The 59481-nt window shown below is 38.2% G+C and overlaps 1 protein-coding gene across 4 annotated transcripts; it reads left to right on the top strand.

The window, feature by feature from the left end:
• The first annotated feature begins 271 nt into the window (after positions 1-271).
• Positions 272-59228, top strand: ADGRG2 (adhesion G protein-coupled receptor G2). 4 transcript variants are annotated; one of them, XM_031599346.2, is made up of 29 exons: positions 272-3100; positions 13454-13572; positions 20339-20959; positions 29940-29966; positions 31569-31595; positions 33205-33249; positions 33364-33396; positions 34304-34345; positions 35873-35920; positions 36522-36589; positions 38017-38090; positions 38970-39009; positions 39127-39161; positions 40804-40886; positions 41489-41549; positions 42056-42795; positions 43361-43559; positions 43871-44027; positions 44914-45063; positions 45291-45413; positions 48835-48880; positions 48989-49092; positions 49600-49724; positions 50371-50639; positions 51663-51762; positions 52103-52377; positions 55613-55714; positions 56401-56553; positions 58248-59228. In XM_031599346.2, exons 2-29 carry the CDS (start codon positions 13455-13457, stop codon positions 58430-58432), a joined length of 4050 nt encoding a protein of 1349 aa, XP_031455206.2. In that variant the 5' UTR covers positions 272-3100; position 13454; the 3' UTR covers positions 58433-59228. The 4 variants fall into 4 exon arrangements, with proteins under 4 accessions (XP_031455206.2, XP_031455210.2, XP_031455208.2 ...); XM_031599348.2 differs by lacking the exon at positions 272-3100 and adding an exon at positions 3127-3522; XM_031599349.2 differs by lacking the exon at positions 272-3100 and adding an exon at positions 3127-3498.
• The last annotated feature ends 253 nt before the right edge of the window (positions 59229-59481 follow it).

A 59481-nucleotide genomic window follows, 5' to 3' on the forward strand; every position in this document is an offset into this window, starting at 1 on the left:
AGTGATGGCTGATGTTACTAGGAAACGTATATACGCACACATAAATAGAGACAGAGAGGTTTAGAAAGCAAAACAAAGCATCCCAAATCAACTAGAAAGCATGATATGAGACTCTGGTCAGGCTGAATATAATGGGAATTTAGCCACTTTGTTGGAGTTACTGTTGAGGTTTCTACATTCTACTCTTTTCTACTCTTAACTAGAAGAAATAAAATAAAATAAAAAAATAAATAAAATGCTTGAGCTGTCAGAAGCTTGAAATCCAGCATTTCACTACATGTCCAAACAAGGATACGTAGACAAACTCATATCAATACCAGTTTATTGTAACCTTATCTCCATTTTCAAGTTATCTTTTGATCAGAAAACTTCCGGAGAGTCTCTCAGCTCCAGGAGCTTTATTCAGCCCTGTTCAAGACATAATTAACGTGATCATTTTGCTTGGAGACAAAATATTTGCTTTCTTCCTTTCAAGGGACTATCATTCTCTCAAACCTGTACATGTCACTTGCTGTTCCTACTAAGCCAACGTACACTGTTGCACAAGCCTATAATAAAGGAGGCATTAAGTAATCTGAATGAAGAGAGGGTTGTTGTTTGGTTTGGCGGTTGGTTTTTTTGGTTTGTTTTTTTGTTTTTGGCACAGTCATGACAAACTAACGGGAACAAAAAGTTCTTCATCACTCAGTTATCTGTGCCTGTGTCTCAGACCTGCCACTTTCTTAGGAAGCACACAGCAGTTTGCCTTTGGCTTGTCCCAAAGCACAGTCCCAAAACTGTAGAGATGGAAAACTGGTACCTATGTGAATGTATGTAGATTTCAGAGACTTGTTCCAGTTAAATGCAGTTATAAAAATGCACTTTGGGAATGAACTTCATTACTTGTTCTTGATTCCTATGTCATTACCAACTAATTCTGTTTGGTTTCTCTGCAAGTATGTTACCGGACACCACCCACTTTAATGTAAAATGTAGTTTAAATAAGAAATTTCAGATATAAATTAAGTAGGGCTTTTGCCTTTTTTAAGTCACACAGTATTTTCTCCTGCTAAATGAACATGATCTGAGAGAAAAATAAATCTTGAGGAAATTCCTCTGTCTGCAGTTACATTTCAGTGCTTAAAAATTCATCGACTGGTTGATTTTTATTCAAAAGAACGTGTCATTTGTCAAGGGAGTACGACAGAGGCAGGCTTCCATTTATCTGTACACAGGTAATTATTCACAGAACAGGCAGTGAGCTTACTAAACCTGCCCTGCCAACGCGTAATGTGCCTTGAGGCTGAGTTGGGCTTCAGTTTCTGTGCTCATTCAACCATTCAGCCTTTCTGTTGAAACATCGCTAACCTGTGTAGAGCAGACTGTTTGTGGATGTGTCGAAGGAGCACTGATGTAGAACCACTAGGTTGTGCTTTTTGCAGACAAACGGTATTTTCACACATCACACCCCTAGCAGTAACTTCAGGACAATCTTTTCCTCTTTTTTATTGACTTTGGAAGTCCACTTCAGAAATGAGGGAGACATAATCCTCCGTCACTTCATAAAGTGGTATGAGCTAGGAGGAGAATCATACAATCACAGAATCACTAAGGATGGAAAAGACCTCTAAGATTAGCAAGTCAAATTGTCAGCCTATCACCATGTCCACACAGAAGTGTAAGGGGAGCACAATCCATGGTACTTCAATGTTCAAGGAAGATATCCCACTATCCAAGGCAGAGAAAGATACGTGCCTTTTGTTTTATCCTTTGTCAAGAACTGTCAAAGCCCTCCCATTGTGTTCCATTAGGTACTGGCTCCAAAGCATCCAAAGAACATCCTAGATCCAAGCAAAACGAAACAAGCCTTTTCAACTAACCTCAGCAGTTCTTCGTAAGTATTTCTCTATGAAATCCTGCTCCTCACATGGACTCATCACACACTGTGTCCTTAGGAGGATCTGCTATCTGTAGAGTTTGTAGATTCTGTCCTTTTCGTATCCTAAGTGACACCAAAGAAGACTTCTTGTTGCCTAAAACTCCAGCCTTTCCTTAAGAATATGTAGTGAAAGACAGGCTTCTCTCAGTGTTGACAGGGCTAGAGGCAATGGGCACAAATTGAAAAACAAGAAATTTCATCTTAACATAAGAAAACAATATCTAACAGGGGGCTATAAGAAAGAAGGGGACAGATTCTCTAGGAGAGTCTGTTGTGATAAGATAAGGGGACACTGTTTCAAACTAAGAGAGCAGATTTTGATTGCATACAAGGAAGAAGTTTTTTACAGTAAGGATGATGAGGCACTGGCACAGGTTGCCCAGAGAGGTGGTGGATGACCCTTCCTTGGAGGCACTCAAAGTCAGGCTGGACAGGGCTCTGAGCACCCTGATGTGGCTGTAGGTGTCCCTGTTCATTGCAGGGAAGCTGGATTAAACGGCCTTTAAGGATCCCTTCCAACTCAAACCATTCTGATTCTTTGAAAATGGAGTTTTACAGTGAGTGGTTGGACACTGGGACAGGGTGCCCAAAGGTGGTGTAGAGTCGGCATCCTTAGACACAGAACTGTGTGAGGGCACAGTCTGGGGCAACGTGCTGGAGTTGCCCTGTTCCAACAGGGAGGCAGAGCGGTCAGTCTCGAGAGGATCCTTCCAACCTCAGAAGCAGTTCCTAAAACTTCGGTGTGTTAAGCAACTGGAGAAAAAAAAAAAAAGAAGAAATCATCGGAAATGCTGCCTTTTCTCAACGTGCTTCATCCCAGACAAGTTAACAAGAGGAAAGCCACACCTTTCTCCCTTCCCCCGTCCCGCCTTGAATTCGCTGCGTGGAGCTGCGGAGCGCCCCGGGATTTCCCTCGAGCTGCGCTGTTCCGCTCGCCGCCCGCTGCCCCCTCACACCGCGAGCCGCGCGCCCCACAGCCGCACGCGGGACTCGGTCGGAGCCAACGCCCGCACCCGCGGGGCCACCGCCGCCGGGCCCGCCTTGCCGAGGGGCTCCCGGCTCCCTCCCTCCCTCTCGCAGCACCTCCCTCCAGCAGCCGGGGGCGGTGGCCGCGCCTCCTGCACCGAGCGCCGAGCGGGTGGCCGCATCGCGCGGGACGGGAGGTCGGTCCCCCGGGGCCAGGTGAGCGGCGCTCGGCTCCGGACGGAGGGCTGCGCGGGGCGGGGAGGGAGCGGCAGAGCGGCGGCTTCCCGGGGGGCGGCTGTCCCGCCGAGCTTTTTCCTTGCGCTCCTTCCCCTGCGGGCTGAAGGGTGCCGCGGAGCGCTGCCCGTCCGGCTGGAAGGGTGAGCGGCGGGGTGCGAGTCGCGGCCGCCGCCCTCTCCGCCCTCCTCTGCAGCCCAGCCCGGCCGAAGACAGAGCCCGTCCGGTAGCGGGGGGCCGTTGGGGCGCGGGGCGCTGCGCCCACCCGTTGCCCCGAGGGTGCCGGCCCGGCCCGGAGCGGACCTTTCCTGCCGGCAGGTGCCCGTCCCGCGGTACGGGAGGGGTGCGGCTGCGGTCCGGGTTGGTCAGTGGGGATAGAGGTCAGTAACGCGTTTCGGTCGGAGGTAAGTGAGTAATTCTGATTGACGCGTCAGCAGGGTTTGAATGCTGTATGTGGTAGAACCGAGGGTGGTCGGCTGGGACAGTGCTGCTGGGCTACTTGAGGGATTCAGAAGTGTCTGTGGGGCGATGTTGTGAGCTGGTTGGGGATTTTTGGTCGTTTGTGCTGAGTGAGGAGCGATCTGGGTGCTGTCTGGGTTGATTTTTGCTTTGGTTTTGTTAGTCGCTGTTGGTATTTGTGACAGTGCCCACTTTTGTTGCTTTTACTGTCTGATTGTCTTGCATTGATTTATGTCAAAGCGCTGAAAACGTGTTTGTAAACTCAGTCACGGCTGCCATCAAGCAAGTTAAGTGCGGCTGTGCAAGCCTGGCCTGACTTTGACTTCAGGATGAAGTGGGAGTGGGATGAGTGGGAGTCGCCCTGGAGGCATGGTGGAAGCAGCTTCAATAAAGGCCAAACAGTTGTTAAATTTTGACAGTTTTTAGTTTACAACCCTTGGCATGCAGATGTAAGCGTTAGTCCCACAGCAAGCTGCTTGGTTCCTGAGCTCTGTTGCTTGTACTGCTTGCCTTTGCTCAGAACACATCTCATCCTTTTGCTTGCATAGGCTAACGGTGTGCATCGTCATTAGGAGACACTTGATCAACCTTTCCTGTTCTTAGCTTTCACCTTACGCCTTCGTCCATTCCTTCCTAAAGATGGAAAGCATCCTTCTGTAAATGTTCTTCGCATGGGTGAAACGAGCAGGGTTTTGTCCACTCTTGGCTGTCTGCAAGTGTGTTTGTTGGATTAAATTAAAGAACAGCAAACCTGTCTCTGCCTGGGAAGGTCTCAGTGCTTACTGGCTTAGTCTTACTGGGGAAGCACACACAGCTTGCTGATAAAAACAAAGTGAAATGCTTTGAAGGAAGACGGAGGACAGAAGCTAACTGTAAGCAGAGTTTGTTCAGGTACAAACTGGGGCTAATACAATTTTTAATGTATGCTTGTAAGCTAGTAATATTATTTCTGTTGCGGCAGTTAGAAATCAAGTGAGCTAACATATTAATAATATTAATCTTGTGTCTTAAGGTAATTATGTAGATCAGATGGCATCTGTGAGCGTGTTGTTTTTTTCTTCCTCTTCAAGTTGTTTAAAATTTCAGATTAGACTTGTGCTTCTAAACACATCAGCAGAAATTGGCTGCAATTGTAGCCAGCTGGAGAGAAATCAAGGACTGAATTCCCATTCTCAAGTTAATCACTCAAATTATAGTGAGTGCAGTGAATGCTTTTAGGCAGGTAATCCACTAATAATGCTATATATTGGCAGATTCAGGAAAGATTTGGACATGATAACGGAATAACAGTTGTTAAATTTTGACAGTTTTTAATACTTACTATATAACACAGTCAGTGGCCTTGACAAGTAGCGTGGTGTTAGAGCTGCTCAGTGCATGAATTTGGAATTTTGTATTCCAGTGCAATACTAGATTAGGCCACAATCAAGACAGCTCACATAGTTAGTCTCATTGACTTCAAGTGAAGAACTGACATGGATAAGGTGTGCTGTGTTTGTCTTGAGATGTGAGCTCTCTGATAAATGGTAAGTTTAGTAGTTTTATTGTATGTAGGTGCTGTTAAAAGCTTTGCTGGTCTCTCAGATAAGTGGAATTTTTAGACTATTATTATTTTTCAGAACAATTCAGCTGGAAGGAACCTTCAGAGACTACCACGTCCAACTCCTGACCATCTCAGGGCTAACCAGAAGTTAGAGCATGTTACTGAGGGCTTTGTACAAATACCCCATAAACACTACCAGGCACAGGGCATCAACTGCCTCTCTAGGGAGCCTCTTCCAGTGTTTAACCACTCTCATGGTAAAGAAAACTTTCCTAATGTCCAGTCTGACCCTTCCCTGGCAGCTCTGTGCCATTCCCCTGTTGCTGTCAACTCCTGGGAGCAGAACCCGGCACCTCCCTCTGCTTCCCTTTGTCAGAGCACTGCAGGGAGCAGTGAGGTACCTCTCAGCCTCCTCTTCCCAATGCTCTCAGCCTCTCCTTGCAGAACATGCCCTCAGCCCTGTTACCAGCGTTGGTGCCTCCTTTGAAAGTCTCCATGAACCTTAACGTCCTTTTTGTGCTGTGGAGCCCAGAACTGCACACGACACTCGATGTGAGGCCACACCAACACCAAATAATAGCAGGAACATCACCTCCTTTGACCCGGCTGGCTGAGCTGTGTGTGCCCCCTGGGTGCCACGATGCAGTGCTGGCTCTAGTTGATTTAGAAAAGAACAGTTTGTTGCAGAGCACTGGTAGGTGCTTCTCATCTTGTGAGCACGAAAACAGCCAAGTGAATCATTTCATGTCTATCAGATAGCTGCTTGTGTTTATGAGGATATTTTTCTTTCCAGTGTCACCTTCCTGGTAGAACCGTAGTTTGGAAAGGATCTATACTTGCTATGTGAAAAGATAGGGTTATGTAAATTAAACAGTAATTAGTAGGACTCAATTGACTGGGAGCCTTTGATTTTTTTTTTTTTTTCCAAAATATCTTTGAAATTTATTGTTGTTCTGGGTGGATAAAGGATCCTTTGTAGTTTCCATTAAGTCAATGACAAAAAAAAAAAAAGGCATCTTAGCCTCCTCCCTGCATGAGTCACATGGATTTGTCTCCAGCTGTGAGTTGAGCACCTTGTATACCACAGGTGCACATGCTGTGTTGCTTTCATCACCTTTAGGGCAGTTTCATTGCAGGTGATATGTAGTAGAACTAACACAAGATTTTAGAAATGTATTTGGCAACTGAAGGCCTCAGCCTTTTCTGTTTTATGCATGTGCAATGTAGCCCTGAAATCACATTATTGTTTGATATACCAGCTGTTTTTCAGCTAATACCCTATTAAATCAGTGCATTTTTTCTTCCATTCTAGATTCTGTTCTGCTGGCTACTGAAATACTGCGTTCTCACTTACACTGCAGAGAAAAACTGTAGTTTGTAACACAATTTACTTACTTTCATTTGTTTTAAAGGAAAACTATAGGAACTCAGTTATACTAGATGAGGCAATGTGCAGAAAAGAATTAGTTTAAGGAGTGCTCCAGGCTACTTAAAGTACTTTTAAACTCCATTAAATTTAGAGAAACTTGCATGAGTACCTCACCTGATGCCTTAGATGCCAAAAGAGAACAGGCATTCACAACTTAAGCATTACGTTTGTTCTCATTTGTGATATTCTTTGAAGGAGTCATTGAAAACTTAAGGCCTAAAAGATGCATCAGCGGGTTTGCCAGAAGCTATCACATTTGACAAGTTGTGAGACATTTAGCAATAGTGAAGCTGGCTGGAAAATGAGCAAGGAGGCTGTGCTGCTGATAGAAACATTACTGTGCACATGTTACCAAAACCAAGCTCATTTTACTGACATGTTAATGTTTTAAACATTCTCTTGGAGATCTCTTTGATATTCTGTAGAGAATAAATTACTATATCTCTTTTCCTGGATTTATTAGACTTCTGGGAATGCTTCTGATAGTGATGGTTGCCAAATTTCACATTTATTTTCTGACTTCGCAACCAGACTTTGAGTATCTTTGTTTCTTTTGCACCAAATTAATTGTGGTTGTAAGTTGACTGAATGGGTTTTTTCTGCTAATACACCATAATACATCAGGTTTTGAAGTCTAGGGGACTTTATTGCTTTGTTACTTATGCACAGCACAGTCTAAGTACTCATATAACTTGAATTTAAGAGTGCATTTTTTTTTCTTATCTGTCTCAGCAAGTTAGCGTTGTGGTTAGGGTTTATTTGTAAGGAAGGCTAATCACTTTGTTGTAGAAATGGCAATAGCAAAATAGGTTATGTGGAGTGTATTTGTGCAAAGCAAATTTTCTGATCTGATACATGAGGGCTGAAAACAGAAATAGTGCTAGAATAAGTTCAGGGAGCTTGTCCTTGGAACGGTGTCTTCTCCTTTCTACCATGCTCCATACACTCCATAGGCATCGTACTCTCTGAAGGTGCAAGAGGCCAAAAACATTGCCCTGTCATAACCTCATTTACTAGAATGGCCTAACGGAGGAGCCCAAAATACTTACCCCATTTAAAGACAGAGGTGCCAAAGTGACTGTAGTTCCTTGTGCTGCACAAGAGTACTGATGCCATATTCATTATCAGAGCTGTAGTAGGACTCTGGAAGATGGTTTGCTTCAGTGTATCTGTCTGTCAGAAGTGATGAGCTTTATTTCTTTGATACAAACTGCATGTTTGGCCATTGAGCTGTTGATTAAAACAGTCTGTGCTTGTTTAAAAGGAAAAAAATCCCAACTGACCAAACAAACAAAACAACAACAAAAAATACCTACAAAAACCAACCTGCCTTTACCAAATATTGTATTCCATAGCTTCCAAGGGAGTTTTAACAGCTCCAGTGGAAACATCCAAGAGACCTGCTAGGTAAAGCTTAGGATGAAATCAACGTTTTCTCCCTCATAGTGGAAGGAGCAAATGGCTGTTTGATGCTGAGCTGCCTCATGGGTTAAACCATAACAGTCCTTTTGATGCTCAAAGGACAAACTGAGTGCGCCTAGTTTGTTCAGGATGGAGAAGAGAAGGCTCTGAGGAGACATGATACAGCCTTTCAGTATCTAAAGGGGTAGCTTTAGGAAAAAAGGGGACAGACTCTCTAGCGGGGTCTGTTGTGACTGGACAAGGGGAAGTGGATTCAAACTAGAAGAGGGAGATTTCAATTGGATATAAGAAAAAAAGTTTTTTCCAGTAATTGTAGTGAGGCACTGGAACAGGCTGCCCAGAGAGGTGGTGGATGTCCCATCCCTTGAGACACTCAGGGTCAGGCTGGATGGGCTCTGAGGACCCTCGCAGAACTGTAGGTATTCCTTGTTCGTTGCAGGGGAGTTGGACTAGATGGCCTTTAAAGGTCCTTTCCAACTCAAACAATTCTATGATTCATTCCATTACTTCAGTAGCTGCTGATCACAATGTTGATTTTTTTTTTTCTGTGCTCAGAGCTCTTGTGCTTGTTCTCAGAGTTGTTATAGAACCCCTTACATGCTCTGTATGATCTTCTTGTGCTGTTTGCCATCTCTGGAGGCTGGATTAAGGTTATCGTTTTGCTGTACTGTGAAACACTGGTTTATGATATGATAAAATTGACAGTCATTAGACTAATCTCTATTTGTACTCAGCATTGCTGTCACCTTCGTACTTTAGGTACCATGTCTTGGAAACTATAGTTACAATCTTTACCTTTTCTTCTCAGGGTGCCCATCTGTTAGAGGAGAAGGAGGACCGTTTTCTTCACTTTTTCACCCTCTTCTCCTGCAGGCTAGTAAAAATACCCCTTGAGAATTTTGAATATTCTTGGGATGTTCAAACCATCATGTTCCTGTTGCTGCACCTCTCAAACATGTTTCAGGTTTTGTTTAAAGTTAAACAGCTATTTAAGAATACCACCCAGAGATCTGCCTGGAGGCTGGATAGTTGTGAGTGGCAGGGAGTGTGGAGGATATTGGCATGCACCTAGAGCAGTGGGTACATCTAGTGCTTGGGCACTTTGCTCCTGAACGAGTTCAGGACCCCAAACAACTGGTAAAATGTTTGAAAAAGGTATGCCGTCATCCTGGTAATTCCTGAGAGGCCCAAATCACTGCAAAGCATAGAGGCTTGACCTGTTGAGCCACACTCTATGCTGCTCCGGTCCCAGGAACAGGCCCTGCATCTGAACCTGAGAACCAACCCATGCCAGTATGTCACTGCTATACGCAAAAGGAAATGGTACGAATGTCCACTTGTTTAGTAAGGGAGGAAACTCCTACTAAGAAGGAGGAGGAGGAAGAAGGGATCAAGTCAAGCAGATTATGAACCTGTATGGGGAGACCCCATTGGATTTCAAACCCTTAACCACTCAGCCATCGTGTTAGTCAATCAGCTTACACTTCTACACAAATCTAAGGGTGATCTGTAAATATAATCGAGGGCAGTCCTTGACTTAAGCAGTCTTGTACATATATTTATTGTAAAATGAAATTGAAAAATCTCTTGAATGCTAGTGTTGTGTAAACTAAAATTAGTCCTAGGCAAAGACTAAATAAGAGAATGAGTTCCTCCAAGAATTTTTCTTCCCGTTTATTTCTGTTGAGAACTGAAGTGATGAGTTACAAGTTTTCCAGAGGACTGGTGTCTAACCAAGTGGCTTGCTGCGTTCTGTAAGCCAATATGAAAAAGATCAAATACCTTTGAAAGTGGTAAAGATTTATGTCAGGAGGACTTATTTGATGGATCCTTTAGTTGATGTTGCCATCACATTTTTTAAAAATAGGGATGTTCTACTTAAAGTGATTGGATTTCTTAGAACTCTGCGTGCCTGATTCTACAGCCTTTGATAAATAGGGAAAAAGAATTAATGAAAACCAAGCTATTATCAGACAATAATAATCCTATTACTGTCTTCTGGAAAAATACATTAAAAAAACACATAGAGGAGCATTTTAAATTCAGTGGTGTGCTTCTACTCTTAACTTGGTAGATGCTGTATGTGCCAAAATTCACAGTGACATAAGACTTTCCAACGTAGCGTCCTCCCTATTACATCTAACTTGCTTCAGCCAAAATTTAAAAATAACATAGAAACTTTACTACAGTTTCGTTCCAGTCTGGGAAGGGGTTGATGGAAGAAGTCCATAGTTTTCTGTTTCTGAAAGTAATCCAAGGCACTAAGAAACTTACATACCTGAGCAATATGATGTTTCTTTGGCTCTTTACTGTCGTTTTTCACTTGGTAAAGATTTGAATAATGAAGACTGTCAGAAACAACAGCCAGAATCTTACCATTCATCACTACTGTCCTTCTCAACAGCATGTTCCATAAATCTGGAAATATATATTTTAAAATCCAAGATCTGACTCTGAAAGCCTCAAGGTCTACAGATGGAATAAGTGTAATTTGAACAAAACAGTGTGAAGCACAGCAGTAGACAGCATGGTCAGAAGTAAATGACTGATTGCTGACAGTTACGATTTCCAGCAAACTTTCTGTTACCAACAGCTCATGCACTGGCTGTGAGAATCAGCTCTGGCTAAAATTAAGGATGAGGGAAATGACTGCCAGTAAACAGTCGTATTCAATGAGCACTAGGAAACTTGAATGTAATTTTCAGAAGAGGATGTCACAAAGTATAGTGCAGCGAAGGCTGCTCTATTTAAAATTTGACTTTTTTTTTTTTTTTTGGCTTTCAGCCTATTGAAAATTTATCTTCTGTAATACAAGGCAAGAAGTGGCTTAAGATAGGCAAGTTATCTTGATGTGGGTGTACACTTGGAACTCAGTCCAGATTTCTCCCACTGCATGTTGAGTGGGGCTGCAGCAAGCAGACACCCTTGGGGCTGGTTGCAGAGGCACGGATCCTGTCTCTTCTGCATTCCAAGTGCAACACAAGCCCAGTTTCCTGTAGCTCTTCTAAGTCCACTGAAGTGCTTGGAAAACATCAACTACAAGTAATGCTATTTATCTTTCAGAGGTGAAAAGCTGGGTACAGTGGCGTAAACAAGATGAAAGCCTTATGGACCTTGGTTTTAACTATTTTCTTTGCCTGCTCTTCCAAGTAACTCTTAGCTGGTTAAGACTTAAGACTCATTTGCCTGTCCTTCTGCAGTGGATTCCCTGTCACAGCAGTATCATCTCCTGTGAAAACTCTGTGCTACTTAGGCAAGTGAAAGTCCCACTGTGTGGAAGGACAATTCCATCAGAGTAAATGCTTGTAAAATAGCACGAAATAATCTAGTTAATATTAATGATAAGAATGTGGACTTGTCATTATCTAAGAAATAATGATAGTATAGACAGTAGGATCTTTTTCCTTAATAGAGTGTAAACAGAATTGTTGTGAAATGAAAGAAGCAGTTATATTGTATACCTAATGTTTTTTTTTAATTGTAATTTTCACTAGATGCTGGAACAAATGCTGAGCTAGCCTACGTCTTGAAAGTCTTGCAAAAAGTCAACTGAGTTCTGATCATGTTGGGGTTTCCCTCTGTATATTTATTCACTTTCCTGCTCTGTTTTTAGTGCATCCCCTGAGAACATTAATCTGCATTCATAACTGAATAGCTTTGGAGTTTTCGATATGACTGGATTCTGTCAACAAGAAACCTTGCCTCTATCCTGAAACTGAATGCAGAGAATTTGTAGGCGTTCCAAATCAGGTTTTTATGTGACGCAGAGCAAGCAGTTTGCTTCAACAGTTAACAGCACCAATGGATAAGCTTTTGGGCTCTGTCCCATTCATATTTCAGCTCTTCATTTCTAGGTAGTAGAGGCAAGGAATGCTGGGATTTGAGTTTAGTTTGTTGTCTAGCTGCATTACTGTGAATATATGGTTTCCCATACCAAAAGGAGATTTCCCCACAAATTGAACGAATAGATGTGCAGCTTGGCTTTGCTTAGAAGTGACCTAATTTGAGATGAGAATGGAAAGTGTGAGTAAGCAGAGAAAGCAAACACAGCTTTTGTATGTACATTTCTTTTAATGCCATGAAGTTATATTGTAGGTGGACCATCCTTGAAATTGTCAGTCAGAAACACTTCAAACCCACCAGTGTTATGCACTGCAATTTTTGTTATAATTAATAAATGTTAAGTAATTACTGACTGAAAAGCTTTATTATTACATGCAGCTGTCATTCATGATCTTGCCACAGTTTGACTGTACCTTCCTCAGAGTATTCTGGTTTCAAGCATGCATCTAGCATCTGATAAGTGGAAACTGTGTGTGTCATCATCTAGATCAGTCTTCTTCAATCCAATCAGTACGATCATATTTCTGCTAGAAATACCATATACTGTGTAACTGTTGGAAATGATGGCTGGCAGTAACATGGTGCTGTTCTAATTTTTAGAAAGCCTTTCCTTTGTTTTCTGTATTACGCTGTTATGTGTATAATTTATTTGCATGCATGTTTAATCAGTTTCCAAAGTGTTGATTACTTAGCAACTTCACTGATTTATGTGTATGCCAGTATATTCCCTTAGCGCTTACTTGGAGGGTTCACCCCATAGTAACCATTTTATTCTAATAAATATTTATATTAATGTGAGCACTGGCAAAAATTTATGTTAGCCCTCACTTTAGCAAGACTTTATAACCCTCAGGGGTGTACATTTTACAGTTCCTGTAAAGAAGAAAACCTACTGCAGCTTGATGCAGCATGTACAGAAATATGGGAAAGTTAAATCTTACAGTAGGCAGCATGTTTGTTTTTCATCACCATGTTCTACTCTTCACCTGAGGCAACCATCACTAGGAAGAGACATGGAGAAGTCAGTTTTCTACTATATTCTCTAGGAACTTTCTGTGCACAGTGGCTTGTTGCATTTTATTTTTTGTCGAAATTTGCAGTAACTTTTTTGTCTTGAGAATGAGATGAGGATTGGGAATCAAAGTCTTGTTTATTCTTCAGAGGTTCTCAATGTTGCTATTAGATGTCAGCTAATAGAACCTGTGAATAGGGGACCAAACAAGTACTTCCCATTTACTTCCTGAGTTTAACAAAGCTTTTTGAAAAGCTCACCAGGGTGTCACTCTTGTGTGTTTTGTTTTGTTTGCGAGGCCTTTCATGTTTGTTTGCCTTATAAACTTCTAAAGCTTTACTTGTGCAAGGACTCATGGTGATGATCCGATGTACTTGTGAGTCTTTGGAGAATTAGAACGTGAATGTTTGCTTGTTTGCTTTTTCCTTCCACAAACAGCTATTTATTTATTGGTGACTTGGCAATACTCCACAGTGCATTTGTGTACAGCACATGACCAGCAGTATAACAGGGCTGAAAAAATCATGCATCTGGGTTGGAAGCATCATTTGTCACAGTTGTCTGCACACTTGTTTTTCTTCTAGTTACAATGACTTACTTATTTATGTATTTATTTATTTGTCCTAGAATGGTTTCCTGGGGAAGACAGCACTGCTGTGTTGGCAGAATACACCACATTTTATTGAGGTTCAGGATTGCTTTCCCAGTCCTTCTACTTCATTTGTTCTTGGCTACAGCAGACAAAGGTAAGACATGTTTTTCCCAGTTTGTCTAGTATCAGTATTCCAGTGATCAGCATTAGTCCTTATAAATAAGACTCTTGATTGTATTCACAACAAGCAACTTTCTGCCATCTTGAAATCAAAGGGAATAATTTTCATTACCAAGAACTAAAACATTTGATAATCATTTTGGATATGCAGGCTTTAAGTTCACAGTATTTATTTGCACAAAAAGTCATCAGTAGTAATTTCTTTCGGGCTGTGGATGAGGAGAAAATGTAAGTACATAATAACAAAACATTACTATCCTGCTATTTTTTTTTAACTGGAGATGTAACTATTGTCAGAACCTCCCTTTAAATGTTTTATACTGCTCTTACATGAACACTTCAAGATCCTTTTAATTTTACATAGTACACCTATAAACACAAAACAGCTGATTTTTGGCTGTGGGTCTGAGTACGGCTAGGGAAAAGTTAATAAGATCCAAAATGCGTTAACAGAAATTATGTGTTTGAATTTGACAGTGTATGCTCTTTCTGTAGCAGTAAATGAAAAAGAATCAAGCAACTTCAAGTTCTTGTCATTTCTAGTAGAAACGGAGTAATTAACATGGTGATGTCTGTATATGAGGTAAAGTAGGATCAGCAAGTTCGTGTTCATTACTTTTCTTGAAGCTCACAGGTGCAAGTCTCGTTATGCTGGACCTCAACAGATACAAATAACAGTGCTTGTCATTTGTAAAGCTTCTTATATTGATAATAAATCATGCTAGTGTTGTGCATGGAATAGTAAAAAAAAAAAAAAAAAAAAGATTTTTTTTTTTTTTGCCATTTACAAAATGATTATTGTTAGAAGCTCCTGCATGTGTTTTAGCATGTTGTTGTACTCTAGAAGGTGAGAGTTTCTTGCAGACCAAACACACTTAATAAAGATGCCTTTTTAATGACATTGTACTAGCAAGGTGGTTTTATTTGTTGACAGAATAGACTAATTCTAATTTTCCAATTGTGGTAATTTTTGTTAAATGAACCTTTTATTGAGGCAGAATTTGAGGTTCAAGTTACAAAGCTGTTGCTAAAATGATCAAGTTTTAACCTTAGGTACTTCGAAAAGGACAGGCCCAAAATATGGGCAGATGCCCTACAAACATTTTGCCAGAGACAATTCAGCTACATGTAGAGTTTTGAGAATGCAAGCAAAGAAGGATTTTTCTTTCACCTATATATGACTTGCAAGTGTCAGTAATCCTTCAAGAAGACATAAACTGATGCAGGAGTCAATTTCTGATTCCACAGTATTTTGTTGCTGGTAGTTTTTTTTGTTTTGTTGTAGGCTGTTGGCATTGTTAGCATCATCTCTGCTCAGTTCTTTCCTCAACTAAGATGCTTTCCAGGAAATGGCTAAGAATTATCTGTGTTCTTTTCAACATGTAGGATGCTGCATAATGTGGCAGTTTATCCTCATCTATCTAAATATAGCTGTGACTATAGGAAACAGTTCTTAGCTTCAGAATTCCAGGACATTCAGAAGAATCAAGCAGTCTACACGTAGAAAGTTTATTTTAAACTTTTTATAAAGAACAGCTATTAGCTCTAGATGGAATATGCGAAGATTTTAAATTATTTTGATGTTATTCTTATGGACTGTAGCAAGCCAAATGTGTTACAGATTGTAAACACTTGTATAGAAATTAATGACTATTGCTGTTATTGGTTAAAAGACAGATTATGTGTATGAATAAACACATGATTACTCTTACTGAAGAGAGTGCTCAACTGTAGTAATGTTCTATTATACTCATATAGTAGATGTTAGCAATGTAGGGAAAATTGCAGTTGCAATAAACTGGAAGGATCTTACAGGTATAATTCTTACTACCCATGGCTAGCTATTTCTTGTAGAGCTATCAGTTTAATACCTGAAATTGTTTGAAGAAAGATTACATTTTTGTTTTACTCCTCCATTACCTTATTGTTTTCAAGAAGCGTGTTTTAAATGTTGGAAAGTATATACATACATTTCAGGATTTCTTCCACTGCTTAAGAACACACTTAAGTGAATGTTTTTCATTTTAGCACTACATCTAGTTTCAGCACTTTCGTCTAGTGATATGAATATATTAAAAAGGAATGACTTGTATTTCTACAAGAGATGAAGTACTTGAATATAGCAAAAGCCACTCAGAAGTTAGTCCCCAGTTTCTACTGGATGGAGTTTTCTTGACCCCAACTTGTGATTTTTGCTTAATTTTTTTACACTTCAGATATTTGGAGCATTCTTTCTCCTATGCCATGTTTTCTGTGCTGTGGTAATAAAAAAAATATATTCAATGGACAGGTTTCCAAATGTAGTTTGTATTATCTGTATTCAAAGGAACTAGCTGTAAGCTCAGAACGACCCAGTCAGAGAACAGCCAGTTCCAGCTCCTCGGTTCTGTGAACAAGAGTGGGCTGCAGCACAGAAGTACCATTTATAGAGAAAGTAAACGATGATGAACTGAATTTTCAGGGCTTTGAAGTAATGTTAGCTTCTGCTTATATTGTATCCACCTACATATATAACAGGCCAAGCCAAGATAATGTTGATGATTAATTTCTAACTCAGTGGCTTCATAGTGTCAAGCATCTATAAAGAACGTACTATAATTTTGCAGCCCTATAATTAATTCACTGTTGTGAATTAATGACAATAACAACCCCTGATTTAATGCCTAACATGAAATCAAGCCTTTGTCAGAATTTGTTTGTTTCCAAAATTAAGTCTGCTGCAAGCTTTAATTAACATTTCTGCTCAGAAATGGACTTCTGATTTTTCAAATATAAAGGGATCCTGGCTAGTCAACAATGACTTCGTATTTTGAGTCTTTCAGGAGACTTTCTTTACCAGCCACTGTGGCCATCTCTGTAGGCTCAAGATTCCTTACAGGAATTTTGGACGGCATGTAAGTCATGCCAATATATTGCTGGCATACAGTCTATGAAGAATAGCATCTTCATCAGATCTTTCAAAACCTGCAGCATAATTCCTATTTAATAGTGAAAGATTGAGCAATTATTTTTTTATTTAGAGGAGCCTATGTTACAAGTGTTGACATATGACAGTATCTACCTGGCCATTTTGTTTAGTAAGTCAGTTCTTAGGTGAGTATGCTAGATTTTGCCTATGCACTGTGACAAATGGCCAAACTGAATGAGTGAATTCATGCTTTAGGGTGGAGCAGAGGGCAGTAGTTCTGCTGATGCTGTTAGGACTGTTCTACATCTACAGTGTTAAACTGTGCAAATCCACTGGCTGCTAATTAGGAATTTCATCCAATTTGGCCTGAACCCTGAGTCTGTTCAGGTTTCTTTGCTTGGTAGCCTTGTATAGTACCTTTGTGATAGATGCTGAACTTCAGGGATGATTCAAGGTTGGGAAAGATGCCTACAAGATTCTGCTAATTAGTATTAGAAGGGAAGTTTCATAGAAACATAGAATCATAGAATCACAAGATTGGAAACGACTGGTAAGATTATCTAGTCCAACCATCTTCACATTACCACTGCTAGCACAAGCAACTAAACCATATCTCACAGCTCCTCATCCAGATGCCTCTTGAACACTGCCAGGGACAGCAACTCCACCACCTCCCTTGGCAGGCCATTCCAGTGCCTGACCACTCTCTGAGAGAAAAAGTTCTTCCTCATGTCTAAAGCTATATTTATAGCTATTGTGTATGTATAAATGTATATTATATGTTAAATGTATATATAATGTATTTATATATACATTTCAAAGCTATAGTAAGCAACAAGAACAATTATCAGTGAATTTACATGAAAACTGATTAATAAATGTTGTGTTTTAAACATCTTCTGGTAGCCTGTACCAAATTTTCCCCCTCTATTCTGTTCTTCTGAGGCCCCATCTGGTGTACTGCAGGTCTGGAGCCCCCAGTACCAGAAAGACAGAGAGCTGTTGGAGAGGGTCCAGAGGAGAGCCACGAAGATGATCAGGGTGCTGGAGCACCTCCCCTATGAGGACAGGCTGAGGGAGCTGGGCTTGTTCAGCCTGGAGGAAAGAAGGCTGCAGGGTGACCTCATTGCAGCCTTTCAGTACCTAAAGGGAGCCTACAAACAGGAGGGGAATCAATTCTTTGAAAGGGCAGATAATGGCAGAAAAGGGGAAATGGTTTTAAGTTGAGGGAGGGAAGATTTAGGTTGGATGTCAGGGGCAAGTTCTTTACAGAGAGAATGGTGAGGTGCTGGAACAGGCTGCCCAGAGAGGTTGTGGATGCCCCGTCCCTGGAGGTGTTCAAGGCCAGATTGGATGGGGCCCTGGGCAGCCTGGTCTAGTATTAAATGGGGAGGTTGGTGGCCCTGCGTGTGGCAGGGGGGTTGGAGATTCATGATCCTTGAGGTCCCTTCTAACCCTGGCCAGTCTGTGATTCTGTGTGCCACAGTTGCCATAGTAGGAACTTCTTCCTGTGCTTTATTTGATCCTATTGAAAAAGCAGTCTGACATCTCTGTGGCCAAGAGACACAATATTTGAGCAAATCCCTGTGTCATCCCTGCTGATCAAAGAGCTGCCTGTGATCCTGACAGCTAGGACAATGACTGTGATGTACCTTGAAAAGAAAAGTTGGAATCAAGTTACCTCAAAATTTCTCTTTTGATAGGGGAATTAATGAAAAAACAGAATTTGTATATTGACCAATCTTTTCTGCTATCCTGATCAATCATGATTAATCACTTACTTTTTCTGTAGGGTACATAAAAGCTCTGTGTATATTGACAAAGTAATGCTTTCCAAAATCCATCATTCTGGCTTCTCTTACACTTTTTGAGCATTTACTAGGCTGTTTCCTTTTTCCACAGCTCCATTACTTGTCCCATGAGAGTTATTTTTGTTTGGGTTTATTTTTGTTGCTGATGAGTGGGTACATCATAGACCAGGCAGTCTTGATAATGATTGTACAATTGGAATGTGCTTTTTTTTTCACAAAGTACGATGCAGTCTCTGCTTCAGTGTACCTGCATCTACAGCCACAAAAGCCAGTACCTGTGGGACAGAGTAAGAATTGAGACATCTGCAAGAACTTAATAATTATGGTCAAGTTCTATTGTTTGAGGCATTCTATGACTCTGCTTATTTTACTCGTATTGACATAGTCTAAAATCTTGCTTTTACCAGTAAATTTAAACCAAAATTTAGGTTTGCAGCTAAAATTATGTTTACATCACAGTTAAACTCCAGGTTGCCATTTCTGTGCCTAAGTAAATATAAGATTCATAGATCAGATATCTCTGCAGCTAAATGCCCTGGTAGAGAACAGGGGCTGGATGGGTTTTAATTTAGTCACTGACTCCAAACCATGTTTCCTGGAAGTTACTCACACTCATTCTCTTCTGGAGTATGGCTGTTTTCTACCTTTCCCGAAAAAGCTGAACCAATATGCGGTGAAAGATTTAAGAATATTGGAGTGTTTTGTTTGTTTAAAAAAAATAAAATGAAGAAGCCTAACATTGTTCAGAGATGCAGAATGTAAGTGTGGCAGTAAGGATTATAGTCTCTTCTAACTCTGTCTGTATTTTATCCAGTATCATAAGTGCAAAATACCTGTGCAGTCTTGGGAATAGAAACCAGAACCTGACTCTCTTTTTTACTTCCACTTGTAGGTTGAGTGTTATGTTGGAGAGCTGTGTGTTCATACTTTATGTTGTGCATGAGTTTTGTGTCAAAGCCTCCTTGAATAGCTAGGATTGATTACCTGCCTCCAAATACACTGGTCCTCCCTCCTTCCAACCCAAACAAACAAAATAGGAAAAATCAAAGTTTTTTGGTAATGTGTTGGTTTGAAAACTCCTGGGTAAATTCATAGGAGTAAATTCATATAGTAATATATGAAAGCACTCTCTGGATCTTTTGCTACATTATCTCTGCATCCCAGGACTTGTAAGGTACAGAAGTACAGCTGTGGAGACGTTCCGTCCGCAGAAGTAATTCTCTAATTGATCCAGTCAGGCAGGCTGAACTGCAGAAACAGTTATTGGGCGCTGTTTAAAGGGCTGTCATGGAATCACAGACTCATAGATAGTCTCAGATGCTTTGCCAGTGTTGACTGATGACATGAGCTGCACCTGGGCCAGCCTTGTGTTTCTGTTGAACTAGGCAGACAGTCTGACTGCAGTGCATTCTCCCCTCACAATTAATATTAATTCCAGAGAGAAAAGAAATGGCAAGTATGTGAGTGTGTGCCTCTGCAGAGCAGGTGGAGAATGTTCAGAGAGACCTGGATAGACTGGATTGATGAGCCAAAGTTAACTGTATGAGTTTCCATAGGGTCAAATGTCAAGTCCTGCATTTTGCCCACAACAACCCCAGGCAACCCTGCAGGCTTGAAAGGTGCTTACAGTGAGAGCGGGGTTGGTCTTTGGTCTCTTCTCACTGGTGACAAGACAAGGGGAAGTGGTCCTAAGTTGCACCAGGTTAAGTTTAGGTTGGATATCAGGAAAAACTTCTTTACAGAAAGGGTGGTTAAACACTGGAATGAGCTCCACAGGAAGGTGGTTGAGTCACCATCCCTGGATGTGTTTAAAAACCGCTTGGATGTGGTGCTCAGGGATGTGATTTAGCAGACGGTTGTTAGAATTAGGGTAGGATGGTCAGGTTGCAGTTGGACTTGATGATCTTAAAGGTCTTTTCCAACCCGAGCAATTCTATGACTATGACACTATGAAAGTATAACATTGATGTAGATGATTGCTTTAAAGAAGTAATTTTGCAAATCACCTTTTTTTTATTTAGATCAGGAGGATTTCCTAGGACTATATAAAGCGGTCTTTAAGACTGAATGTGAAGATCCTTGGATTATGTCACCAAGAATTTCTCTGCTTTCTTTGAAAGAATTCACTGTCTGTGTGCACCTCAAGCTAAATTCCTCCAATAGTCCCTGGACAGCGTATGTATACAATCAAGAGACAACTAACAGCAATAGCTCTGCAAATAAGCATGAGCTTGGACTTAGCGGAGATCGTGGTAACTTGAGGATCTGGTTGTTTGGAAATCAGATAAATACGACAGAGATGATGCTTCAAGAAAACATCTGGCACCAAATATGTACCCAGTGGAAAAGCGAAGATAAGGAAGTGAAGTTATTCATAAATGGAACAAAAAGACTAAATGAAAAACTAAATAGAGAAATGTTTCTCCCTGGAAAAGGGCAGTTCTTACTTGGCTGCTCAAAACTGCCAGGTACAGCTACATCGCCTAATCAGGGTATGACTGGGGAGCTATACATGTTCAGAATGTGGGATAAAGCAAATATAAATCTTGCTAAGCACTGCAGAGATGGTAGTATTGTACGCTGGAGAAAGGAGGATTGGATGTTTAATAAGACAGTGGAAGAGGATGACTCTTTGCCGTGTGGTAAGTATCATTGCTTCCCTGTTTTTAGAGTAGCATTATTGCAAAAAGTTGATGTAACATGTCTAACATTTTCTCTTCTGTATTTTAGAAAGTCTTTCTCTATTGGTCATTTTTATCTGTTTATGGCGATGGTGAGAATCTGCATCTCTCGCTAGCTTTCATACAGATTTAGAAGCTTACTGCTGGGCTTTTTATAGACTTCCAGCTTGCTCCAACTTTTGTGTCTGTCTGCTGCTCATGTAATGGCAGTTAGAGTGGGATGCATCCAACCAACGCTTTGGAATATTAGGGCTTTTTTGTTAATGTCATCTTAATTAATTCACATACCTTAAATTATGTGAATAAATGCAGAGGAAAGCATTGGTGGTCCTCATTTTGCACGTTTGTTGGGCTTGGGCTTGAATGCGTGTGAATTTTCACATCATTGCTGGCACACTATACCATTTTTAGCTTGTGTGGTCTAGATTTGTAAAGATTTCTGGAGTCTCTAATTTACTCTTGTTTCTGTAGCTGTAATATCTTCCTTTATTAATATGGCCAAATGGTTTCTAACACCTTTCTCAAAGTTCTTCTCTGACCTGAAAAAGAACCATAAAAAGCTTTAAAATAGAACAAAATAAAATTGTACTGTCAGAGAAATTGAATTTTAGTATAGTTGAGATGGAGTTAAATCGAGAAAATCTTCTTTCTAGCTTTTGCTGTCCTTTCTGCTCAGGTAAAAGAGAAATGAAATTTGGGTAGGATCCATTTTGTCAACTGTAGTAAATGGCATTACGCCCATGGCCCAGAGTTTTTAAGGTGGTTAGTTCACTCGATTTCTTAAACTGTGCTTGTGTTAGATTGTGGTGACAGTCTTGGTCTTCATCATCTCTGTCCTTTCAAACTCTACCCACCCATGTTGTGAAGACTGAAAAATATAATTTAGCTATGTAGTTTTAAAATCACTCACTGTCTGTGTGTGTTTCAAATGTTGTAGTAAGGATGTTAAAAAACAGAGTGAGCAGATTTTTTTTTTTCTGAGAAAGAAATAACCAGCCTGTGGAAGGTGAATATTTAGCATGTACCATTGTGACAGTTAAACAAAAAAAAGCACTGACAGCATCAGGCAGCTTTAATTGCTGGTGGTAGTCTCACAAGTGGATTTTTTTTCTAGAAGTTCCTCTGCCCTCCTATGTAAAAATTACCCAGTTAGTGGGGTTCTCTGCTGTGTTAGAATAGCTGTGCTTATAGCAGTAAGTCTTTGGAAAGATCTGATTTTGTATCTGCATAGAATGTAACTGGCAAAGGGCCACACTGCCTGTGTACACACAAAGGGTGAAAAGGAAGTGTTTCATTGAAGTTATAATTGTGCCGGAGGACAAGTTTATAACAAGAAGTTTGTTATAACCTGGTTGGCATTTTGTGCCCCCGTGAAGCAGCTGTTTGTAAAATGCCCTGTCAAAGATTACCAAGATTTCTGTGATTTCTCAAGATCTTTGTGCAGTGTAGCCATTGTCTAATTGGTGTCTCACAGGCAATGACTCACTCCATTAGTACGTTTAGATTGCCCTAGTGTCACATCATTAGCTTCTGTTTCTTTACCTCCTCCTTCAGGCTTTCCTTTTCTTTACTATATTCATTTTCTTTTGATTTTAGTTTTACACTAATTTCTGAGATTACCAAAATTTTGTTTAGTTGCATCTTAACCATGTTAGATCTAATAAGGACTAGAGTCCTGATTGTGTTAAGATTTACGTATGTGATTAACACTTAAAGACATGCTGAACTTGAAGGAAATTACTTTGCAGAAGTGAATGGGTATTACTTTTGCTGTAGCTAAGCATCATGTGCATCTGCAGATTTGCAAGAAAGGACCTATTCTGGCTGCTTCCCGGTTTGTGATGTGATGCCAGTGACATTTTTTGGAGTCAGGGAGCATTGCAATATATAACTTTCAGGTCTGAGTTAAAGATGCAGCTCTTGCTTCTTTCAGTAACAAGACTTTTTGGGTCCCGTCTGCTTGGTGTATCGTTTGCAAGCTGAACAGATGTAAATATTTCACATAGGCCAGACAGGTGAGACGGGGGTGTTCACTCTTCCATGTGCCAAATTCAAAGAGTAATTTGTCTTATTACTTGATTAATTATTCCTATTTAACTACAGATTTTATTGTGGACAGTTATTGTGGATGTTATAGCTTTTTCCATAATCCAAGAAAATGCAATTAGTGTTCTCTGACTTCAGAGAATACAAAGACAAAAGCTCATCTGATGTCATTTTTTGCATGGGACATTTGCAAGTCACCTGTAGTGGTAACTTGACAACTGAAGAAATTTACTGTTTAAACATTAATCATTTTAGTTACATATTAAACAGTAGCATTCTTAATTAAAATATAAATATCTAAACTGTTACACTGTGCATTTATGCAAGGAGCACAAAGATGACAGAGATGACCTTTTACAGGTTTCAAGGAATAAGTAGAATACATGATTTACAGAATAATTAGAAGTAGTGTCACTGGAACTAAAGCTCTGTCACCTCATTTGTGACATCGATGCCCTAACTTTTAGCAGAAATCCAGAGCCTATTACCTTAAGTTGCATTTTTTTGCATGAATACAATCCAGTGTTAGATAGTGACATTTTAATTTTTCTAGACTGTCTTGTCCAGTCTTCAAGATTAAGGTGTTGTCCCTTCTTTCCCTTGAATCCTTACACTCCCTATATGGGTGAACCTGCTACTAATGTTGCTGTAGGAGGTTTTCAGACTTGAGGGAACAAAGTGATTTAATATTGATGGGAAGTCATCAGTGCCCTGTGTGCACACTCAAGGTTGAGGAAAACTTCAGTGTGGGCTGTTCTGATTTGGAGATAGGAATAACCGGAGGTGTGCTTTAGACTCATGCAATCCCTTTTAAAGATTTCTTGAGTTGCGTACTCTTCTGATGGCAGAATCAGCTTTCCTAGAAAGAAAGTTGGAGTTCAAAGGCTTTACCTCTTCAGGCAGAAGATTGAAATGTAGCTGCCACTCATCCAGTCTGCATCTTAATCTGTTGACTACCAAACTTTGGTCTGTATTATTATGTTCACAAAGCAAGTTATGAAGGCTAAAGATGTAAAAAGATGTTACTTTCACCAGGGTATATATTTTTAAAGAATTATAAGGGCACAATGCTATAGAAACCTTTAGAAGCTCTTAAATAAATCTGAAGGGGGTGGGGCAAGATGTGGAATACATAACTATGGAGTGCCTGTTTGATGAGTCACATACTGCTCTACTTTGTACATATTAACAGAACGCGTGTTTGACCTCCCCTTTCTTTGCTTTCATTGCCTCAGTCTTCTTTGGTATGAATAGAAGGAGCGTTTTGGAAATCAGCCTACAAGGGAAGAGGTGTTTTGGTTCATCTCAGCCTCTGATGCACATCTCTGTACAAACAGAGCTTGACAAAACCTATATTTGTGAGCAAATTTCCATAAAAACCTGTGTAACATCGAAGCTGAGTTAAAAACAGTGCACCTGTTTTTTCTGTTAAGGATACTGGAGTGAACTGGCCAGAGGGGCAGAGCCTGATGTGAAGAAGCACATTCACTGTTTCTAGGTGTCTGTTTTTGTAAATAGAAGACTGTAAGATATTAGCACTTGATATTTTGCCATTGAAGCTACTTGGTTTTGTTCAGGAGCAGGTTCATGGGAAGTGTTTTCACTCAGCTGTTATCTTAGTAACACTGAATACAAATGGAGGGTCATTGCTACCTGGTACTGGTGACTAACAGCATACATGAGCACTGTTGCCTCTGATAACGTTTAGAAGAGGATTTGTAGAGAATTAATAACAGCCTGGAATTTACATTTGAATGTGAAATGTTTTAATTTTTAAGCTGGAAGATGATACTACGTATCCATTTGAAACATTAATTTTGTCTTTCCCATTTCTGATTGAAATCTGCCATGCGAATCACTTCCTCTGCCTGAATCAACTGAATTTTTTTAATGGAAAAACTTTCAGCACAAAGTTTGCTACCACATCTTACTTAAAAAATTTGGTTATTACTACTTTCATGGTATGTTTGTATGTATTTGTAAGTCAGAACTGATCTTCTCAGAAATAGGTGGTCTTGGTTATCTAAAGTCATTTTGTGTTATCAGCCAAGTCCTGCCCCCTGCAGAGACTATTGACTAGTCACCAAGGTGCCCCTTGGGATTCTTTCATTTGCATTCTGCTCTTGATCTCTTTGGGAGATGTGAGATGGTTGAGGGTGCCTCTTTATGAAAACATAAACTATTCTCATTTTTGGCACACTTTAAATTTAAAACAAGTGTAACTTGAGGCACTTTATTTCATATTATTTCAAAATTCTACCATCTGTACCCTGGAACCCATACGTGCACATTTTTCTGCTCATTATGTATAAAATTATAGAATGGTTTGGGTTGGAAGGGACCTTTAAGATCATCTAGTTCCAACCCCACTGTTACAGGCAGGGACACCTCCCTCTAGACCGGGTAGCTCAGAGCCCCATCCAGCATGACCTTGAATGCTTCCATGGAGGGGCATCCACAGCCTCACTGGGCAACCTGTTCCAGTGTCTCACCACTCTCACAGTAAAGAATTTCTTCCTAAGACCTAGCCTAAATCTACCTTCTTCCAGTTTAAAGCCATTTCTCCTTATCCTGTAGTCCTGTGTAGTCTGTACTTGTACTGGTTACTAGGTTTAGTATTTCCTGCCTGTTTTGTGTCTGGATCTGACTGCAACAAACTCTCTTGCATTCTCTCATCAAGGTCCCCGAGAGACATAGGGCAGCAGATGTGACCCTTTGTGCCGTTCCATCCCTGCTCCTCTGTGCAGCAGACAGGGCAGAATGGGTGTCTATGTGGAGGATCCACTTCGTGGAAGTTCAAACTTTTTTTTGCTTATCCCAAGAAAACACTCTAGTTGCTGTCTTGGGTGTGTTCAAAGGATGGTTTCTGCAAAAATTTAAAGGAGATCACGAAATATTAGGTAAAACAGTATTAGTCATCTATAACACTGTTCCCCTGAGATAGGGGAGCAAGAAACAGCTGTCAGTAGCTTAGTTCTTACAAAATGTTGTTATCTGCAGCCAGGTTCTTAGCTGCTTCTCACTCCTCCGCCCTGGAAAAAGTGATTTACTTCTGGTGGAGGGGCTGCCTGAAGACAGGTGAATCAGAGAGGGTGTTGCCTTTCCAAAAATTTAGAGTGTATTTGACTGTAAGTTAGATTGGAATTAGGGAGAAGAAAAGGATATTATCATTATTCCTACTGTAGGTGAATGTACATTGTGCATCTTTTAAGGGCTTTGTCATGTTTCTAATAATTAATGAACAAAAAGCATGTCGTGAATGACTGCCCTCGGTGTGAGAACCAGATCCCAAATCTTGCCCTTCCCATCTTGACCACTGTGTTACAAAGCTGCTTTCTCCTTTCCCTCCCTTTGGCTGAGTTGATTTTTGAATTGATTTTTTGTCTGCTGGGACAGCTTGAATGAGACATGTAGGGACTGTTCCATCCCCATAGGTTGATAGTTACAATCTCTAACGCTAAAAAATGCTGTGAGCACAAGGCTATTTTCTAGACAGCACAAAACATTAGTCTTTCTTCTGTCTAAACTTTTCATTAAGAGGTGAATTTCCTCCTCAGTTTTGAGAAGAAGCAACCCTGGTGTTAGAATTCAAGAAACGGAGGTGAGCTGTTACATGGCAATTAGAGCTGGAGCCTATAATCCAAGGGTAAATACTTATTTCCAAAAAGGACTAGGGGCTATTGGCTTGTTGTGAACATGGCCCTGAAGTGCTTCTTTCCAGGAATTGTCTACAATGCCTGACTTACAGACTCAGCTCACAGGTCCTAATGCTTACAGGTTCGGTGCTGTCAGAGCTACATTAGTTTGTGAACATCACCTTGAGTACTTTTATTAATGAATTTAGTCTCCTAGCAGACCAGAGATGCTAAAGTTATGCTGATTCCCATTATAAAAAAAGTCATTATGGGAAATAATGGTTGTTACAACACAAGAAATATTGGTTCTCAGGTAAAAGTTCTGTAGCTGTCGAATGGAGCAATAGTATGAGTTGATAACCTGGTTTCATACCACTGGAGCAGTTTCCTCTGCCTGTATGTGTATGGCTCCCAGTTTTTACTTAGCTATCTGTGTTAGAGCAGTACAAAGTTAAATGAAGACAGCAAGTGACTTGCTGCTTTCATTTTTAGAGATTTGTGTTTGTAACAGAATCTGGTGCTCACTTAATGGAGATGCTTTTTCCTGTAGAAACACCTGATTCTTGTGCAAGGGACAAGACTTTCAGTCTTTCTTGCAGGAGACGCAAAGAATAATGCTGAATAATGTTATTTTGTGTATATTTTTAAATTTTTGTTATTTTTAATGTTATTTATGTTTTAACTTTTTCCATCCTCAGCAAATGCTCCCTATTACAGAAAATGTAGGAAAGTATCCCTGCACTGTGGAATGTCTTGTTTGGGATAGACTATTTAGTGTGTTGGCGTGATGATCCTAGACCAACAGTGTTGCAGATAAAAATGCATTAAGAAAGTAAAATCAAATTCCATGCGCTTAAGGATTTTCTTGTTCTCATCTTTAGAGAGCAATCCAAGAGAAATTCATGTTCTGTTTGGTTTTGTGGCTAGCATGCCTTTTGGTGATTTTATTCTCCTTTTTACATGTCAACTTTAGGGATACTTTGGATTGGACTTCAGTTCTTCTTTGCTTCCCATGCTGCTGAATTTGTAACTACAAAGCTTTTGATGTTTTCAGAATTTGCTGTCTTCTTACTGGTTATCCTACAGTACTAAACATTCTACAGAACAGTACATTACTAAAGCTGTAATTGGACAGCTTTTCTTATCTACCTCAATATATTACTTGCACTCTCAAAATCCGCAAAGGTTGAAGGCACACAGAGGCGGGAGAAGCAGTTTGTCTATAGGGACTATGTCTGAACTGACTCTTCAAGAGTATCTGAAAATGACCTTAAGATCAGATTCTCCAGGTAGATTTTTTTTTTTAGAGGGCAGAAACTGTGTGCTGGCCTTTGCTGTGAGATGATGCATACTTCAAGAGGTGGGTTCCTTTTGAAAATTTGATTTTCTCCAGGGCTTTTTTGGTTGGAAGGAAGGGCTTTTGCATGAAGTGCTAACCATTAATTAAGACAAGACTGGTGGCTTCAATTGTCATATCCACACCTCAGTCACTGAGCCCATCTGTACATTGCATCTCTTCCTATTCCAGTGCGTCACCACCCTCTGAGCACATAACTCCTTCCTAACATCTAATATAAATCTGTGCTCTTTTAGTTTAAAGCCATCAGCATTTGTCCAACACTACGCTCCTTGATGAAGAGTCCCTCTCAATCTTTCAAGTAGGCTCCTTTAGGTACTGGTAGTCCTAGGCAGAGCTGTTCTCAATCCACTCATCATCCAGCCTGTATTCATGTTTGTGATTGACACAACCCAGATGCAGGACCTTGCACTTGACCTTGTTGAAGTCAATGAGGTTTGCACAGTCTCACCTCTCAGGCATGTCATGGTCCTTTTGGATGGTATTACTTCCTCCGATGTATTGATGACACCAGCTTGGCATCATCTGTAAACTTGCTCAGAGTGCAGTTGTTCTTTCTGCCCATGTTGCTGATGAGGATGTAAAATAGTACCTGTGCCAGTACAGACTCATGAGGATTGCCATTCGTCACTGTTCTCCACCTGGACGTGCTGTTGTCTACAACTCTCTGATTGTGACCATCCAACCAGTTCCTTATTCACAAAGTGGTCCGTCCATCAAATCTGTCTCTTCAATTTAGAGACTGTGATGTTGTGTGGGACAGGTCTATCAGAGCCATATCAGTTCTGGCAGTGTGGTCTGCCTCCTTCTTGTTTAGGTGCTCTTTGGTAGTGTGGCTGTAGGGAGTGTGAGCATCTACGTAATGTAGATGTACTCTCAAAGTATGTTCTGTGCACTTGATGAATGAGTTCGGAATATAGCATTTCTGTCTTACCCACCTTTCCCACTCCCTGCTTTCTTTATTTCTTTGCTTCTTACTGTGTTAGAAAAAACTCATTTCGTGAATAATGCACCAGCGTTTTATTTCCCCATATTTTACAAAAAAAATGGCTTTATCAAAGCACGGTTGTGCATAGCATTTTTGGTTGCTGGTATTTGCTTTACTTTGTTTTTACACTGGAAGTGGAAAGGCAGTGGGAAAACTCACAGACTAATCTGTGACTTCCATAAATACAGAAGCGATAAACCAAGTAAAAAAAGAAAAAAAAAAGAAAAAAAGAAAAGAAATGGGTACAAAGGAGTTGTCACGCCAGCTTGAATTTAAGTGAAAGATTTTGTTTAATGATAGGACGTTAGCAGGTTCCCAAATGTGAAAAAGTGCATCCCTAAGGTAAGAATGAACTAGGAAGTAGATGAGTGGTGTCACAGAAGAATGTGGTATTTTCACTTTCTTATCTTTCTCTGACATTTAGAAGTTTCCGTTTTAGAGGCTCCTCTCAACAGGGGCTAAGCCTAATGAGAGCAGATTAAACACATGATCTGTCCTGAGATGTTTTTCTCTGTGTTCCCTCTGTTCTGAGCAGGAAAATTTTATCTTCCAAATAGAATGATAGGAGACAGCTGAGGAATTTTATTTCTCCTTCTGCAACTTGAAGACCTGCTTAACTAAGTAAAAATATTCGCTAATGATTTAACTGTTTACTGTTAGGACCAAACTGTAATTTGAAAGTCTGGCCATGGAATCTTTAGGAGAATTAATATGTTAAATGCCTTCTGCTTTGATTTGGCAGTGTTGGGTTTCTTAAGTTACCTTTTATTCTTTTTTTTTTTGTCATTGGTTTGTGTGTGTGTGTTTGTTTGTTTGTTGAGGAGAGACATATATTCTTTTTTAATTTAATTTGCTTTCTGTTGCAAAATTCTCTAGTCTTTTCTGTCACCTAATTGTTTCTATTTTTTTTGTCAGTTACAGAAGAAACCACCAGACCTGCAGGTGAGCATTGATTTATAAGAAGAAAACCAGAGGCGTTAGTTACGCTGATTGAAGGAAGGTGAAATACCAACCTATCTAGTAGGCCTGTTTCAGTTTCAGCAAATTCGTTTTTCAGTTCTAGTGTAAAAAAAATTTCAAGTACTATCCAAACAATTTACTTGCACAAAATGAAGGTTTTGACATCACAACATGTTCTTTCAAAAGCGTAGCAGCTTATCGAAAGTGCTTGTGTTAAAAAATGTATCTCTGTGTGTAAATATACGTAAAAAATTATTTCCTAGAAAGCTGTATGAATGTTCTGTGCCTTTTTTTTTTTTTTTTAACCTCATTATTCTGATATTTTAGGAAGTGTTGCCACTGTTACTTTTTAATTCATGAAGATACTTAATAATACTTAAATATTTGCAAATTGGTTATCCAGATAATCCTTTTATTTATTTTGTATTTAATCGTGCAGACAGCATCAGTATATTTCCAGAAAAAATGAACATAGAATCAGTGCAATTCTCCTTCCATTGCAGAGGTTGTATTTAAATTCATTCTTTGGAAAGAGGTGATTACTAGTTTTCAGGAAGGCAAAATAGTCTGAGTAAGGAATCACCTGTGTGATTTGCATCTCAGAAGCTCCTTGTTTGCTATGTTAAACAAGAAAATCTGTTTTTCTGAAGAGACTTTCATTGTCTCTGATTTAACTCTTCCACAATAATAGGAAAGGCTTTACAGTATAAATAGTGTACTGTAATTATATTATATATAGGGCAACTTTTGAGTTTGGGGACAAAATGTTGAAATAATTGTCTTCTTTGAAAGTAGCGTTGCATATCTGTAGCCAGCTGTTCTTCATATTTCTGTGACAACTCTGGTTTTAGTTTCCTATGGCACTCTCAGAAATTACTCAGTGAATGAAAGAGCTTTGAAGTCGTGCATCAGAGATCAAATTACTTAATTTCTTTTTGATCCAAATGTTCTCTCTGACAAGATCAAACATTTAGTAGCTAGTTGCTATAGTTTGCTATATAAATAATTGTCTGACTCCTGTCAAGATCAGAGGTTCAAACTTGGAACAAATTAACGTTTTGTGATGCTACTTTTTTCAGAATTGAAAGGAAAACGATTGTGTATGGGATGAATTCTAAATAGCAGGTCTCAGTGTTGTTGTGTGATGTCTGAGAAGGGTTCTTAATAACCCATGTGCAGCATTATATGTTTGATTCCCATTACCAGAATTAGCAACACGCTCAGGGTAGGCATGTGGTTTTTCGGCTAGCTGTATTTTTTTGTGCCCCCTTGGACAACAATATTTGTTTTCTTAACCTTACACAATGCAAACCGTCCAGTATTTATTGAAAAGAAATAATTTTTAGTTGAATTTTATTTAAACTTCAAATGCATATGAGTTTGTTTTGTCGGAGATTTTTACATCTATCCTTTTTCCAGCCTGGATTTGTTCTGACGAGCAGGTGTTGCCCTCTTCTGGTGAACACAATTAACTTTTGGGAATATGAGGAAAGGCTGCTGAGAATGGTTATGTATGTATCTGATTTACTGTATCTGTTTGCTAATCTGTGTTTCCTGCTGTTTTTTTTTTCTCTGCACATTCAGAAGCATCAATTGCAACAGCCACTTCTGGTAAGAAAATCAAGACTTTACTGATTACTACTACAGTGTCTATTATTTCCTATTAGATAAATCTCATCCTGCTTTTATCTGGGGTAATGCAGAAAAATAGCAGTGCAAATGAAGTCCAACATGTAGTGTTTTCTTCTTTATTATTACTTTTTTCTTTTTTTTTTTCTACTTTGTATTGAAATAGCAGCCCTTTTTGGATTACTCAGGATTTTTGTCAGTGATGATTGGGGTTAGGGTAGATGAAAGTTGCTTGATGAAAAGCCTTTTGTCCAGTGAACAGTTGCAGAGATGGCCGAGGGGGAACACTGTAATGAGTAAAGCTCCCATATGTCTCTTCCCACTCTAGAAGATGTGTGTATGTCATTTAACTTTCAGGACCAGAGGTGGTGAACATCATCATGACAACATTTTGGAAAGGAAAATATTGTGCAATATAACAAAGACTATAGATAAATGGGAACAGTCCATTACATTTTTCCTTGAAGTATGCTGACATATTGTGCTCTAGAGAAAAGAAACAATAGACACAAACACATGTGCTTTTTTACTTTTACAGATACAATCATTTTCTAGCAATGATTCATCTTTAACAACTACAGCCAATTCAGTATTTGTAGTATCAATCTGAATAATGCAGATAAAGTCAATATTTAGTTTTCACTTCGATTCCTCATGTTTTGGCTGCTTTTTTACTTGCTGTTGTCTTCAGGACTGTCACTTAAGAACTAAATATACTTAGTTTTTATTCTGGTATGGAATTAACAGAGCACATCTGAAAAGTCTTGGAATGGCTAATCCAGTAGAAATAAATAGAGAAGCTTCCTTTCTCCTTCCAAGCAGATAGCTTTTTTTTTCCTTGATGCACAGCTATCTCTCTATGCAGAGAGATAGTTATCTTCTTCTTTTTTTTTTTTTTTTTTTTATACTTAAGATATTGATTCTAGCAATGGCAATGATGCTTTTAGCAAAGAAGTTCGGAAAGCATAATTTTCAGCTGTTATGAAACAACTCTGTTTTTAAAAAGTCACTTAGTTGTCTTACTGGAGTGATCAAAGTGATCCTTGAACCACTTTACATTCCTGCACTGACATTTAAAATCTGCTTTCTAAGCACATCGTGAACAATCATTAAATTTTCTTCTGTTCTCCTGATTTCTTCTTCCTCCCTCCTTTCCCTTTTCCTGTTCACTTAAAAATATTTATCACCTCACTCTAGTGTATTTATATATGGTTTCTGCAAAAATAGCTTCCTTGGAGACAGTTTTCCCAGTGTGTCATCCCTGCTGCTGAGTGTTACAAGTTCATGGGGGAACTCAGCCTTTGGGCTGAGGAATTAGATACACAAGACTGATCTGCTTCTTCCAAAAGAATGAAGCCAATAAAAGGAAGTTATCTCAAGGAACTCTGTTACCAGCTTTTTGCGTTCATATACTTACTCAACTGGTCAAATTAATGTCAGCTGTTTGTAATGGGACAAAAGTTGTTCCTAAAAGGCAATTTAGATCTTTAAAATTCAGTTCCTTGTGGAAGTGTTGCATGCTGCTTCTTTCTCCAGAATACACAGAAATAAAATACCACATTAATATCTTTTTTCTTTTCTTTTTTTCCAGAATCCTCTATTGTTACTTTTATCACCTATCCTATTAGTCCCTCAGGCAAGATTTTATTACTGTTACTCTTATTTAGATTTAGTTAGATTTTTTTTTAGATTTTTAGTTGTTCAGATTTTTATTTTATTGTTTTTAATGCCACTGACTTTTCTTCTTCAGACATGACTTCAGATGATACTGCAGAAAGCACAGGTGAGAATTAGCACAAGGGCAGTCACATCTGAAGGGAAGTGTGTTGCATTCATGAAAGCTTGCTTTTTAATATTTTATTTTTAATTGAGCCTTGTTTAGTCCAAATTCTGTTCTTAAACTGTCTTAAAATACAGACTGGAAACAATTGCATTTTAAGTCTCCATGAGTGCTAGGGTTTCAAAATGCATTGTATTAACTGAAAGCTGTTAAATTTTTTTTTTTTATGCAGAATGTTGCATTGTATACAGAAGCCCAAAATAGGCATCTTTATTTTAAGCAGGTGTAGAAGTGTTTGGTACATCTGTAGATGGAATGTTTTTTATACTTCATGATAGTATTTGAAGTATTTTACAGAACTCAAATCTCTACAGGATTCCTTAAAAACACTTAAATTATTTATGTTCTTGCAATGAGTTGCCAAATACAATCAGTAAGTTTCCATCAGGAGAATTCACTGCACCTTATTTCCTAATCTGTCCATTTGAAGACAAGTAGATTCATCCTTTATCAGCACAGGTGTCTGCGTGTCTGTATCTGAGCAAGATAGCCTGCTATTTATCATAGTTGATGGAGAGAAATACATTTTTAGAACATGAGCACTGAAATACCCACATAGAACAGGCCAAATGGAAATCTTAAAAGCACCACTTTTGCAACTGGAAATAATATGGAGGCTAGAGTAACTGGCTCAGATGGGGACAGAAAAATCTGATTGGGTGGATCTCACTCAGATGTTTTTTCATGTACCATGCAGAAAATAACTGAATTCCCTTATGAATAGTCATGTATTTTACACTTCTGGGAAGACAGACTAAAGCGGAAACTCAGAATTGTTTTTATCACTCATATTTCATGATCTTTTTAAAATAAAAATGTGAAAACTGAATTTTATTTTTCTTTTAAACAGAAACTCCTGACACCACTGGCTACTACTCCACTGTAACACCAGGTAGGATTCATACATCACCACTGACACTCTTCTTTGCTTCTTAGAATTACTTGTGCTTGCCTAGACACCCACACATAGAAAAGTTTGGTTACTGTATCAGAACAGCAATGTGAAGAGTCACGAAGATGTAAGAAATTTTCAGGACCTATGTGTTCTATTAACAAAAAACGTTCATCATGCTTTTAGGTAGGTGGGAGCAATCTGAACCCAGGCATGATGTTCTCAGGGCAGATCCAGTCTGTAGGGGTGTGCTGAATTAAGCTGGAACATATTTACACTGAGACAGAGTAAGTGATAGAATAGTTGACTTGGAGCCATACCAACGAGTATAGTTTGACTGTATGAAGCTGGCCTGCAAGAGGTTTGCAGCCATGTTATTCTATGATCTTTGGAGGCTGGAAGCAATAGCAATTTTTGATCGCTCTTTTACCTCCAGGTACCTTAATTACTTTGTGCATTTTGGTGGCTTGTAGAGATACTAATCAAGGCTAGGTGGCACACAAATAAGTGGTTGTAAACAAAATCAAGTTGACCTTGCTGCTTATTTTTTGTGGTGCTTGTTTTGTGTGTTGGATTTTTATAAATGTTACTGTCTTTCATGTAATTAATTTTGTCAAATTTATTTATTTGTGAACATTTTATTTCTTTGTGCATTTTTTTAGTAAAAGTGTTGATACAGTTTTCATTACTGCTTCACTGACAGCTCCCAGCACAAAATTGAAGGCAAATTTACATTGTTACTAATTTTTTTCTAATGTTTTGCATATTGCATGCTGCTCACAATCCATACCTTCTGATGGCTGATTGTTGATGGTGATAAAACTGATGAATATTAAGTTATAATAAGCAAGTATTTGAGCCACAGGAATGGTAAAAGTGAAAAGGGAAAGAAAATTTTTTCATCTCATTTATGACTAGATAATGATAACAGCAGAGAAAACAGCATTTGTTTTCTGTTTATGGAGCCAGTCTATATTCTTAATCTAAAATACAGTACTTACATCTGGAAAGTTGCAGTGAGAGTTCAGAACTTGACTGTCTTGGTTGTATTCATTGGAGAGAATTGCTAAAATTAATTGTGGAAAATAACAACAGAAAATTATTAAAAAGCAGATGTGCATTCCTACTAGAATACACTCTTACCTATATATTAGTAACTTAAGTATGTTGCATATTGTCATACATACAACTGTGTATGGTTACCAAATTGACTTAAAAAAAAAAACAAACGACCAAACAACAACAACAAAAACCAACCAGAGAACACTTGTACGTAGATCTGTGGAAACAGTTACAAAAAATTACTCAGACTTAATTAATGAAAGCCAGCATGTCTCACTTTCAATACTGGGTCTTAGATAATGTCATGGTGAGTGCCCGAGAGAAGTGTAGCCAAGGTAGTGTGTGTAATGTAAGGAACTTTACGTTTAAAACAGGAAGCAAGGAAATGATTGCAAATGTGTTTGTCAGTACTGGGTTTAAGTTTGGCTCTTTTACTCATTAGATTTTTTTCCCTCCAAAATATAGCTGGAGAAACCATTTTATGCAATGTATCATCTGTCTGTAATTATTCAGGTCAGTGATTTTCCTTTCTTATAAAAATCATGCCAAACTGTTTTCTGTGCAATGAGGCAATCTTTAATTGCAATATAGAAGCTAACTCTGCAATAAATTGTCTTGCTAATTTAGAGAGATTGCATGCAGCTTTAGAAAAAAAATTAAAATATGCTCTTTAATTTAAAAATACTATTCAGTATGTAGATTTTTGATCCTTGATTTCTTATCAAAGTATGTGCAACTGATTATAAGAATTACAGAACTGAGAAAAGAATAAAACAGTATGCTATTAGTGTCTGTCTTATTGAATGTAATTCTGTATCAGGAACAGACATTGAAATACTGTTTAGAGTTATTACTGTAAGACCTCAAGAAACTCAAAAAATACAGAGAACAGTGAAGTTATGTATAAGCCTAGCTTATTTATGGAAACAGTGAGAGAAGAGATAGAAGAACAACTGCAAAAACAGTGAATGTTCAGAAAAGATATTTTAAGTGTTCTTATTTCCTGTGCATTCTAACACAAGACTGTGTTGTTGGTTTTTTTTAGTTCTCAAGTTATTTTACATCACAAAGTTATGTTTTTATTTTCTTACACCTTTTTTCGTTTTGGTTTTAGTGTTCTATGTGGGCAAGATAGAACTTCATCCAAGAGAAGAAAGTAACACACCACTAAATATAGAAGTAGTAAGTGTTCTCTCTTGCAAAACTTTTTTAAAAGGAAGGCTGAAATCAGTTTCTTTGTCTGTGCCTAAAACGCATAAGATGCATAATACCATAATGTGATTCTTATTATGGTACTTACGGTTTAATTTATGTACAGCAATACTCTCTCTTAAAATTTAGACACACAACACTTGTTTATAAGTGTAAGAAAGTAAACTTACTATAGCAGGGCCTTTATTCTCTATTTAACCACTGAAAAGAGGGAGGTAACCCTGGGAAGTATGGAGAGAGGTCTGAACTGCCTAGCTACAAATCTAAATTCTTTGGCGATGAATGGGAAAGCTAGCATCATTAGATATTGACAGCTTGAGCATAAATTAGGTTAGATTGCACTCTGAAACTAATCCAGGTTAAGACACTCTGAAATAGGGCATCATTCTATGTGGCAGGTTAAGAATATTTGATTGTTGTGGACGGGAAACAAAGGGGCCATGAGCTTGTTAACAGCTCCTTGTACCTTTTTCTTATACATCTGTATCTACACTCAGTCTGTGATTTTACGTGTCCATCTTTGCAAGCCTGACAGTTGTCAGCAGTCACCACAGAGACCCACTGCAACTCAGTTGAGCATTGAGTTTGGACAGGGGTAGGCCCCAGTATCCCAAAAGCAAGAGTCTCATCTATGTTGTATTCTGTTTCCATAGTGATAACGTCTACTGAAATCCTGCTGTATTGAACATTATGCCTACAGCTCTTAGAAAAAGTAGATTCCTGTCTCTGGAAGCTATTTTACTTTTTAGCAGAATATTTCTATGGTAATGTGAATACCATAAATGTTAGATGATGTTTTCATCAAGATGCTCTCTGCTTTAAATGTAGAAATAACAGGTAATGGTGGAAAACAGAGTGTAAGAATGCAGTTCTATAAAGGACTTTTAGATCAACCTTTGTACTCTCTCCAGCCTAGAGGCAAGATCAGATATATTTAAATCTCATTTAACATGTGTTTCACCTCAGTTCTTGGCTCTAACTCCCAGGATTCTACTGGGAGACTAGTTTTGTTACTTACAGCATTTATGTAGCTTGTCCAATTGCTGCATTATCACTGTAGTTGAAAGTTTGTTCTCAGTTTCTGGTCTAAGATTGCTATTTCAGATTAAGCCAACTTCCTGTTTTTCCAGCGTGATGTGTGGTGAGGTCACTATTCTCTTTCCTTTATCTTTCACAAGTTAAATCCTTAAATTAGGTATATCCTAGATGAAGCAATTCCTTAAACTGTGACCACACAGGCATGATAAATATAAGCTGAAGTGTATTCATGAGAAAGGATGCTGATTTTCTTTGGGCTTTTCAAATGTTTCTGTTTAAATGAGTGAGGCGAATATAAGTTTCTTCGAATGCTAAAGTTCACTTGTTTTATTTAGCATTGGTATCTTTCTTTCTAACAGATTAATAACAAAACTGTTGACAATCAAGTTTCAGGCTTTATTCCAATTCCAGCCTCAACCCTACAAGAACTGAGGTAAACTTGAATAAAGATTGAAATCTTTGCCATATTTCAAAAACATTAAGACCTTTCATGTAATTAGCAGACTCTTCACTTTGCATTTTTTGCATTATATGATGATTAAGACAATAATAATAGTAATGATACCTGAGAATGTGAACTGTGGATAATTGAGTATGTCAATTTGACTGTTGCTCTTCATGAATAAATGGTTGTCATAATTTCAAAACTTTACTTTGTCTCTTTAGGAAATTTTACTAAGAGAATTTTCATGGCTCTAGGTTTTTCTGATTCATGGAGTCACATCAATATTTATTTCACTATAACTTTTTCTTTCACAATCTTTCTAAGATTTGCAATTTCCTCTTTCCAGAGACATCTAAGTCTTTGTATAGGTTGTGTCCCATAGCTGTGATTTTGCTTACCTTTTTGCATGCTTAATATTCATGTCTTTACTGCTATTCCAAAAACTCCCTTTGTAAATCAAGACCTTGTTGTGTGTTTTGTTTTGTTTGTTTGTTTGTTTTTTGTAGAAAGCCATAACTCCCACTGATTTGCTTTCAGTGGCTTTCAGTGTGAGTTCAGAATTTTGTTCTAAATGCTAGCCTGCCAAAAGGCAATATTAAGATCTATCTTTTGCTCTTTTAAATAGGTTGTAAGTATGTGGATTGATGTTAAAATTTGCGGTGCCAGTTTTAAATGTAGTTTGCAAAGTGTCTAATAAAAGGCATTTTTTTTACATGTTCAATCCTTTTAAAGTGTTTGTACAATATTAGAACTGTTGTAGTTTTTAAAAGTTTTTTTTTTTCCCTTGGTAATTGCTTGTTCATTTCATATTACTGCTGTAACTGTCTTTAAAACAGTCCTCCATAATTGTAACTTTTTATGTTATAGAATATCAGAGCTCAACAAAACCTTGCAAAAAATGAGTGAGGTAAGATTACTAATTGTTTTTACTGTTTGGAATACTTTTTTCCATCTGTTTATTATAGTGTCATACGTCACGTTTTCTCCTGACAAAACAATTTTATTCTATTTTTCCTTGTTATAGTCATCCGTTTTGGAATGCAGTTCAGAAAACCAGAGGTTTGTTGTTATATTTTTTTTTATTTCATATATTTAGTAGCTAATACATATTTAAGAGCCTGTGATGTATCAAATGTGAAAGGCTGTGTAACAGGAGAAAAATTATCTAGGAAGTCGAGTCCGAGAAACAGGCTGGACAAATATAAGCAGGCTAATGAGGAAAGAAATTCTGATCCCATTAGTCTTATTAATGATTTCCTTTATTTGTTTACCAAACTTCTTTGCTTTTCATTAATCTTCTGTTGAAACACAGACTTACCTGCCATGTTTCTCCTTCGTCTTTAAATTAGCTGAGTCACACAGCTTCTTAGTCACTAAGTCTTTTTGAGGAAATTACTTCAAACATCATGGAAGCATTAAGTTTGGAAAAGATCTCTATAATCATCTAGTTGAACTGTCCACTTAACACCAGTATTACCCACTAAACCATGACCATGTTCCTAAGTACCACATCTATATGTTTCTTGAACACCTCCAAGCACAGCGATTCTACCACCTCCCTGGGCATCCTGTGCCACTGCCTCACCACTCTTTCTGTGAAGAAATTTTCCGAATTCCCATCCTGATCTTCTCCTGGCACAACTTGAGGCCGTCACCTCTTGTCCAATAGCTGTTGTCTGGAAGAAGAGGCTGATCCCCACTTTGTCTCAGCCTCCTTTCAGATACTAGTTCTTATCCCAAGTTGTTCTTTGGCTTGGGAAGCCAGTCATGCTCAGGACTGGACAAGCCTGAGAAGATATTTCAGAGTCTGGAAGCCATGGAGTATCAAAATGGAAAGGCTGCTCTACACAGATGATCCTGGAAACCTTAAAATGCAGATAATCTCTGTCAACTTACTTAATTGCTACTCACAGCTAAACTGATGATGCTTTAAACAGATTGGCTTAAAAACAGTGTATTCTGAAACAAAATCTGGAACTTCCAATATACTTGAATTTGAGGATTTATCTTTCTGGTTTTGGATCAAACAAAAATGAAAATCCCCAAATAATAGGGGACAGAAAGTCAAATGATACTTCTGTGTCATACACTGATAGTAGTTAGATACTCCATGTTCTTGTTAGCTGGAAAGAAATTTTGCTTCATTTTTGTGTTCCCTTTTTGTTCACCGATGTGTTTCAGCTGCTGAGGGAGAATTCTGATTGTACGTTTGCTAGTTTAGATAGGGTTTCATGTAACTGAACATTAAATGTAAAAAAATGTAGTTCTCTGTTTGAGTCATTTAAGCTCTTTTTTTTTTTTTTTTTTTTTTTTTTTAAACACTAGGTTTCCATAGGCAAGGATACACTAAGAGCCATCTAGGATATTTTCTAGTTCCTCTCTGGAGTTTCTCTGCAGTAACAAAGGAGATTGTTACTATCTTGACAAAATTACTAATTCTTTAGTGGCTAACATTGATTAGAGGGGATCACATTTAAGAATCGACAGAATCTGTGGAGGAATAAGGAAATAAGCTGCTATAAATGGATGTATTGCACTTTGTTTTAACCTGACGTTGCGTTCCACGTGCTTTGGAAAGATCCCCAGGTTTGAAAAAAGCTAGGAAAAAAATGCTTTCTCTGATTTATTATTTGTCATTAGATTCATGTATTGCAATGACATAATTATTTCTCGAATCTAAGGCTTTTTCTTCTCGTTATAGTACACACTGCAATTTCATAATAAAGCTGGATAAGAAAGAGAATATAAGCAGTTTAGAAGAGAAAGAAGAAATAGACAAAATTCGTAAGTTATGCTTTAAAAAATCTCATCAGGTTAACTGTCATGTTTTTACAGCTGACTGCCAAGTACCTTAAAAAAAAAAAAAAAAACTCTTAATTTTAAATTAAAATAATTTCTAATAACATAAATGCATAAAAAATGCAGACTTTCTGATTTTGGGAGGGCAAGGAGTGGGAGAGATGTATATGAAAGTTTTGGTGTTTTTTTTTTTTTACATATAAAGTTGCTGACTACGTTAAAGCATTTTGGATTTTGAAAGTATTATCTGTAACATTACTTGAAAACACAAATGCATTTCTCAAACTTTTTAATGTAGCTCAGTTTTCTTAGTTGTATTTTGATAGTATGGAGTGGCTCGTGCTTTTTTTTCCTCTCTGTTTCAAAGCATACAGCTTTGCATTCTGGTTTCTCTAAAAAGAGAAGTCTGAACTTCTGAGGCATTGAGCAAAAAACTCAAAACTAATTATTCAAAATGCACTATTGTTAAAAAAAAAAAACAAAAAAAAAAAACCCTGTAAAATGTACCCTTGCTTGAATAATCTGTTTAATGGTATAAGCAGTTACGCTTCATGGCAAACTATGTTAATGCTTCTTTGTCATTTCAGAACAGTGCTGTTGTTCATCACTGAAGTATTGTTCCTTGACTGCTGAAGAATTAAAGATGTAGTAAGTATAAATGCAAACAGATTGGCATGCTTATTCCCTTATCTATGTAATGGATAAGTAGAATGAACTTCTGTGTTGCAATATAATAGCTAGGAAAGGATTCCATGAGCACAAGCTGACAGACGTCTTCCTGTACAGTTTCGTTCTCTTTCCTTCCTTTCTCTCCTCCTCCTCTCTTTTTTTTTTCTTCCTTTTTTTTTTTTCCCGTGGTGCCAGTAGCTTTTGAGTTCAGAATTATGTCACCTCCAAAGAAGACAAAATGAAATGGTTTTGTGTGGGCTTAATAGTGAACAACTATAGCAAAATAGAATGCATGAGGCCTCAAAAAGTTACAGAAGTACTATTTGTCACTAGGGCATGAGACATCTGACCTGATGAATTTCAAAATATGCACTATTACTAATATGCCCACATCATTCATATATATTCCTCTATTATAGCTAATTTTCTTTAAAATATAAATGATGTTAAATTTAACATGTACTTTTGTGCTTTTTTTTTAACAGTACTATAGAATTGCCGCCTCATCCCATATGGGTTCCGTCTTCTCATTCTCTTCCTCCTCATAAAAAGTCTGCTATCTCTTCCCTCAAATCTAGTGCTTTTCTTTCCCCCACTGTGGTTTCTGCAAAACGAACGCCCACAATTAGACCACTGATCCCCCCATTCACAGAAAATTCATTTTCTGAAACCTTCTCCACATCTTCCACTGCAAATCCTCTCTCTGAAACCTTTACCACTGCGACTTCTTTGTCTTCCACTACTGATACCACTACATATTCCTCTACTGAGTCTTTTGCTCAACAAATCATGGCAACTTTTCCCTCCATAGCTTCTAATAGATCTGTCACTACAATTCTCTCTTCCACGCCTGCAACAAAATCTATCTCTAATGTTGCTCTCTCAATTAAATCTGATGCTACATACATTAGCAAACCTATCACAATCATTTCTCCTGCTGTAAATTTCACTAAACCTTCTGCAGTTTCCCCTTCTGAGCTTCCTCCCAAATCTCCAATAGCAATTCCACCTTTTGAAACTACCACCAGCTCTGCTGCACAAATTCCTCTTGCTACAGACTCAACCCAACCTATTTCTGATAACAAGAACGTTACTATAGCACCTATTCTTCCCCTTACTCCTTTCTCAGTAACCCCTACTGTTAGTCCTGTCAAACATTCTGTCTCAGTATCTCATCCTCATTCTACTGCTGATGGCCGTGGTAGCCTGCCTAACGGAAGCACAGGTAAACATGACAAATAAAGAGTATCTTTTAATTTGAATTCCATATACTGAATTTGCTTTCAGTTTTTTTAAACAAGATTTTGGTTGTGTCTTAGCTATCATCTTCCAATTACCGTGACAAGCCTGACACAACTTTCAAAATCTCTATACTCATTTTAAAACATGTTCTGATGCCTCTGGCTATGATGAGTGGTACCTCACGCTACAATATTTTGTTAACTGTTGAAGTTAGGTTTTCTGGTTTTCTCCTGATTTCCTTCTTCTTGCAGGCACCCAGTAGCTAAAAATTCTAAATAATAATTGTTTAGCATCACTTACGGTGATTTTATAATCAATATAAAGTATAGTCAGTGCTGACTATTTGAAGCCTTGCTCTATATTTTCCTAAGACTCTTGGGTATTGCTATCTGCAAAGTAGCTGTTAGGGAGAAAAAAGGCTCTGTTTCATTAACATGCTTGTATTTGTGGTAAGCTTTTTCATTCAAGAGAACTGTTGTAATTTTTCTGCTTACTTCATTTCATAAGCACAGTACTTACAAAAATGCACAACTTTTCTGTTGTCACAGGAAAGATACTGTCAGCTACCACATACACTACTTCCATATATACTACCATTAATGTTACCACAGCTGAGCAAATTGTATCCAAAATAGAGAAAGATTTAGCAGCTGGAAAAGTAGAGTCAAAAGATGTAGAACGGATGGTGAGTGAGGTTAGCAGTGTTCTGACAGCTTCTCAACAATTACCACCCCAAATTTCTAACAGGTAAGTCCATCTGGCAATAGATTAAAGGTGTTTTGTATTGACTGTCCTGATAAGTTACCATCAGCATGTTTCATTTTTTAATAATCTTAATCAAAAAGAACGTTTCTTGATCCTTAACTTACTGACACAGAAAAGGACTATTATTATAATGTTACTTGCTGCACTGTAATATAATGCTATGAAAAAAACATTTTTGTGTTCAAACCACGGTAAGTGAGAAGAGTAAGCTGCATTTTACATTGTGTTTCGATTGCTGCTCCATAATCACAACTTTGTGCTTGGTAATACTAAGCATCTCTTTTTCTTAACAGAATTATAAAAGTAGTGGATTATATTGGCTTAAAACTGAACTTTTCAACAATGTCTGCTGATTTTTCCTCCCCATCTTTGGCTCTGGCAGTTGTCAAAACTGATAGCATCCGCTCCAACCAAATGTCTTTTGCTGTCCAGGATTCATCTGATCTTCAGGTAGGACACTGATAATTCTAAACTTTATGAAATTTCATAAGTTCATGCTGAAAGTGTTTGTGTTCTAATATTTATAACATCTCTTTTATTTTGCATTTATGTCACAAGTTCAGGATCTTTTATTCAGGTTATTTTCAGAGAAAAAAAGACTTTGCTTTTTGAAATCTTTCAGAATTTTTTCTTTAATTTTCTTTTATGGGCTAAATAAGCAACAGAGTTAGCAGAAACTGACTTCTGGCTAAGAAGCTGTTAGAGGGCAAGTGAGAATACCAGAGTGCTTGGATTTTGTCACAAGAACCCAGAATCATGAGTCATTTAATCACCTACCCTGACTGTGCTAAAATTTGTCAAGGAGTGTTGTCACATTTGTTAGAAGATTAATTGCAGGAAATTATCAGTGCCAGGAAAGAACTTACTACATTGCTTGAGTAATGACATTCATACAGTTGTCACTCATGAGTAGTTGGTCTTGCCAAGAAAAAAAGTGCTTAGAAAGTTTGGATATGCTTTCTCTCACTCAAAACCTTTTGTTCAGGTTAAGGAAGTTCTGATTTGGACAGTACAACCCTTGGAGGCTTAAATGAGGAAAGATGGAAAGTTGTGGACAAATACTGGCATGCTGTGTCCTCTCTGAGAATGAAATAGCTTAAGTTAGCATAAGCCATTAATAGTACTGAAACTGTTCTGCGGTACTGAAGTTGCACTACTTTCAGGCCTGCAGATGCTTTTTATTCCTTTGAGCAGAAGAGAAATGAGAGAGCAGCAGTGTGTTCCTGACAGTGATTTGAGAAATGCTTATTTCAGAGTTCTAAACTGGATTTAAGGCATAATTTAATTTTTTCTTTAGTGACAGAAATGAGGCATAGTTCTTGCATTTATTTTTCAGATCTCTCTTGGCCCTAATGCAGTTCATGACTTAAATAATCTTGGATCAATTACACTTCCTTCATCATTGCTCACCAACTTACCTCCTGAAGAGCTGGACTTGGCTTCTAGAATTATTTTCAATTTCTTTAAAAAGACTACTGTGTTCCAGGTACCTTTTTGATCCTCTGTTTGTAAGAGTTTAAATTCAATGCTAGAGCAAAAATAAAATCTGATCTGACTTGTTTTTTGGCCATAAAATATTTTTAAAAATTTCCTTATTTAAAGAGAAATTATTTTTGTCCAATACTCACTTCAGATAATACCTGAACTTGTGTAAACTGTACTCTACTGTTGTTTTCTTTAATTTTAAAATCTGATTCTTCTTCGTTGTTCTAGGATCTGTCCTTGAAGAATGCATCTTTAATCAGCAGTGTTATATCATCAAGTGTTGCTAACCTCACAATTAGCAATCTGAAGGCAAATGTGACTGTTACTTTACAGAACATCAGACCTAATCAGGTATGATTTGTTTTGGCTGACAGAATTTGCTTTTGTTGCGTCATTGGAGTTGTTGTAGAAGGAATATTGTACTAGGAACACAGATCAGTTGGTTCTGCTTTTACTAGCATGGACATTTCATTTCCAGCTAGACTTTCAAAATCTCTCATCTTCACTTATTTATTGTTTATATTAATTTTTGTTCCCAAATGATTTGATGTAATTTTGTTCTGCTGATCAGCTCTGAAGTTTTGATCCTTTCTACCTGCCCTTCTGTTTTATTTTACAAACCTGCAAGAGGTCCAGAACGCTCCTGGAATGCATTGATGATAACTTTCTGGTCCAGGTATTGGACAGACCGACCAGAGGTGAAGCACTGCTGGACCTGCTGCTCACCAATGCAGAGGAAATCATTAAAGGCGTTAAGGTTGGATGCAGCCTGGGCTGCAGTGACCACAACCTGGTCGAGTTCGTGATCTCGAGGGATGTGGGCCTGGCAAAGAGTGGCATCAGGACCCTGAACTTTGGAAGAGCGAATTTTAAGCTGTTCAATGTACTGAGATCCCCTGGGATGCTGTCTTTAAAAACAAACATGTTGAGGAGAGCTGGCTACTCTTCAAGGATGCCTTCCTGAGAGCACAAGAGCTCTCCGGCCCTCTGAATAAGAAAGTGGGCAGAGGAAGTAGGAAACCGGCATGGCTCAGCAAGGGCCTGCTGGACACGCTGAGGGTGAAGAAAGGTGCGTACAAGCTCTGGAAACAAGGGTGTGTCACCTGGGAAGAATACACCTGGGATGCTGTCTGGACTTGCAGACCTGGAATCAGGAAAGCCAAGGTACTGGCAGAACTGAACTTGGTGAGGTGAAAAACAATAGGAAGACTTTCTACAGGTACATTGGCCAGAAGAGACAGACCAAAGCGAGTGTACCTCCTTTGGTAAATGTAAAAGGAGAACTGGCTTCAACGGATGAAGAGAAGGCTGAGGTACTGAATGAGTTCTTTGCCTCGGTCTTCACTGGCAGATAGGATTCCAGTATTTCTCACAACCCTGAGCCCTGCATCCCTAAACCTCTAGCTGGGAACCAGGGCACGGTAAATCTCCCCCCCACTGTAAGGGCCTCATGAGACTGAATGTGTACATGTCTATGGGGCCGGATGGTGTGCATCCCAGGGTTCTGAAGGAGCTGGCTGCGGTCGTGGCTGTCAGGTGAGGTCCCGGATGACTGGAGGAAGGGTCATGTCACTCCCATTTACAAGAAAGGGAGCAAGGAGGACCCGGGGAATACAGGCTGGTGAGTCTCATCTCTGTGCCTGGGAAGATCATGGAACAGATCCTCAGAATGGCATGCTTGATCACATGAGAAATGAGCGTGTGATCCAAGACAGACAGCACAGCTTCACCAAGGGAAGGTCATGCTTGACCAATCTGGTGGCCTTCTATTATGGAGTGATGGCATTGGTGGACAAGTGAAAGGCAACCGAAGACATTTACCTGGACTTGAGCAAGGCCTTTGACACATCCTTATCTCCAAATTTGAGGGATGTGGATTTGATGGTGGATTTGATGGATAAGAAACTGGTTGAAAGGCTGCAGACAGAGAGTGGTTATCAATGGCTCTATTTCCAGGTGGAGGCCGGTAATGAGTGGCGTCCCCCAAGGGTCTGTCTTGGGATCAGTGCTCTTTAACATCTTTATCAGTGACATCGCTGAGATTGCACTCAATTCCATCGTCAAGTTTACTGATGACACCAAGCTGAGTGGTGCGGTTGACACGGTGGAAGGAAGGGATGCCATTCAGAGGGACCTCAACAGGCTTGAAAGGTGGGCCTGGGTGAATCTAATGAAGTTCAACACAGTGAAGGGCAAGGTTTTGCACTTGGGCTGGAAGAATCCCAGGCATCCCTACAGACTGGAAGGAGCGGTCCTTGAGAGCAGCCCTGTGGAGAAGGACCTGGGGATCTTGATAGATGAAAAGCTTAACATGAGCCAGCAGTGTGCCCTTGCAGCTTGGAAAGCAAATGGTATCTGGGGCCCCATCAGAAGAGGGGTGGCCAGCAGGGACAGGGAGGTGATTGTTCCTCTCTACTCTGCTCTTGTGAGACCCCATCTGGAGTACTGTGTCCAGGTCTGGAGTCCCCAGTACAAGAAAGACAGGGAGCTGTTGGAGAGGGCTCAGAGGAGAGCCACAATGATGATCAAGGGGCTGGAGCACCTCCCCTATGAGGACAGGCTGAGGGAGCTGGGCTTGTTCAGCCTGGAGGAAAGAAGACTGCAGGGTGACCTCATTGCAGCCTTTCAGTACCTAAAGGGAGCCTACAAACAGGAGGGGAATCAACTCTTTGAAAGGGCAGATAACAGCAGGATGAGGGGAAATGGTTTTAAGTTGAGGGAAGGGAGATTTAGGTTGGATGTCAGGGGGAAGTTCTTTACAGAGAGAGTGGTGAGGTGCTGGAACAGGCTGCCCAGAGAGGTTGTGGATGCCCCATTCCTGGAGGTGTTCAAGGCCAGATTGGATGGGGCCCTGGGCAGCCTGGTCCCAGTCAGTATTGAATGTGGAGGTTGGTGGCCCTGCATGTGGCAGGGGGGTTGGATCTTCATGATCCTTGAGGTACTTTCCAACCCTGGCCATTCTGTGATTCTGTGAATAAAATCTCTTATGTGAAAGCCTTGCGGTGAGTTTTGCTAGGGATTTATTGCAATCTTGACATTTGTAGGTGCTACATGGCCACAAAACAATGTTAATCTTTTTTCTTAGGGGGAATACTTCTTAAACTGTAACACAACACTGGGTCATCAGGAAGTACTAGGACTCATACACAGCATCAGGGATTAAAATGTTTCAGTCCCATATTTTAATGGGATTTCAAAATGGGAGTTGAAAATGCTAAAATATTGTAAACTGTTGAGATTATTCTGGTTTTGAGATATAACAGCAGAATTATTACTATTCGGAGTATAATGTACTACTCCTACAATTTATAGGATTTTCATGGCCATATATAAACCTTCAATATGCTGTTAATATAAAGTGATCAGATGTTTGCTAAAGAGGGTGAATTTTTCTTTTTCAGTAATTTTCTTTTTCAGTAAATTTCTCAATACATATAAAATCAGGAAGGATGAAAAGTCCAAAGAATTTGTATAGTGTAGAACGGCAATGACACACCATTCATAGTGTTGTACCAGGAATCGAGTCTTAGTATAAGTGGGAAACCTGCCCCCTGTGTGGTCACTTCAAATTTGTTCCACATATTTTCACCTTCATCTTGTGATATTAATCTCTTCTATGCATTTAAGTTTATGTAAAACATGTATACTTAATGTATGGAGTATTTATTCTTCCCTGTATTTTGTACATAATTCAAATTTCTTGATCCTTATTTACAGTTAAGTAAAATATCTTTTGTTTTAACTATTATCTTTATTTTTACCTCCCAAACAGGATAATTCAACAGTTAGATGTGTTTTTTGGGACTTTAATAAAAATGGTAAGTACTTGATATCACCCAAGATACCATGTTGCTTTAGGTATGCTGACTCATATTAATAGTAGAAAGCTATGCTTTAATCAATTACAAGGCTGTTTTCTTTAACAGGTGGACATGGTGGCTGGTCATATGAAGGTTGCATTGTTAAAGAAAGTAGAGTAAATGAAACAGTTTGTTCATGCAACCACCTCACAAGCTTTGCAGTTTTGATGGTAGGTATTCCAAAAATTACATATCTCAATTCCAGAAAATGTTAAAACATGCCTCATATTCAGCAAATGAGGATTCAGAAAATACATACAACTTATTAAATACTAATTCAGTTCTGTTCACATCTTGCATAGTACATAGAGCCATAAAATTAGTAATGTCCTTAGACTGCTTGTTGAATGGAGGCCGTGAGTTCCATTAAAGTAAAAATTGCTTAAGTGCTTATTAAATTGCAGCTCATACATTTAGGCCGTTGTATATTTTGTACCAAAAAAAAAGTTAGGATAAATCCAATTTAAAATTATTTTAATCAGACTTCCACAGTTGTATTGGGATTTCTGTTTCCCAACAAACCTTTTACAAGATCCATGAAGAAAATGGTTTGCTTTTTGTTTGTTTATTTGTTTTGTGCATTTTAAGGTTGTTTTTTTTTTTTTTTTTTTTTTTTTTAATGTGTTTTTCCCTTTCATAAGTTTGCTCTCTGAAATCAACTTCTCTTTTCCTTTTAGAATTTGTATGGGAATACTCCTTTAAGTCCCACGCAAGAATTGGTACTGACGTTTATATCCTATATAGGCTGTGGCCTGTCTGCAATTTTTCTTTCTATTACTCTTGTGACTTATGTAGCTTTTGAGTAAGTATCTCTTCAACTCAGCTCCCATTATTCTTCAATTACAATTGTCTATAGTCTTCACAGCAAAGTCTTTTTCAGTAGTTATGGGTGCTCTCTCTATTAATAATGCACAAATTTGTCTTTGTTGGAACATTTTGTTAAGATGTTTGAGGTTTAACTGTTAAGTCCTCCACAATGTGTTTTGGAAATCCTCCTAGAATTTATTTGGCACCTGTTTACTTCCTCATTATCCCATCAGTAATAAATACTTGGCTCTATCAAAGTTTTAGAAGCCTAGTCAAAAGTCTAATCCAGGTTAGCATTAAGAACACTCCTTTTGTGTTTTGAAGGTAATATAGCAAGAAGCCACCTAACATACAATGTTTTAAAAAAAAAAAAAAGAGGTATTGATATCTAGGATTCAAAGCTATTATTTAAATTTGTGTAATCTTTCTATAACAGACTTTATTCATATAGACTGTTAATTTGAAAATGCATTAAAACATTCTGTCCCATGTATAAACTCAATGTAAGAATCATTATATATAAATGAAAATATATAAATACATTTTTTTTTTCTTGGCATTTATGAACTAAAGAATACAAGAGAGAAAATAAGCCATGGATACAAGAACAATTGATGTCATCTCACTAATTTACTTTTTAGGAAAATCCGGAGAGACTATCCATCCAAAATATTAATCCAGCTGTGTGCTGCACTACTTCTACTCAACCTAGTTTTCCTCCTTGACTCATGGATTGCGTTGTATAACGCACGAGGCCTATGCATTGCAGTTGCTGTATTTCTTCACTATTTTCTGTTGGTTTCCTTTACCTGGATGGGCCTAGAAGCTTTCCACATGTATCTTGCACTTGTGAAAGTCTTTAATACCTATGTACGGAAATACATTCTTAAGTTTTGCATTGTTGGTTGGGGTACGTATTGGTTTTACTTTTTGGATTCTAGATATATGTATCAACTCACCAAATATTTCTGCAAGGTGATACAGTTTGGAAATGAAAGAGAAACAGTTGCTATGTATTACTGCTGTCAACTACAAAGTATTCATTATCAGTAAATCTAACTGTATGAATTCCAACTTTGAGGTAGTGAATTCCTCCCCAAGTACAGGTGTTCTCAGCTTGCAATGTGGAAAACTGAGGCTGTTGCAATGTAAGTGAATAATGGATTTTCCTTCTGCAAATATAACAGAACCAAATTTGAATCGTAGAATGGTTTGAGTTGGAAGGGACCTTTAAAGGTCATCTATTTCAACTCACCTGCAATGAACAGGGGCACCTACAGCTTGATCAGGGTGCTCTGAGCCACATTCCAGCCTGATCCTGAAAGTCTTCAGGGACAGGGCATCTACCACCCACCCTTATCATTAAAAAAGAAAACCAAAAAGCCTTATATTCAGTCTAAATTTCCCCCCTTATAGTTTGAAACAATTTCCCCTTGCCCTGTCGCAATAGATTTTGGTAAAGAGTCTGTCCCCTTCAAAAAGGCTTATTTCCATTAGCTGGCAGATGGCATCAGTTCTGTTTTGAAAATAAATGGAATTGAATATATACATTCCATTTCTGGAATAGCGCTGTTACTAACAAAAAGTGGCAAGGCAGATGTAACTGGTTCAAGGATGAAGAGATTTGGGCCCTTGTTATCATCTTTGGCCACTCGAGTTAAACACTAGTAAAGGCACTAAAATCAATAGAATTGTTTTCTTCAAATCGATATAAGAAATAAAATTGAGTATGCTTTATTAAATGCTTTAAATCAGTTTGATGTGTAACAGTATTTGTTGCCTAAGTGAGAAAATTTGGAACTAGCTGCAGAGAGGATCTCTGGTTTCTTTCCAAGTTGTGTTCTTGAGCACAGCTTGCATGCCCCATTTAGTTTCAAGTTATAGTATTGTATTTGTCAAGATCTTCACTTATGTATTTGGTCTAATCTTTTAGGGTTACCAGCAGTAGTTGTGGCTGTTGTGTTGGCAGTATCACCAGATAATTATGGACTTATATCCACTGGGAGAGTTTCAAAAACCAGACCTGATGAATTGTAAGTTAAATAAAAGGAGGTGCTTGCTTTCTTTTTTGGGGGTGGGAGGAAGGGGGTGGGATCCTACTAAACTGCTTTTCTTTAAAGGTGGGGGAGGGAAGGAAGCAGGCAGAGAGCTTTGGAATAGTATAGCTCTATAGTATGTTAACGTGCTTAGTGGTAACTGCCTACATGAATGCACTTACTTAGCTTTTGGTTAAAAAACAAAACAAACAAAAAAACCTCCACAACTTTTTACTGTTGTAATGATTTGTAATTAAAACAGGATACAGCTTTATCTTGTATTTATTTCAATTTCTTTTTCTGTTGATGGTTGACAGACTTTATTCTTGTGTTTTAGCTGCTGGATTAAAAATAGAATTGTCTTCTATATTACTGCTGTGGGATACTTCTGTGTGATATTCCTGATCAATATCAGCATGTTCATTGTTGTGCTGATCCAGTTGTGTCGCATAAAAAAGAAAAAACAACTTGGTGCTCAGAGAAAAACAAGTATTCAAGACCTTCGGAGTGTTGCTGGCCTCACATTTTTGTTGGGAATTACTTGGGGATTTGCTTTCTTCACAGTAAATGAGGTTTTTACCTACCTCTTTACCATCTTCAACACTTTGCAAGGTAAGTTGATGCTTTTGATGTGTCAGCTTACTGCCAACACTACAATGATCAAAACATTTGAAAGATTTGAAAATGGCACTTTCGTAATTCAGAAACAAAGTTGTAATTTGGTAAGTTTTTTAACTGCTCTACTGTAATTTTATGTTACAGTAAGATATAGAAAGGCTGTCTACTAATTACATGTATAGTATATTTATATCCATATTATAATTTAAATATATGCAAACCAGATACCATGGAAAGTGACAGTATGTCAAGAGATTAATTGTAAATACTGAGTTACTGTAAGTGTTCAAACAAAAATAATACAATTAATGTAGTGAAAATGGTATTATTTCCCAACTTACACCTAAGTCATGAGGGTGAGGTGTGACATTCATCAAAGGGCCATTAAGACCAGCAAGGCTGTGGTATCTAAAATATCTCCTCGTAAGCATAGCCTTTAATAGATATGAAGGTATGCAGCTCTGCAGATGCTGGGATACTACTGGACATATCCAAAAGCAGATTTCAGAGGCTTCAAAAGCTTTTCTATAAACATGAGGTACCATAGCTGCATGCTGTTATCTGAGTCTACCTACATTTTCCTATAGTGTTTTGAATCCAAATTTCTCTTTCAATGTACTTTAGATTACTGGTGGAATAATTTCCCAGGGAGAGTAAAGCAATTCAAATTGCAGCTCTATGTATACTACTCCCCTACTTGGTGTGTCACAACCTAAATGGTTTTCTGGCCATAGAATAAAAATCATGACAGTAGGTTTGGAAGATTCCATAGTACATAAGGAACCAGAGGCATTATTTCAAACAGTTGTTTACTTGAATATAGGGTACTGTAAATGACCACTAGCAAGTGAGCTTATGATTAATAAAACAAATATATATCAAGCTATTACAAAAGTATTACCAGAAAGGCGTGTGTATGTGTATATACAAGTAGGTCAATCCAAAAGTAATGCCTCTTATTTCCATGGAAACAAAGAGCACAAGAAATAGAGAATTTAGTAGAGAAAATTCTCACCTACAAAACACTGTTTTGCAACATAGTCACCACCGTTAGCTATGCACTTTTGTCAGTGAAGAACAAGAGTAATGGAATGTGGCTTGTTTTTCTGCTGTTGCTGTTATTGCTGCTGAAAGGCACCACCCACCACCTCATTGTGCTGACAGCCATTGTTTGGTCTCTATAAACATTCAGCAAATATTGGTGAATGTCAGTCAGTGCCAGTTTTTCTGCATGGAGGAATTCAGTGACACACCTCTGCTTCATCAACACTTCCATACGCCATTGTGTCAGAGTGCTCCTCTGCTGCCATCTGTCACACAGCAACAAAATATAATGGGATATTGGCAGGAGAGTTCAACTTCTACTGCCGTAGCACCAACATCTGCCTCTGATGCTATGGGCCAGCATGATAAAATAGGAAGTATTACATGCAGAGCAGCACTCAAATGTTCACTCCACCATTTGCTACAATATATATATTTGATAGCACCAGCAAGTTTATTGAGAAAGATTTCTACTATAGGTTACTGCAAAACTATCACTAGTAAAATAGCAAATATGTGTATGTATATGTATGCATGCATATATATATATATGCACATACATACACCCAGAGAAGTTCAGTTTCGGATAGAAAACAAGTCATTTTTAATCACATAAATCTTTAATCAAGACATAAGAGGATGTAGAACTCCACACTTGGAGCAGCTAATAGGTACTTGCAATTTCTTGTTTTTCATGTGAGTAGGCAATAGACCATGATGTTTCCTATTTTTTCAGACACAATTTTTCTTTTCCCAGACTACTTATATCTACATTTGGCTAATGCAGACAACAGCAGTTACTTATTTCAATCTTTTCAGAGAGTTTCCCCTTTGTTTCAGAGCATTTTTCACCTTTGTGGATAAGTTGCAATTATAGTTCCTTGTTTTTGCCTTTATTTTTAGTATCTTCAAGATGTCTCTGGTTCTTAGGTACCCAACTGCACTTCAGAGAGACTGGCTGCAGTTCTCAGAGATGCTTCTGGTTCACATGCCCGATTTAGTAGTTCTGAAGCTAGCAGAAATCTCATTCTGTCAGTATTTTAGCAATCATTTTTTATCACTATTTTTTCCATTATAGCCAGATTGCATTTATAGCTGCTCTCATCAGTATGTTGATTTTTGAGTACCACAATTTGGTAAATTTATACCAGTGTTTCAGAACTGTATTCAGAAGTGGTATAGAACTGTCTCAGTATAGAATCATGTCATTATATTCAAATATTCATTCTGAAAGCCAAAGATAAGATATTTAAGCTACCAAAGATGTGAGTAATCTCTCCCTGTGAGATTTTACATGCTTAACTGTCTTTAGAAACAGCACGAACATAACATACATGCAACTCTGTGCTAGTCTCAGTAGTTAGTTTTCTTTCATGCTCTTTTTCATTCATTATAAGCTTAACACTTAGGTTCTTAGGGACACATTGCAGCTGGAAAATCATGCAAAGACCAAGTTCCAGTCTTAAAACAGCGGGGAGGGGTTCTTATGAGCAGGTAGATTTGTGTTCCACAGTGTATCATTAAAAGTGAATGTAAAGCAGGTAAAGTCTCTCATGTGATGCTGACAAGGGACAGGGCTGAGCCCCATCCTTTATAGAAAATATTAGGTTTTAAAGTTGTTGTAAAGGGGAAACCATTCATCTAATATTTTAGGTATGCAATGTTTTCTTTGTACAAATACTCTAAGTGACATATCAATAGTTTTGTGACCTATTAATAGCTCCTTTAATTTTTGGAAAGGTCAGTAATGATGCTCCAGGAGCTGGCATTCCAGCTAATAAATCTATAAGCTTTACTTGTTTGATTATGGTTGGTAACAGGTAACTGGTTAACAGATGGAACAGTGTCATACCAGGTACTGAGAAATGCACAGCTTCCCAATGTCACATTACACTCTCTGTTTTACGTTGTTTTGAATTATTTTCCAAAAATGCAAAGTAAACTTCAGGATCCACAGAACTTTTCCCTTCATATTTGAAAGGAGAAACTTTATTCACTTTGTGGACTTGGTTTGTTCTTCTTGCATTTGTGTATACATGAATTCCTTCCATCTGTGTTCAGTAGAATAGTACTTCTCAGTGTTCAGAGTTGTTAACTTTTTCACTAAAGAAAACTTTTGATTAGAAACTAAAAAGAAATGAAAGAAAACAAAATGTTGTTTATCATAGATGTCATTGTTTTGCAGGGTTCTTCATTTTCATCTTCTATTGCGTAACAAAGGAAAATGTCCGTAAGCAGTGGAGAAGATATCTGTGCTGTGGAAAATTCAGGCTAGCTGAAAACTCTGGTAAGCATGAAAATGTTTTTGTTGTTCTTTTTTTTCCTTCTTCCAAAGAACTTATACCCAAAGTTCCTAGCGCTTAATAATATGCTTTTTTATTAAATTCAATAAACTATTTTGTTCTGGTTGCAGACATGATTTATTTCCCAAAGTATAATAGACCTCTGAAATTATACTCTTTAAAGATAGCAGTTAATGCAGTTCTTGCATTAAGTTGTTAATTGCAGCTGGTTTCTTCTGCTGCAGTTTATGGGCATGTCTTTGAAGAAGACTTCTGATCATGATTAGAAGTTTTAAGATTTGTTCCAGTTTGAGTCCAGTTGACTCAAACTGGTAGTTTTGCCAGCAACTTCAGAAAAACACAAGATAAAGAAAACTTTAAACAAAAAGAAAAAAAAAAAAAGAAATGGGTTTGATTATTTTGTTATTCAGTAGCTGACTTCTCGTAAAGCTGTATGCTTTTCAATCATTTCTTTAGTTGCTGGAAAATTCTGATCTGGTACACAGTCATAAAACTAAGCCTGTTGCTTTAAGAAGGGGTTAAATAGGAAAAAAAAAAACAAAACAACTAGATACAAATAATTGTAAACGTCAAGAGTTATGATATTCTTTGCAGAATATTGTTCTGTTTAGAAAACTACATTAATGCTTCTATGAGTTGCACAATTTTCTCTACTATCTATCTGTTGTAGACTGGAGCAGAACTGCTACTAATGGTTTAAAGAAGCAGACTGTAAACCAAGGGGTATCCAGTTCTTCCAATTCCTTGCAATCAAACAGTAACTCCACTAATTCTACAACAGTGCTAATGAATAATGATTATTCAGTGCATGCAAATGGAAATGGTATGTATCATTGCAATGCTATGCTCTTTCCTGCTAACTTAAAGTAAATTGCTGACCAATTTTTGGATATCAGGGGGAAGTTCTTTACAGAGAGAGTGGTGAGGTGCTGAAACAGGATGCCCAGAGAGGCTGTGGATGCTCCATCGCTGGAGGTGTTCAAGACCAGGTTGGCATCAGCCCTGGGCAACCTGCTCTAGTACCATCAGATCTGGAGATTGGTGGGCTCTGCCTATGGTATGGGGGTTGGAACTTGATCACTGAGGTCCATTCCAACCCAAGCTATTCTGTGATTCCAGGAATTATTATTCATATTAATAATAATAATATAATATAGGGTCAATAGTAATATAAGGTCAAAATATTTCAGATTTCCTCACAGATAATATCACACGTCTGGTTTAGGAGATGATACGCAAATGTTTAAAGTATCCATATTGTATTTAGTGTTGATTTACATATCAGATGGTAGGTAATATTCATTAATAAGGCTGTTATTTACCAAAAGCTGCTGTAAGCACCTTTCTTGTCAGATGTACCAGGGAAGATCAGATTTTTGGTTCCCGTAATCAACTCATCTTTCACTGCCTTGATGTTTCTCACCAGTGTTTTTCTCTTCCCAAAAACATAAAAGGAAATTAGATTCTCCACTGACTGTTGTCTTCTCAGTAAATTTAACAATGGCCAGTCATGGCGATGTCGGTTTGTGAAGTGATACAAATAGTAACACAAATAACACTATTGAATGTGTGTTTTGATTAATTCTGTTATTTAAAACAGATTAATTTAAATGTATTGCATTTGTGTTTGTGAACTCAATTTTCATGTTTAAAATGATCCTTTCTCAGAAGAAATGCTAGTTCTGTTTTGGGTTTTCCCATCTTGATATTTTATTCCATCTCATGGTAGATGTGATATCAGGATGGTGGCACATCTCTTACACTTACCTACTCTCTGAGAAAGAAGAAGAGTAGAAAAAGGAAAAAGAAGAAAGACCAACTGAAAACATTTGTGCAAATATTTGTAATAAAAAATCCTACTTCTCAGAAGAATTATCTAGAGTGTGGTGCATAGATGAAGGAAATTCTATCCAGTGAATTGAGCATTTGTGGAGCTGTTATTCCAGTCCATTAAGAGGCTTCATTCGAGAGTGGTATTACATATGTTCACTGTAGGGACACAGAAATGTTTAACATTTTTCAATCTAAATATGGCTTGCAAAAGTGTTTTGACCAAGGTCACATTCTGATCATTCTCCAGAAATAAATGTTGCAAGTTGAATGCATTTTAAAGGGGGAAAAAAAAAATCTGCCATGTTTATTCCAAGTTTATTTCATATCCATGGCAAAACTGAGAAACTTGAATTTAACTATAGTTAATGCAAAACTGGAGTTAGAAGTATTTTGCATCTTATCTAGTGATACTGATTCCAAGTCTAAGTCTACATTCTTAGAATTGTGACCTTCGTGGTTGAAAATGTGAAATCTTTTTGTGTGTACAATATATTAAGGTCTCCCAGATCTTTACTTGTCTCACACAGAGTAAATATATACAGAAGGCATACAGAGAAATCCTCATCTTGAAGTTATTGCAGAGATAAAATGAGATAGCATGAGCTCTCTATATGCACTGGAAAAGTACCTGAGACTTCTGATTCTGACCTTCTCTGAAAGGGGATGCACTTTTTGTTTCTACAGGCCATCTTTCTGGTGAGAAGAATGGTGTTTCTTTCAGTGTGCAGAATGGTGATGTGTGTCTTCAGGACTTTTCAGGCAAACAGCTTGCATTTCAAGAAAAGGATGACACTGGCAGCCAAAATAGCCGTATCTCACTTAGAAGGACTTCAAAGAGGGGAAGCCTACCTTCTGCTGAGAAAATGTGATTTCCTTTTGAACAGGACACTGTTTTACAGTATGAAGTAGAGATTTACTTCAACAGTTTTACATAATGTGAGAAGACCAAAGACTGATTTTATTTAATATATTGTCCTGAAACTTCCAGGCAGCCATGTAATGGTTTGACAAAGACAATTATTAATTGGAAAAAAAATGGGGAGGAAGCTCCTGTTCTGACAAGGTATTTCGGATGTCGAATTACAGCTGGCACGTTTCTATTTTGATTCTTCATTAGAGATTTTTGAGGATTTTTACGCTTAAAGGGAAGTTTAGGCTTTTTTCAGTACAACTAAGTATCTGGATATAATGCATAGTAGTATTGTAAATGTAGGAAATTACAACTTGTGTGTTAACTCTAAAAACGTTAGCTATACTGTCTTCAACTTTTTGTATGTTAGAGTTGCAGATTAGTGCTGTACATAAGGAGGAGAATGCCAGCCTTTAAATATCTTAGTGGTAGTTTTATATTTATTTCTTGTAATATAAATTTAAATATTCTTTTGTATAGAAAAATAATTGATATTTTGTTTTAACTTTTATTGTACTTTGCATTTGTCTTTAATTGAAATAATTAACAGAATGACACAGAAGTTAATGCGTTCAGTTAGTGAAATCACTTACTGTGGTTTGCCAGAGACAGAACTGTATAAGTGAACACCATTATTTTTTAACCCTTTGTGTACTCTTTCACTGCAACACAGAGAGGTAGAGAAACTGGGTGTCATCAATGTAGAGCACTAAGAATGAGGGAGTGATAAATAAAGTCACTTGTAAGTTATTAAATGTAGCTAAGTTATCTTAGTAGCTAATTTGGTGGGCGCTTTTGCCATTGATTTCACCAGGTTCAATATTTTATCTTGAGTTCCACATATTAAACACACTGCCATTTCTCATCTGCAGTGATTAAAAAAAAAAAAAAAGTGTTATTTTTTTGAATTAAAAATTACAGAAAATAATGCTGTTATATTTAGTAGCTTAGTAAATTGTTGTGTGGCTCTTTTTAAGGGGCAGCTCTTGAGAAGTTACAATCTATTTC

Source organism: Phasianus colchicus, chromosome 1, assembly GCF_987193195.1.
Source record: "Phasianus colchicus chromosome 1, bPhaCol1.hap1.1, whole genome shotgun sequence".
Classification (NCBI taxonomy): Eukaryota; Metazoa; Chordata; class Aves; order Galliformes; family Phasianidae; genus Phasianus; species Phasianus colchicus.

Bases quoted from the DNA above. Each gene is read 5' to 3' on its own strand.
- ADGRG2 (XM_031599346.2), top strand. From the start codon at position 13,455: ATGGTTTCCTGGGGAAGACAGCACTGCTGTGTTGGCAGAATACACCAC. The intron at 13,573-20,338 runs GTAAGACATGTT...TTTTTTATTTAG, and splicing joins CTTGGCTACAGCAGACAAAG to ATCAGGAGGATTTCCTAGGA. The intron at 34,346-35,872 runs GTAGGATTCATA...TCCAAAATATAG, and splicing joins CTACTCCACTGTAACACCAG to CTGGAGAAACCATTTTATGC.